The following is a 72,089-nucleotide window of genomic DNA, read 5'->3' on the forward strand; positions in this document are numbered from 1 at the left end:
CTTCTCAATCATCTGTGGTAAGTGTAAGCTCTCAGTCTCATTGTTTGCCTCAGCCGTCAATTTCCTGGGTGTCCATAACTTTTTACTCTGACGGGATCGTCACTGGCTCTGTTGCAGAGTCACCACCATCACTAAGCATTCATGCATGTGCATGCTGTGTCATCAAAAAGTAATGCAGTACATTACTTAATTACTGACAGGAGAATGCGATTTGTTACTACTTATTGCATTACTTTCTCATTTCTCCATAAAGTGAGCTGAAACATATTTTTTCATATTTACCATTTAGCAATATAAACCTGCAGGCAATACTCCCACATCACACTTCCTCCTAATGACAAAACACATTTAATCTTTCTCTGTGTTTGTGTATGAATGAAAAGCTAACAACAAAAAGCAACGATGAAAACCAGCACAAGGAGACTTTATAGCAATCGCCCCGGAGATTCTACTAAAAACAGGAACTGGTAGAAATGGAAGCTGCAGCCTGAACGCTCATCCATTTGTTACCTGTTGAAGTTCAGGGTCTGGCTGCTGGGCTGGGGTCAGCGTTCACTCAGCTATAACATCGCTCTCAGTTCTTGGCTAGTTTAGGATTAGCGTGCTGTCTGTGCTGGTGCTTTTAAAAAGCTAAAGATATCTGAGCAGCATAATACCGTGGTTTCTTTCTTGTTTCTATCCTGAATGCAGTCAAAGGAGCTTGCAAAGAAAAGCGTCTGGACTTCTTTAAGTTACTTGAAGACGTTTCACCTCTCATCCGAGAGGCTTCTTCAGTTCTAAGGTCAAATGGTGGAGAGTCCCAGATATAAACCTAGTGGGAGTTTCCCCCCACAGAGGGACAAAAGGACCCCTGATGATCCTCTAATCACCTGAGCCAAGGTGTGGAACTGGGTGTGGGTCCCAATCAGCCAGAGTTTCAGGTGAGTTCATTGTGAAACCTGGCCCCACCTTATCATGCGAATTCCTGAGGTCAGGCGATTAGAGGATCATCAGGGGGTCCTTTTGTCCCTCTGTGGGGGGAAACTCCCACCAGGTTTATATCTGGGACTCTCCACCATTTGACCTTAGAACTGAAGAAGCTTCTCGGATGAAGGTGAAACGTCTTCAAGTAACTTAAAGAAGTCCAGACGCTTTTCTTTGCAAGCTCCTTTGACTACGATGACCTGGATGACTGAGAACCTTCACAGACATATCCTGAATGCAGTTTGCACTTCACCAATGTGCTTTGATCAGACAAAATAAAAGTAATATCCATATGAAATCAGCTGATTGTAAGTGGAACCGACAAGCAGAAATAATGGGCAAGAACACTGACAATTCCAGACTATTACGTCCTCTACAAACATTTGGATTTGATACCAATATAAAAAACCTTCTTGTTGATAAGCTCTGCTGTTTTGGTTTCTGTTAGCAATTGCTAATTGGTGTTAGCGAACCTTTTTTTGAAATGGCTCAAAAATCATTGGACTCGCACGCTTCACAAATAAAATCTTATATGATGTCAGACTGTAATCAAACGTTATCAAAGTGTAATTTTAGGTCACTTAACATTAGCTAGCATAATTCTAACTTATAACCAGCTGTTGTTATTGTTTAGCTGGCTCATTGTCAATAAGTAATTGCAACAATATCAGGAATAAATAACTGTTCTTATTTATGTTTTTGTGCGCTAGAGAACTAACTTCAGTTTAGGATATGAAGCTTGAAGTGTGGAGGAAAAGGGTGAGGTGGAAACGAGGGAAGAGAGAGCAGTGAAAGATAAAGACATAAATGACATCATCACCTAATTTGCATAATTGGTCATGCGGAGAGAAATAACATCGTGGAAGAGACTTAAAGTAAAAAACACCCTAAATGCATTTAGAACTACAAATTAAATTTCTTTTAGCAATTATTCTTATTATTTTTTTTTGATATCACTATTCCAACCCTCCTCTGGCGTAGTTACTTTTTGTGTGTCTGTGTTTTTAAGTGGTTTTAAACCTTGTGATCCACAAAAAGTGAGAGTAAACAGTCAGGGCGGGAGCAGCGGCTTCGCTCATGCGCGATTCGTTTGCAGTTTGGACGCGTAGGTGTGAGCATCTCCTGCTCTGACAGCAGCTCGGGGCGACTGCTGCATGAGGAATATCTGCCACCTGTGAGCGCTTTGGCACGGGTGAGGTGCCCACACGAGCGATGAGTACGAGCGATACGTGCTTTCACGTCAAAAAGTCGACATAAGTCTCAAATAACACCAGCTGAAGTCAGCAAATTTGTCGCTAGTTGCTTGTTAGAAAAAAAGTTGCTAAGTGGGTCTGAAAACTTGCTAAATATGGCAACAAAGCTGCTAAGTTCGCAACACTGCCCACTGCTATATATTGTTAACGCATTAATTTATGACAAAGCATCAATTTGTGAGACCTTTTTTATCATTAAAGAAAAAAAGGCTACATTAAACAAACAAACCAAAAAAATCACAAAATATAAATAAGTTAATTGAATTAAGCAAATCTCCTCTAAAGTCTAGTTTCCTTGTAGGACCTGGTCAGGTGCACATTAATCAAGAAGTCTCTTGTAAAATGTGAAGAGGCTCAAACAGAAATTCATTTTCCCAGGAAAGTGATGCAAAATGTTCAGAATAAGAGAAAATGACACCATTCCCCTGTTAGATGTTGAAAATGCCACACTTATCTGGCTGATGTGACAGAAACTGATGCAAGAGAAAATAGTGGACGCAGCAATGAGGGAAAAAGCAAAATCTCTGAGGCAGTGTTACACGTAAGATTGGTAATATGAGAGATGTGGTAACTCTGTTTTGTGCTAGCATAGCTTTATTCAATCTCTGAAGCTACATTTCAAAGTGGACATTTCATATCTTTAAGTGACGTTTTGTTTTGTGGTAAATTTGAGACTTATAGATTGTGCTACACTTTTAAAAGCTTGGAATATAAGTTAAAGTCATGGAATTTAAAAATAAAAATGAGACACTGTGTTCTCAGAAAATCCATACCTTCATTTTAAAAAAAAAATGAAACAACAGAGTCCAATGCAAACAGAGAGGAAGTACTATTCTAGAAGCCGTGTTCGCCCTTGTCTGAATAGATCTATGCTGTGTATATTCACACACTGACTTCTTATTTACTTGTTGAATTAAATATTACAGAATTACAAACTAAGCCCATTACTGTCACTTGACCAAAAAATACTTCTTGTTTTCTAAACTACTCTGACATGATTGTGGACGAGTGGATTCATATGCTACGGCTCTGCCCTGAAGTCAAGTCCTCTTGAAAAGAAAATGTTTATAGAGTTTCAGAATTAATGAAGAAGAATATGAAACGAGTCTTTCTGTCTTCTTGGCTTGTTAGGGGATAGTTGTGCAGCTATGGTCAACAAAAGAAGGGGAATTGCACTAGTTGCCTGTTTGGCAGTAGAATTAATTTGCTAAATTGGCAGATTTGTAAGTCAAAGTTTCTCAGTAGAGACTCTGAAGTTTCCCTTAACCTTTATACCTCTTTAGTACGGAACAAAAAGCTGATATGGTTTGTGAGACAAAACGATTCATGACTGGGGTGGTTTTTGGATGTGGCGTAACAAGGAATGAATGCATACGGTGGACAAGACCATGTGACTAATTTAAGAAGTGCTCACAGAATTATTAAAAGCAGCGTTTGATGATTAAAAGAATGGATGTGCAACATGCTTCTATCCACTGATTCTTTTTTGTTGAACCAACTTTTAAAAATTACTCTAGTTGTTACAGCTGAATGTATTAGTTGAACTGGACCATAATTCTGTAAATTTCTGTTTAAAATAACTCAAATATTTATTTTTTCAGAATCATAAATGTACAATGAAACAAACTAAAAAGAAAATTTATTCCAAAGACCTTAAACCTTCTTTTCACTTTGGTGCACCTCAATTTTTCTCTTAGGTAAAACTCAATTTTTCACTTTGGTAAAACCTGATATTTTGAGTGAATTCCACGTATATTTGTTCTTTGGACTTTTGGACTTTCTAACTTTGTTATATGCAGTTCTTTCAACTTATACTTTTTTATTCAGTGTAATAAAATACAATTTTTACTTATACATAATTGAAAATTGGTATCTTATGTTCTCATTCAAAATGTTCATTAATAAAGTTTCACAAAAACCTTTTTTATTCCTTAAAATTCACCACAAACCAAGATCAACTTGCTAGAAATAAAGATAAATTCTCCCCTGAAGGACCAAAATTGATTATGGTGCAGTTTTAAAACAAAGGCTCTCTTTTATGAACAAAAAATACAATAAAAAAAATACAAAATAAAGGACTGAAGTCTTTAAAAACTGCTAAAGGGAAAAAACTAAACTCACACCAGAAAACATTAGGCAAAATGATTCCCAACCCACACTCACCTCACCAAACCTCCCCTTTTTAAACTTCTTCAAATAAATATGCTAAAGCAGTTTCTGCATCAAAGATGTATTTGAGCTTAGTGGGACACCTCAAGTTTAGAGTATCGAGCCAAATGAAATTAAAAAGTGAAATGAACAGTTTCAAACCAGAAATCCTAATTTTCCACTGCACCAATAGAAACTTTCAATTCAACTAAATGACACAGACATTTCACTTTTTTCAGTGTTGGCCCAAATTTAAAACTTTGTACAACTAAATAAATTAATTGAGAGTGAGGATTTATCGTGTTATGGGTGCAATCTGTTCGTTTCAGTTTTAATTAAAAACTGTTAAGTTTTGGGTTTTTTCCCCTTTAATTGAGCACATTTTATTTACTACTACTATTACTACCACCACCAATACTATAACCAATAATAATAATAATTATCATCACTATCATTACACTTTTTACAATTTTGTAAAGAAGGCAGCTGGACTTATTTAAGTTTCGAATCTCATCCAAGAGGCTTTTTTGGTTCAAAGCAGCCTCTGGTAATAAACCCTCAGTGGGGCTGTCCCCTTTGTAGGTGGACCTGAGTATCATTAACCCACTGTTGATCATGCCATTGTCACATCAGCCAAGATGTGAAAAAAGGGGTGGGGTCATTACCTTCTCTGGGGCTGATGGGTGAAACATCAGACATTGAGGCCACTTGAGGCGAGGTGCAGATGGGGGTTGAAACACCTGAGAAGGGATCTCCGGACTGCATTGTAGGTGATAGCTGGTGTCATAAGCAAACACCTCTGTTCAGTCATGGTTGTTCACAGTGGACAGTGGATGCCTTTACTCCTCTTTCAAACATCCACCTTCTCGGTCAGAAAGGTAAGCACCTGAATCCTTGAGTGTCCTTTAGGTGCACGTGCACCTGTGATGAGGTGACTCTTCTATATTGTGCCATTTGTTTGGTGGCTGTTTGGTTTCCTGTGTAGAAGTCCGGGTGCTCTGCACCACATACATTATGTTGTTTAGCTTCCATTTTTGTGTTTTGTGGGCGACCGTGGCTCAGGGGGTTGGGAAGCGCATCTGTAACCGGAAGGTCACCGGTTCGATCCCCGGCCTCTCTGTCCTGGTCGTTGTGTCCTTGGGCAAGACACTTCACCTACCGCCTACTGGTGTTGGCCAGAGGGGCTGATGGTGCGATATGGCAGCCTCGCCTCTGTCAGTCTGTCCCAGGGCAGCTGTGGCTACAACTGTAGCTGCCTCCACCAGTGTGAGAGTGAATGAATAGTGGCATTGTAAAGCGCTTTGAGCTTCCTGAAAGGCGCTATATAAATCCAATCCATTATTATTATTATTATTTTGTCCTTGGGATGAACCTGATTTTCTCTGGACCTGTTTCTAGGTCTAAATTGCAATTTATCAAACCCATTTTAAATGTTGCTGGTTTGTGCAGGCAGTCAGAAACATATACTGAGACCAATATTATTTGGCCAATCATAGCTTACTTACAGAGCCTCTACAAATGCAGAGAGGTAGGTGGTGAAGAAATGCTTGTGTATGTAAAAACACTGTTCTGATTATGAGCATGAAGCTAGACCCAATCACTGTCGCTCTTTACTGAAGTTCTGCCTCATTCCTTCACAGCTTATTTAAAGATGCTGAGCTTGTGGATGGTATGTCTTTTCTTCCTTATAAAACATTTGCAAAGCCAGCTGTTTCAAATTCTACAGCGTAAGATGTTTGTTACCACCTCGTGGCCGCCTCCTTTCTTTCCTTTTTGGCGTGTTGCTACATTTCATTAGTGTCACATAAATTGTACAAGTCTTCAAACGTGGGGTAAGACGATGACTCCAAAAGGCTCATCTTTTTTTCATAAGGCGTCCCAAATGTTATATCATTTGCCTTTTTTCCAGTGACAGAAAACACGTAAAGTAAGAAGCAATTGTCACAGCTGACAGTTAGTTTTGTCTTCTCGGGTATATGGGACTTTATCAGGCTGGTGTTGTCTCATTTGAATTTACCATTCCTTGTGTGTAACATATCACAACACCACAGCACACACTGTATACTGACCCTCTTTTTTTAGTGTTGACACTTCAGAGTCGGCTTTTTGCGGCTCTTCCAGCCCTCTTATTAAAAAATCCTCTTAAGCACAAAAACCACACTGACATCAATGAGAAGTCTCTTCTGCAGGCTCCAAATGGCTTCACCCACTGTTAAACCAACAGCCGAGCTTTTTAGCAGTCATTACTATAACAGCATCTGTAACCCTGACATGACATGCTGTAATAATGACACAGCTTTTGTCCATATAGCCAAGGTCCCCTTGTAGCTCAGACGGATCATTGCCATCCTGACCAGAGAGGTATGACCCGATAAAAACAGGAGAGAGGCCAAATGGGAAATTGTGTTTAAGACCACAAGCTCAGAATTTACAGGGCCTTTGAGACACTAGAGCAGCACAGCCTTTTGATTTTACTGCCCCCCACTAGGAGCCCCACTTAGATTAATTATATGAGGCTTTTTGGCAGCGTTCAAAGGGCAGACGTCTGCACATACACACACGACATCTACTAAATTTAACGTGACCTCATAACTACTTGTGTTATTGTTGAGCGCGCATCCACAAGCATACATGCAAAATGTAGCTGAGGCTTCGGCCTTTCACACTGGAAAACAGATTACATGGCAAAGTAAAGATTTATTAGTAGAGTTTAATGGAATAGAGATGAGTGGATGGGGGATTTAAATAAATTAACCTTCAGTGGATTCCCTGAGGCCTGGGGGAATGACAGAAGGGCGCTGAAAGGGGATCGTTTCTTTTCTTGTCACTACTTTAATGGATACTGATGACGTGATTTTGGCATGAACGCACTCTGATTGTGTTCATATGAGCTTGTGCTGAAGGATATTTTCAGAATGGCATTTAGGCATACTTGACAACATGTTTACATCTGTTAAACATACCTAAATACACATGTATTTGCATTTTACGGTGCCCCGCAGGGGACATGGGAGAAAAAAAAATTAAGACTGACTTTTGCGAGATCTCGCAAAACTAACTCGGGATCTCGCAAAAGTTTTGCGAGATCTCGCAAAACAAACTCAAACGCAAACGTTTTAGCCGCATTCTTCGGACGCTGGCTCGAAGCTGACCGGGCGGTCGAGGCACGATGTGCCGGGAAAGCGGTGTTCCTCCCGGCTGTAGTAGGTCTCGACCTCCCATTAGCTCGAAGCTAACGGTAAAATCGAGTTTTACCTAAGAGAAAAATTGAGGTGTACCAAAGTGAAAAGAAGGTTTAAGGTCTTTGGAATAAATTTTAGTTTGTTTCATTGCACATTTATGATTCTGAAAAAATAAATATTTGAGTTATTTTAAACAGAAATTTACAGTTCAAATCAAATCAGAATTATAGTCCAGTTAAACTAATACATTTATACGGAGCCCCGCAGGGGACATGGGAGGAAAAAAAATTAAGACGGACTTTTGCGAGATCTCGCAAAACTAACTCGGGATCTCGCAAAAGTTTTAGCCGCATTCTTCCCATTAGCTCGAAGCTAACGGGAGGTCTCGTTAGCTTCGAGCTAATGGTCGAGACCTACTACAGCCAGGAGGAACACCGCTTTCCCGGCACATCGTGCCTCGACCTCCCGGTCGGCTTCGAGCCAGCGTCCGAAGAATGCGGCTAAAACTTTTGCGAGATCTCGCAAACGTTTTGCGAGATCCCGAGTTTGTTTTGCGAGATCCCGAGTTAGTTTTGCGAGATCTCGCAAAAGTCCGTCTTAATTTTTTTTTCTCCCATGTTCCCTGCGGGGCTCCGTAGCATTTTGTTGCATGTCTGGACAAGATATTTACCTTAGATGCAAACTATGTTGCACTAGAGTGGAGTGAAAAATGAATAGACGGGTTGTACTGAGGTGGCCTCGTGGTTAATTCACTGAAACAGCTTTTCACAGTGTGAATGAGTGAAGTAAGACATTTGGAAAACCTCTATGTGGTAATGTAAAATATCAGAGTGACCTTATCAATTTCAAATGTCAGTAGGGAACCACTCATATGAGTAACCAAAAATATTTTTATCTGGGTGATAGTGAAAGTTGTAAATTATGCCCTAAGAAGAAAAAGCACCTCTCAGGGTGCAGAGATGTTTTGTGAAAGAAACCTCATTTTTTTAAATGGCACTATCTCAGCTGGGAAACTGTTTCTTTTTGCCTGAGAAATCTCTCTAAAACAAAATGTATGAATCAAAATAACAGTTTTCAGTCTTCACATATTTATTGAGTTTGTATTTTTCCCAGCTTGGAAACATTTATACATTATATTCTCATCTCAGGCCGTCAAATTGTGCAGTTTTGTCTTATATTATTTGGATCCTAAGAATTTATTTTGCACATTGTTATGCATTTTTTTCACTCACTGCATTTAGGATTTAAAAACATACTTGTTGTGATTTATGCACTAAAAGGTTTAGGAAAAAATTGGGCTTTGAGTTAACATCTGAGCTTTCACAGCATTAACCTTGGATGCTGAAGTGCGTTTAAATGTGATGCCAGTGGATCTGTTACTAGCATTCATTTGTAATGAGTTGGAATTGCCAGAAATTTCTAAAACTCAGCGCATCTGAAGCACAAAGGACAAAAGGATGCCTTGTGTGTTACTGCGAGACGCTAGCAGCATTACTAGAACTACAGCAGTTGATGCCCTGGGAACGTGAATGCGCTGGTTTATCCACCCTTTTAAATACAACATTTTAATAGCATGGAACAGTTGGTAGATTATGTTGTCAGTCTGCACAACAGCCCTTTCAGCGTTTTCTAGATTTCCCTCCACTCTTTACCTCTACTAAAGCTGTACAAATGAGGCAGTCTCACACCAGCAATCTCATTCACACAGCCTCTGCTGTCTCAATAAACAGGCCGATACCATAAAATCTGCAAGTGGTCTCTTGTTGCCAAACAAGTCCACACAAAGGACAGTTTATACAAAGGTGGTTTCACTGTGTTCTTTAAGCCTTTTTTAAAGGAAAGGTGTCCATTTGATAAGTTATTATTGCTGGCATAGAAGAGCTGGGTCTGTTTCACTGCTGCATACAAAAGTACATGTGGCTGAGTGTGATACAGACACAACAAAGAGAGCGTGTAGGCATGTGTTTTTGTTTACGTGTGCCCGTGTGCACTTATTTGGCTCACTATGCTTGGTTGCATGCTCAAGTGTGTGTATATCTTTGTGTTTCAAAGTGACTGTGTGTGAAATGTTTCTTGCTGCCTCCCCATGTGTACAACATGGAGCTGACAGCTGGCACAGCTGAGAACTGCATTCAGATCTCTATGGAAACAGTCAAACTGAACAGTAGCAGCTGGTACAACTACCAACAGATACCTGTCACTAATGGTTATGGTGTCACCATGGATACCCCACTCTGCATAACCAATTTGTGTAAACCTTTATTGTGTTATGCACCCTTTTCACCATCACTCAGTTTTCAGCAAACTTAATATTCATTAAAGTTTGTTGCTTCATTTTAACATAAGAGTGGTTAAAAGGACGAATATATCAGTTAAAAGTCAGCTGACTAAGACTTTTTCTTTGTTGCAGAACAAATTTTGCATTTGAGATTACTAGTTAGCAAACCATTGACTGTTAAACTGCATTTTGCATAATATAAATGTGGAGATGCACAATTCCACGAATGTATCCTGGGGGTCCCATGCAAGGTAAGCTAGCTGCACATTATTAGATTATTGCCATGTTTTTGTATGTTTTAACCCACATATTACAGGTTCAACTTGATTGTTATGAATCTCAGTTTCTTCAATCGAGCATGGTCTCTTACCATAGTCTGCTACTTTTATGAGCATCTTGATTTTACAGCAATGGACCTGAAACCTTCATTATTACTGTGCCAGCAGCATCCTGCAATGAATTGAATTATGACTCATATTGACTCATACCAGCTACAGAGTCATAGGCAGCCTAATGTCTGGGTTTCATGTGCAGAAATGGGAACGTAGCTGACAGTGGTATCGGGAAGCTAATATTAGAGCTATCAACAGAGTAGACCCGAGCAGAAATGTATCACTTGAATATGAGCAATAGCAGGGTAACCTGGAATTGGGTTATCAGCATATAGATTAATGCATGTGACGGCACTTGCATGTGCACTTGACCCCTCCTCTACGTCTGGGTGTGAATTACGGCCTCAGTGACCGATATAATTTCTGCAAAAATCACGAGTGTCATTTGCTCTGTCGTCCTCTGCCTGGATATATTGTTTTGGTGGGCAGAAAGCATGTAATTCAAGCAATGACAGAAAGGTCATACATGGCTAGATTTCACTTTAAGTTGTTGAAGGTTAAAATCCGACAGAAGAACTTGTAAGAAAATAGCCTTCAGACAAGTTTGTTATTGACTGTAACTCTGAAAGCGTTTCTTTTCTGCATTTTTTTTTAAATATAGGACATTAATGATCTGGTATGACCCTGTGGTGTTAAGTGGTATACAGAGAAATTCCCAATCACAAATATGCTTAATAAGGTGTTGTTTTGTTCTTTCGCTGTCATATCTGCACTCATGGGTCTGATGTTGGAGCATAACCAACCCATTCTTTTATCCTGGGGTTTATTTTGTCAAGTTGTTCTTGACAGTGTTGTGTGACACACCAGGTTCTTTTTAATTGGTGTGATTTAACCAAAACAACCTTTTTCCAGTCATGTTTGAATAGTTTTTATTGCATTGATCTAGCCAAGCAGTTTTGGTGTGCACACATAATCAAGTATTTTAAGTGCTGAAACCTTCCACTTCTGCAGTTTTTCCCTGTGGGCTTTGTCCTGTTTTAGAGACATACAATATCTCATAATGGTTAGTATTGCGGGCAGCACGGTGGCACAGTGGTTAGCACTGTTGCTGCACAGCAAGAAGGTCCTGAGTTCAATTCCAACATCAGGCCTTTCTGTGTGGAGTTTGCATGTTCTCCCCGTGTTTGTGTGGGTTCCCTCCAGGTACTCCGGCTTCCTCCCACCGTCCAAAGACATTCAGCTTGTGGGGATAGGTTAATTGGATAATCCAAATTGCCACTAGGTGTGAATGTGAGTGTGAATGGTTGTCTGTCCCTGTGTGTTGGCCCTGCAACAGACTGGCGACCTGTCCAGGGTGTACCCCGCCTCTTGCCCTACGACAGCTGGGATAGGCTCCAGCGCCCCCCGCGACCCTGAAAAGGAGAAGTGGAAGTGAATGGATGGATGGTTAGTATTGCACCAACATCAAACTACACCTTGGCTCATGAGGCAACAGGACGAAATCACTGCCGGACCAGAATTCATGGCCTCTTTATGTTTTCATATCAGTAATTCTCATAACATGAGAATTGAAGACATAATTGCTAATAATAAATGAGGCCATGATACCTGCACTTAAAAATGTGAACAAAACACTTCCTGCCCTCTGCTCTGGCCCTGTTTACAATATTAACTTGAATGTATGGCAGGGGTGTCGAACTCCAGGCCTCGAGGGCCGGTGTCCTGCAGGTTTTAGATCTCACCCTGGGTCAACACACCTGAATCAAGTGATCAGTTCATTATCAGCCTCTGGAGAACCTCAGAACATGTTGAGGAGGTAATTTAGCCATTTAAATCAGCTGTGTTGGATCAAGGAAACATCTAAAACCTGCAGGACACCAGCCCTTGAGGCCTGGAGTTCGACACCCCTGATGTATGGGATGCAAAGGCCAAGCGTGAGCTACAACCTTACAAACACAAATAACTCATTTGAATAGTATAGAAAGCGTATTTGATGTAGTTCAGAAGAGCCAGCAGCTGTGTGTTATTGAATTTATTCATTATAAAAATGGTATAAAATGAAGGTTTGGAGCTTTGAAGTTAATTTCTGTTGACAGCTCTTTCCTCCTTGCATCCCCTCCTGATACGTGCCTCTATAGTAAAACATATAATTATCTTTGAGCCGACATTGCCATCAGAATGGATGTTGTGACTGAATTGCATTTAAATGAATTCGTGGTGTATATTTATGAGCACTGCAGCTGCATAAAACACTGGAGCAGAGAAGATTCAGTCCATGCCTTAATTCAAATGTTTTTCATTGCCCTTGATATTTTTACTGTCATAGCAGTCAAATCCCATAAACTGCATGGAGAAATAATCACCGAGATCCTGAAAGTTATGTAAAAATAAAAAATTGACTTGCTCACTGATGCGTTGATGTTTTATGTCTCTGAACGGATCTTTATCTGCTTCAGTTGGATGGACACAAGGTGATCTAAGTGTGTTTTTTCATAGATGACTGAGACGGTTTGGCTATTCTGCCTGCGAAGACTAATTTTCTCTTGAAACACTCTTTCAGATTCACATGAGTTCACCTGTGTCCCGATTTTCTGCTGTTAAACATAGTCATATCTTTATAACGAGCTCTAATGATCTATGTATTTACACGGCTAATTTACTTCAAAGGAAAAAGTTCTATGGAGCAGACAAATTGTGCAATAGAAAATATGGTGCAACGCAGAATTTTCAATCATTTTAACAGGCGGACTGGAGAAAACGGATTGTAATACAATAATGAAGTGACACTGGCTCCTTTAACATCAACAGGCTACAAAAAAACCAGCATTTAATTTCAGGATTCAGATGAAAACACCACTTCAGACATACTGACAGTTCTGACATTGTGAAATGAATGGAATGGGATTTGTGTCTAAAATTATACATCATGTTTTTGTTTCTTCGTTAGATGTGACACAATGACAATGCTTTATGATACCTCCTGTTTTGTGAAATTTTAAGAAGTAAATACCATCACAATTTTCCAAAGCTTCTAAATTGCAATAAATATTTTTTGTCATTCACTCAAGAAAAACACAACTATGAATTCCTGCAAAGTTTAATTTACAATGACAAAGAACAGTGAGAAGCAACGTTTTTACTTCTTCCTACATTTTCCAGCTTTCTTTTATCCCTGTATCTGTATTAAGACTAACTTCATTGAGTGATTCATATTATTCTATAATTTTCTAAAGTATATGTTAGTGTACCTTGAACTGGGTTATCATAATACTGTGTTGCTCATGGATCTTTAATCTCCTCAGTCATACAGGCCAGAAATCAGTTGATGACCACCTAGTCAGGAAAACGTGTCGTTAGACCAGTTGTGAGTGGTTGCTGGTAAATACTGTGAAGTATATTGGTCAGTGATCCCATGGTAACCAGATGTATTCAGTTACGAGTCATGAGTAGTTGTGTGAAGGTGTTTTGCTGTACACTTTGCTAACCTCCTTTTGATTGTTTTGGTTGCTGGTATATCCCCCATAGTTTGTCTGCAAACACTCTCCATCACTGTGGTTGTGAAACTGTAAAGAACACCTGCTGGTTAGTAAGTATTTGCAGACAAGTCAGCAACTTCCATGCAAAGTTGTTGGCTGACAATCTGCTTGCAACCAAAGCAATCCAAAGGAGACATCTGGTGCAACACTGGTGCAACACTGGTGCAACACTCTTCTACCTCAAATGGCCTGCATTTGTATACCTAAGGACCCCAAAGCGCTTTACACTACATTCAGTCATCCACCCATTCACACACTGGCAATGCTACATTGTAGCCACAGCTGCCCTGGGGCGCACTGACAGTAGGCAAACATGGGGTTAGTATCTTGCCCAAGGATATTTGGAGGCAGGAGGCAGCCTGGGATCGAACCCCCGACCTTCTGATTAGTGGCTGACCTGCTCCGCCACCCTCAAGAAACTTCTTGCCAACCAGTCAGGGAATACATTATTTTCCCCAGAGGCATTAGCTACATTACAACCATTATTCATACACGGATTAAAAGTGTTCAGTAGCTAAAGCAAAAATCGCAAAAATGAAATGCATTTTAACAATTTCCCTTGTTGCCTAATTGAATTCAGTCATGGTTGATCTCCACCAGCAGTCTCAAAAATATAATGTACATGTTGTTTAAAAAAAGCAAAAAAAAAGAAGCTAATTGCACATGACAGCACAAATATGTCTGTTGAGCCTGGCTGTACACCACTATAACCTCATCTTGCTCCCTTTTACACTGTTTGGAATCCCAGGAGAATGTTTCTGCCCACCTCCAATCCCAGTAGCTCTACTGTGCAGTGTAGGCAATTCAGGTTAAGCTCTTTGGAGAAAAAACACACATCCATCTGCCCGGACATAGATGGAGAGAGGAGACACATATTTTATCTGTGTATCAAAAAGCACAAAAACCTGACAGAGTAGAGCTAGAGGGGTAAATAAAAACAACAACTTTGCAGGGGTTGTTTTGGGCAGGAAAGGTTTGCTGTGGCACACATACATGCTGTTTTTGAGACCCAGATTTCTAACTGTGCACAAGACTAGTCTGTAGTCCTTTTTCTCTTTCACAAACTCTGATGTTTTGGCCCTCATGTTTCGTTTCTTTATCCGTTTTAATGTCTCGGATGCCAAAGATCAGCTTGCAGACTGACAGCAAAAATATCAAATCAGGAACAGAACACGAGCTGACACTTCGCTGGCTCTGTCATGTGGCACCAGAGAGAGTGAGAGAGAAATCCCAGACAGATGGATGTTGATGGGCTGCAGACATCTTAGGAAGGAAAGACTGATGCAGTCAGTAAAATGTGTGCGTAGGTGTGTTTGATGTAACCCCAGACAGTTGCACTACAGAGACAGACTTTTTGGTGAGAAATACAGGTGCAAGCTCAAGCATGCTTCAGTACTTGCATTAGTATTCCCATGTACAGTGAGGGGAAGATTTGATAAGGACTCAGTTCTCTACAAAGGAAAGCAACAGTCATTGTGTTTTCAGACATTGGGATGGCAGTGGGAGTGAATGCATCTTGAGGTAAATTTTATCTTGATCGATAAGTCAGCTGATGGTTAAAATGGAAATGCAAAGACAGGAGTTAAATTCTACTTTGGTTTGGTCATTTTGCATTCTGAATGTGACGATTTGTTACTATTATGTGCTGCAGTGCAGTTTTGACTTCAAATGACACCTTTACTTGAGTTTTTCCATCTTTTACTTGAGAGAAAATTGATAATTTGATTCCATGTTTAGACTGTCGGCAGAGAAATAAACAGACTCAAATTTCATGATCAGTGAAAAGAAAACTGTCAGTTATGTTTGCAGAGCTCGAGACAACTTCTGGGAGGAAAATTGCTTCAAGTGTGGTTCCAGAAAAAGCTGATTAAATTCTAATGAAAATATACTCAACCACTGTGTTAAATATATTTGTTATATCAGCTTTAACTTAACTTTTAACTTGATTAGATCAGCCAGTTACATAACAGCAACTCAGCTCACACAAACTGAGCATCAAAATGGATAAGAAACACACAGGATGGTCTGAGTATTTCTACTTCACACAGCCATCTCTAGGCTTTGCAGAGAATGGTCCTAAAACGAGGAAATATCCTGTGAGCAGGATATTTCTCTGGCAACGCCAGAGGTTAGAGGAGAATGGTCAGGCTGTTTTAGGCTGATATGAAGGCAATAGTAATACCCATTCACTACAGCCAAGGCATTCAGAAGAGGATCTTTAAATGCACAACGCAGCAAACCTTGAAGCAGATGGGATACAGCAGCCGAAGACTGCACCAGGTGCCACTCCAATGAGTCCTGATTCTTCTGCGACATTTGGATGGTTGGGTCAGAATTTGGCGTAAACAACATGAAAGCATAGATCCATCCTGCCTTGTATCAACAGTCCAGACTGCTGCTGGCGGTGTAATGGTGTGGGGAATATTTTATCAGCCCCTTAGTACCTATGAAGCATTGCCACAGCCAACGTGATTGTTGTTGTTAGCCATGTCCATCCCTTTATGAATATAGTATATCCATGTTTGGGATGTAATGGAGACTCACATCATGGGTGTACCCAACCCAGTTCTAACAAGGTGTACCTAATAAAATGGTCAGTGAATCTATAAATGCAGTGCTAGCTGAGCCAGCAGTTAGGCCAGAAGTGTAACCATGACTACAGGGTGGGCCATTTATATGGATACACCGTAATAACATGGGAGTGGTTGGTGATATTAAAGTCCTGTTTGTGGCACATTAGTATATGTGAGGGGGCAAACTCCTCAAGATGGGTGGTGACCATGGTGGCCATTTAGAAGTCGGCCATCTTGGATACAACTTTTGTTTTTTTCAATAGGAAGAGGGTCATGTGACACATCAAACTTATTGGTAATGTCACAAGAAAAACAATGGTGTGCTTGGTTTCAACGTAACTTTATTCTTTCATGAGTTATTTACAAGTTTCTCTTTGTTCACAGCCATTGACATGTCGAAGTTAACACGTGAGGAGCAGATTGAAATCGTGTTGATATCTGGTGAACGCAGTAACCGGGTCATTGCAGCAGATTTCAATGCAAGACACACTACGAGGCCACCATCTCCCATGCTACAGTTAGCAAACTGCTCGCTAAGTTTGGTGAAACTGGTTCAGTGTTGGATTTGCCAAAATGTGGACGCGAGTAAACTGTCACTAATGAAGAAACATTTCAGGGAACGTGCCAGCTTCAGTGCATAAAGGGGGAAACACATCATCATGTAGCAATTTCAAATATCCAGTGGTCTTGATGTTTCCATTGATGAAGAATGGACCCACTATCGTTGTGCCCCATATACCACACCAAACCATCACTTTTGTTGTTCCAACAGTCTTGGAGTGATCCATCCAGTGTGGGTCAGTGTCAGACCAATAGCGGTGGTTTTGTTTGTTTCACCATTCACATAAAAGTTTGCCTCATCACTGAACAAAATCTTCTGCGTGAACTGAGGGTCCTGTTCCAATTTTTGTTTTGCCCATTCTGCAAATTCTGTGCTGATCTGGGTCATCCTCGCTGAGATGCTGCAGTAGCTGGAGTTTGTAAGGGTGTCATTTGTGAGTAGCTAATATCCGCCGAACGGATGTTCGACTAATGCCACTCTCCAGTGACATGCGGCGAGTGCTACGCTGTGGGCTCTTGCTGAATGAAGCTAGCACAGCCACTGATGTTTCTTCATTAGTCACAGTTTTCTTGTGTCCACATTTTGGCAAATCCAACACTCAACCAGTTTCACCAAACTTAGCAAGCAGTTTGCTAACTGTAGCATGGGGGATGGGTGGTCTCATAGGATGTCTTGCATTGAAATCTGCTGCAATGACCCGGTTACTGCGTTCACCAGATATCAACACGATTTCGATCCGCTCCTCACATGTTAACCTCTTCGACATGTCAATGGCTGTGAACAAAGAGAGACTTGTAAATAACTCATGAAAGAATAAAGTTACGTTGAAACCAAGAACACCATTGTTTTTCTTGTGACATTACCAATAAGTTTGATGTGTCACATGACCCTCTTCCTATTGAAAAAAACAAAAGTTGTATCCAAGATGGCCGACTTCTAAATGGCCACCATGGTCACCACCCATCTTGAGGAGTTTTCCTCTCACATATACTAATGTGCCACAAACAGGACTTTAATATCACCAACCATTCCCATGTTATTACGGTGTATCCAAATAAATGGCCCACCCTGTAGATTGGTTTCCAGGAAAAAATGCGATGCTTTTTTCAAATCTTAGAAATTAACATAAATAAAGAAAGACGTATGTGAACCTTAAGGAAACTACAAAAGAATTGGTTAAATGATATACAGTGGAACCCCGACTTACGAATACCCCGTTTCACAAAAAATTCAAGTTACGAAGACACTGAACGGCAATATTTCGGCAAAATGCCCGAGTAACAAAATCTGCTGGCTGTGATTGGCTGAGCCTACAATGCCCACAATGCCTTCCGAATCATGTGACAAACCCTTGGCTTCCATACTTACGGTTCGCTGTTCCACTTGAATGACGTATTGTTGTCCTAGTTAGCAATTAGCCTATAGCCTATCGTTCAGCATCGCCTCACTCAAAACGCGCGATGGGTGCTTCGACTTACCAAAATTTTTGACTTACGAAAGACCCTCGGGAACGAATTAATTTCGTAAGTCAGGGTTCCACTGTATTAAATTATTTGGGTTCTCTAACATATCATTAATGTGAAATTTGGCATAACCAGCAAAGTAAAATAGAAAGTGACAAGATTCAACAATAATACTGAAATACACTCTCACATACAAGTTGGCATCTAAATAAATCATGACATGTAAACAAACAGAAAACAACAGGTAATGCTGCAAAATAGACTTGTGACTAAATATAAACATTAGCAAGGTTTAAACATGAGAGAATTTTTGACTCCCATGTTTTGGATGAACATGCTGAACAAAATTTCAGGAACACCACGAGCACAAAACCTAGATTATGGAAAGAGGAAGGTATCCAGCTCTTCTTGGCTGCAAAAATAACAAAAGCACAACAGATAGAAAGAGATGCTGATATAACACACTCAAAGGAAAGGCATGTAAAAATGAACTGTTTGCAGAAAACAATGCAGACAAAAGCTCCATGCGCCCTTGTCTATTAGTGAATGGGGAAACACTCAGCTGAATAAAACTGAATTAACATTGCTCAAAAACACATTATAGGGCTGGTCTTGGCAAACATATAGACCCGAGCCATAACAGTGATATAAAGGCTGAAAGGCATCCATAAATGCATGAAGCCAATTTTATGTCAATGTCAGTGTTGGCACCTTTCTTTGCATCCTGATGTGCAGTAGTTACACAGCAGAAAACTGAAAGAAAAACCCAAAGAGTGCAGGAAGTAAACACATATTTGACTCAATACCGAGACTGAAAAATACAAGCAAAATCAAAGCCTTAGCACTACTGATGCACCATGTGAGGTGATTTACATGATATTAGCATGCATTTGTGTGCATAATAGGGGAGCACTTTACATATCCTAACTCTAGGTGAACTGAGAATCTGTTGTAGTTTATAGTTCAGGGGAAAATTTGCAACAAGGTATTTATTACCATAATTCATGCTTAGAGTTACACTGTAAGAAAAAGTCCTAATATAAAAGTATTTTACTGTTTTGTTCTGTTCTTCTAGAATATCATTAAAGTTACATAAATAGAGTGATTTCACATTTCAAATGTAAATTAATGTAAAATCACTGTAAATGTAATAAAACATAATTTTCTTGTTTTTTAAATGTATCTGTCTGTACATATTTTTCTTATTGTATATTTTATTCTATTTTATTCTACTGTATATAGTATTTTATTTATTCTATTCTGTACAGTTGTGTACTGTATTTATTCTTATTGTATTCTAATTTTTGCTTCATAACTTTTGCACTGTCCACTTCCTGCTGTGACAAAACAAATTTCCCACGTGTGGGACTAATAAAGGTTATCTTATCTTATATGCATATTTAGATTGTTAAAATAATTCACAAATGTATCATGATTTCACAAATATTTGTCCGTTATTTGAAAGATTGAACTGTTAAATTCAAATGTGATGCTGTGGAAAAATATATGAAATGATTCCTATAAACTTTTTTAACATCAAATAATTATTAATATTATTGTTATTTAGGGCGATCGTGGCTCAAGAGTTGGCAGTTCGCCTTGTAATCAGAAGGTTGCCGGTTCGAGCCCCGGTTCGAGCCCCGGTTCGAGCCCCGCCTCGGACGCTCTCGGTCGTTGTGTCCTTGGTCAAGACGCTTCACCTACTGGTGATGGCGAGAGGGGCCGATGGTGCGATGTGGCAGCCTCGCCTCTGTCAGTCTGTCCCAGGGCATGCAATCCATTATTATTTAAACCAACTGTTAACTGTATATTTCTGTACATTTACGTATTATTATTCATATTGCCACATTCATTGACCTTGTTTATAGGTAATTGTTTAATCACATTAAAATGTTCATAATTTAATGTTTAAAAGCACTTGAAAAAGGCAAAATCCCATGTAAAATTCTATTTTCATTACTGAAAATAACTGTATTTTTATGAGAAAGTTATTTTCTGTTATTTTCTGTTATTTTGGCGCCCCAGCTGCTGGAATATTACTGTTTTTCTAAGATTTTTTTTAACAGTGTATAAAAAGGAAGTATTTAAACTTCAGTATGTGTAACCAGCCATGAGTGAAAGCGCTGGTTTTAAGTGAATAGATATGTGTTTATATGTCTTTTTGTCAAATTAATTTATACATTTGGCAACAAGGAAGGAAAAACAGGCCTATATATTCCATTGCAAATAAAGAGAGAGCACATAAAGGTCCCACCCAGGCTGGAGGGAAAAGCAGCTCATGGCTCACTTTGCAGTGTGTAAAATATTGTCAATCTGAAAAATCTAAAGACATTCATAAAGCTTCTGACACAGTACTTGAGTCAGACAGAGCGAGGCATCCAGACAAAACAATATGAGAACAAATGAGATTCTTACACTCATCATTTCTATGTATGCAGGAAGCATTTTATCGCTTATAAATCAAATATTTAACTGTATGTTTTCAGCTGCTAGGTCTTTCTTTAAGTTGACCTAAAACACACTGACAGCGCAGAGCTTGAGTTATAGGGGAATGTGTATCAATCGGAAGGCTGTGTTATTACAAGTGCCTCAGGTACTGTGGATATAAAAAGTCTACACTCCTGTTAAAGTACAAGGTTTTGTGACACAGTAAAAATCTAATATTTTCAACTAGCTAAAAGCTATATTTTTAGTGGCCTCAAACCACTGTTCAACATTTTTCCCTGACCAGTGGGTGTGGTTTCAACAATACTGCAAACTGGCCCTCGTCTCTGGCAGTAATTATATTCATTTGAAATCCTTTATATATCACATCATGCCCTTTTTTTAAATGTTCATTTTTGACAATTTAGGAAGAGTTGTTAAAAAACAACAACTTTATTTTATAAATATTGTAAAAATTTAAAAGCAATCATAAATTATTTATTTTAAATAACTGAAAATTATCACACAACTCTCTGAAATCTGTATGTAACAAATAACAAACAAAAGATAAACAAATAACAAACAGAAACAAGACAGTTATGTGTTGTCTGAGCTGATACCTGTAATGGCTTCTCGTGCTGCTGTAGGTTATCAGTTAAATTGGAAAAGCATGAATCATTCACACCAGGTGAAACTTGCAGAAGTAGATACATAATCTATTACCAGCTGAATTCTGTATTTATTGCAAAGCAGCAGGGACCAGTGTCTCCTAAGCTCATCTCACTTGGAAACAGCGACAGCTTTCCCTAATATTCTCAGCAGAGGAACAGCTGATATCTCACGACTGCTTGTCATTCTCTAGGATTTGGGGAACTCTTTGAAATTAATGTTGTGACTGTTATTCAAGCCGGTTTCAATAACTGGGGATTGGATCCGCCAAGCCCTCCACCTTTGAGTGTCACCTGAAAAGTTTATCTCAGTATTTTTCACCAGTGAGTGTAGGGTGAACTGGGAGATTGACAGATCGTTTGTGTTTGATCGATATATGTATTTTTTTTTTGTCTGCTTATTCTGTTGGTTTTTGTCCCTCTTCTCAGCTGTTTTTCTTTCCCCCAGTCAAGTCTGTCCCGTATTCAGCAAGTGAAAATAAAATAAACAATAAAAGGTGAATCAAATGGACCATTACGGCAAGGCTGGGATGGTCAATTTGGTAAAGTAAATCCGTTGGGCATCTTTCTTCACCTTTAGACAACAATTCTGATGCAAAAGAACCAAACGGGACAGGCGCAATAAATAAATAAATAAATAAATAAATAAAATAAAAAAAGACAGATCGTTTGTACTGGCATGTTAAAGTGAAGCTGTTGACTTACAGGTCAGTATACGTTTCCACCCTCAACTATAGTCACCAGCTCCAGGTAGCGATTGTGTCAATGGCTGGGAGGCAGGAACATGGGAGCAGATGAGGAACCAGGACTCGCCCTCATGGTCAAAGACAGACACTCACTCGGATCATCACAGTTTGCAGGAGCAATAGCCAAAATTAGCTTCTTCCGAAAGGTGGCAGGGCTCCGCCTTAGAGACAGGTGGAGGAGCTCGGTCATTCGATAGGGCCTCAAAGTAGAGACACAACCTTCATCTGGCTAAGATGCCTCCTGGGTACCTCATAGGTGAGATGTTCCACTGAGAACAGACCCCAGGCCAGACTCAGGACATTAGAGAGATTATTTCTCTTGGTTGACTTAAAAACATCTTTATATACCACTGGATGAGCCAATGGATGGATGCACATTACTCAAGCACTTCCTGTATTGACTAATCTGTAATGTTCTGTTTCTAAGAGAATAATAAAACAAGCGCATGAGAGCTGAAGCAGTTATAAATCAGAATATCAGCTCCAACGCGTGAGGCAGATGTGGCTGATTTGCATTAAAGCCCAGACAGTTACGATACGATGAGTCATCTGAAGCTTCTGTGTGGCCATATTAATATATTTGAGATCTAGGAGCTCTTTAGCATTTCAAGATTGAAATGTTTTATTGATATGCAGAGCCTGTTTTTTCTTTTTTTTAAATCTAATTTGTTCTTTTGTAGTTCATTATATCCTCTTCTGGCTGTTGCTTTGGTTACTTTGGGATATTACTAGTAGGAAAAATCTATTCTGTGTGATGACTTTTACTTCAGATGTATGATGGTCAGACTTGTATTTAAATGAACTTAAGTGACATCTTTTGCAACAGGGAGAAAAGGTCATCTTTAAAAGCGTTTCTGCAGAAATGATCAATACAATATATCAAAATTGGGTTTTAGTTTCTGTTTACGCCAAATATCACTGTGTTGTCTCATCTGGTGGACTTCTTATCATCATCTTTAAAGCTCAGCGCTCTGCCCTTTGACTCTGCAAACAACAAAGACTCCCCCCACCTCACAGCTCCAACAGGCCACAGGAGAGTGTCGCTCTTTGAAAGAAGAGAAAAGCAGACTTCTCTCCTGTGTCACTAAAATCACGGCGCCCTCTCTCATATGAGCAATAATGCTCGTATGTGTTTTCCTGTTTGGAGTTAGAGTTCTTTATTTTTGCTTGTTCTTCCTGATTCACTGTAAATTAAAGGCTTCCAGCGTTAAATTACTGGTGTTGAGAGATAAACTTGAGACAGTTTGAAAAAGTTGTTGTTTTTGATTAACTTGCTTTCGCTCGCGGCTTTGCTTGTCTGGACTGTATGAAGGTCACGAGCCGGCCACCTGTCTTTTACCACGCCAACTGTCCCGCCAATCAAAAACTAATTTGGCTCTGACATACATGTTGATCTGTGATGAATTACCTTAGTATGCACTGTAGACTGTTTCAGTCTGTGTGCTGTGTGTCACCAGCCAGCCTTATTTTAATCAAGGTCAGTGTGCTGTCTAATTAAAGAAGGGCTTTCTAATTAATTGCATTATGAACAGCTGAAAGGAGAAGGCCCTCAAGACAGAGAGGTGTTGCTCCATGTTCTCATCTGTTGGGGTGACACTAATTGGTCTGGATTTGCAACCTGGCAGAGATGTACAAGGGCTCTAAATTAACTAATATCAGTTATTTCAGGGGACAGGCAGCTTAGTGAAGGCGCCCTCGGCCATCTGAAGAGTTCCTTACTCACCTGTCAAATAAAACCATCTGCAATTTCTTTAAAAGTATTATTAGTGTGTTCTTTTTAATCAGAAGTCCATAAAGAGGTGGTAAATATGGATAAACCCACATATCCATCTTTTCTTCAGTCTGGTGAGTAAATGCAGTGTTTTACTCATCAGATCTTGAGTGTCATCCATTTAAATGTTGAACAATATTTTTTTGTGTTTGTGTTTGTGATTAGAGACGGCCATCTTTCATTTATATATTTTGATAATACAACCAAGGTTGCTTTGAAATCATTAAGAAAACATCTCTTCGTTCGAGCCCTGCTTTCTATCTGTAGTTTAAATGTCATTAAATGTCCTCTGCTTCCCACGTTCCAGCATTTCTCTCTGAAATATGAATTTAGTAGAAGAGATTTGCACCTATGGCAGCAAACGCAGTGTAAATAACTAAGAGAAGGTGTGGCGGGCACATTTAAAAACGTGACCTTTGTGACAACAGCCTCAATCACAGAGTTACAGTACAACGTGACTCACCATAAGGGGAAACAGATGTGTTTGCCATGGCGTCGCATTTTATTTTCACTGTGTAAAAACAATTTCTTGTTATTTATTAAGCACTTAAAAACAGTTTGCCATCGCGCCGTCCACACTGTGACTTTTCCCAAACAGACAGGCTAGAAATACAGAGACTCTGTTTTGTACTCGGTGGTTTCAGTGAAAAGGTGTGTGCGTGTGTGTCTGTATGTGCGTGTGTGTCTGTGTGTGTGTGGTCTGCTCAGATTAAAGCCTGTCAGAAAGCCTTAAGATCAAAGCCTTTGTGGACCACAAATCTGATCTGTCACTGGAAAAGCCACACAATTTTGTCTCTTCCATCTCAGAGATAGAGAGAAAAGTCACTCAGCTGTTATTTTTCACTCTGTAGGTTTTCAAGTTATGAAATGTGCCATTAAGGCTGTATAAGAGCATCATTGTCCTGTTGTTACTTGTTGTTGCCTCTACATTTAATCACAGTGTTGCACAACCAACTGCAATTGCTCATATTTTTATTTCAATCAGTGTTGCCATGTGTAATTCTTGAAAAATTTCAAGTCTGTAAAATAAATGATTATCAGAGAAACTGATAAAGCGGACTCGCTGATTTCATAGAATTTAACTGGCTAAGCAACAAAACTGCAGCATCGTTACTAGAAACATGCTAGCAGGCTAAGCACTGTCAAACATGTAGCACAGCTTATGATCGAGGGCTTCTCTCAATGCTTACACTTACAGCCACTATGATGCTGGGAGGAAACAATTAGCAGGGTCCCAGTTGCTTATCAGCATCCTGTTACTGCACCAGCCCTCTATAGTACTTCTACGTGGCTAACAGTTTACCGAATCACCTTTTTATTTGAAATGCTAGCCCACCCGTCCATTTTCAGCTTGTCAACAGACAGTAGCTTGATGATGTATAGTGATGGCTGTAGATGGACTTGTTTACTGGAAAAAGGCTCCCTGGAGGAATCATTTTATTTTAATAACTCCAGTTTCATTGAAATTGTCTAAGTGCTGCTACATGAGCTAGAAGCTGTTCCACAGCATACACAAGTGCAGAAAGTTCATGTTTTTACAGCAGTAACTGGGAGGCTAATAATAACCGAGTCAAAACAAAGTGCTGAGCATTATTCCATCAGACTAATGAGTAGGCCCAGTAATGGCAGATCAATGATTACAGATGATTAGTGTTTCCGGGGATGGCCGTGACTTCAGTCCCTGTAAGTTGTTGCTGCTTGCTAACTTCAAGTCTCTCCCCGAAGGACGGACAGCTAAATAATGAAGGTCTACAACACAACAGCTGGAGCTGTGGATTTACTGGCTTAGAGGGTCTGATTCAGCACGCCTCGGGGTCGTCCAGCCTTAGTCAGAATGTCCTCCGGCTCTCTGAGGACGGCTGATGGAGCACCGACTCATTAACAGCACTGCAGATTTAGTCTTGTTAAGGGACCCTAATGGATAGATTTATCTCATTACATCTGGCACTTCATTGGATACACATACTGTTAGGAAAAGGCATGTGCACCAGCAGAAACACGTCTACATACACACACGCCTGCGCACACTGTGTAATTGTATTTTTCACCCAGTCCTTCACCACGGTAGCGTAATGACACATCCCAGTATAATCAGAGATTATGCACTGCTCAAAAAAAATAAAGGGAGCACTCGATCATCACGTATAACACAAAGTCATTATGTCAAGAACCATAAGCCTTCGTGGATCAATTTCAGCCTTCTTTGATGCAAATGAAAGTGACAACAGGAGCTTATGAGAACCAACGACAAGAAGCGACTAGTTTAACAGGTGATAGTCAGAGACTGTTGCTCTATCCATATCTGTCCACTAAAGGCTAGACTACTGCAATTCATTATTATCAGGATGTCCAAAAAACTCACTGAAAAGCCTTCAGTTAATCCAAAATGCTGCAGCAAGAGTACTGACAGGGACTAGAAGGAGAGAGCATATTTCTCCTGTTTTGGCTTCCCTTCATTGGCTTCCTGTTAAATCCAGAATTGAATTCAAAATCCTGCTCCTCACATACAAGGTCTTAAATAATCAGGCCCCATCTTATCTTAATGACCTTGTAGTACCATATCACCCTATTAGAGCACTTCGCTCCCGCTCTGCAGGCCTACTTGTTGTTCCTAGAGTATTTAAAAGTAGAATGGGAGGGAGAGCCTTCAGTTTTCAGGCCCCTCTTCTGTGGAACCAGCTTCCAGTTTGGATTCAGGAGACAGACACTATCTCTACTTTTAAGATTAGGCTTAAAACCTTCCTTTTTGCTAAAGCATATAGTTAGGGCTGGACCAGGTGACCCTGAATCCTCCCTTAGTTATGCTGCAATAGATGTAGGCTGCCGGGGGATTCCCATGATGCATTGAGTTTTTCCTTTCCAGTCACCTTTCTCACTCACTATGTATTAACAGACCTCTCTGTATTGAATCGTATCTGTTATTAATCTCTGTCTCTCTTCCACAGCATGTCTTTATCCTGTCTTCCTTCTCTCACCCCAACCGGTCGCAGCAGATGGCCGCCCCTCCCTGAGCCTGGTTCTGCCGGAGGTTTCTTCCTGTTAAAAGGGAGTTTTTCCTACCCACTGTCGCCAAAGTGCTTGCTCATAGGGGGTCATATGATTGTTGGGCTTTTCTCTGTATCTATGAAGCGCCTTGAGGCGACATTTGTTGTGATTTGGCGCTATATAAATAAAATTGAATTGAATTGAATTGAATTTAAAGGACCTCGTGGCATGCTCGTGAATTCAGATTCTGAACTGCACAAGTAGGCAGCTGGAGGTAATTTTGCAGGGCTCTGACAGTGTTCCTCCATAAACAAAGGAGCAGATGCAGCTTTTGCAGCTGGGTTGATGCCGTTCAACAGCCATCTCCAGCTTTCTTTGTGTAACAGACCATATCCTGGTCTGGTGTCCTCTCCATGCTCCTCAGACGGTGTTAGGAGACACAGCAAACAGTCTTGTGACAACACGTATAGCCGTGCCATTTCTGAAGAGCTGGACCACCCGTTTAACTTGAATTGGGTGCATCTACATTTTAACGCTACTATTTTAACGCTCACTACTCATATATGTATATATATATATATATATATATATATATATATATATATATATATATATATCTCACTGACTTTCAGCTTGTTTTGTTTGTGGATATATGACTGACTTTAATTATCCATAAAATCATCAGATTCTCTGTAAGATTAAGGTCGACTATATGTATATTTAGAAGTTGAGGCTTTAAAACCAAGTTAATGCTGAAAGTACAAACATCACTAGTGTCACATAACTTTGCCACATGTGGCCAACAGCAATGTTTTAATGTTCTTCATTATTAAACATTTGCACATAAATAAGTGACATAATATTCAGTACTTACTTTTGACAGTTCACTCTTGGCCGCTCCCTTCTGCCGTATTTTGCAGCAAAATTATCCACACCCACCGCCGCGCTATGAATTGTGGGATATATGGGACCACGAAGCGTGCACCGGACCACGCTTGATATTTGGGGAAATCCACGGTGCATTTGGAGTATGCATTTGAAGTACACTTCAAATTGGGACAGCCGTCGTCGCGTGGCGGTGACGTAACCGCACTTAAAATGCGTACTTCAAGCGTGCAGACCCTGAAATGGGACACAGCTAAGGACACTGGAAAAAAAAGCAAACCCAGAGAATAATCAGTCAGTAGGCACGAGGAGAAAGTTATGGTCTGTGGCCACCACCTGCAAAATCATTCCCGTTTTAGGGGGTATCTTTTCGTTCCTTCTTCAGTGCACATGTTGTCACTTTCATTTGCACTAAAAGAGGTGAAATTGATTCACAATGGTTCATTCCTGACTAGACAGACTGATATTCCTGTGGCTTAACTGACGTTGTGTTACTAAGAAACATGAGGAAAACATCAGAAGACTGTAAAATAGTCTCTCAACATGAGAGGTCCAAGAGCTACTACACTAAAACTCTGTTATGCTCATTGACTTAAATAACAAATACATATTCTTACAAATAATTATTAGTGTTATAAGTAAGGTACAAATAAGCTGACAAATCCTTTCTTGCACTTGATGTTGCACATTACAATGTGAAAAAATTGAAAATGCTTCACACAGTGAATACATTAAAACTATGTTCACAGTTTTAGATTTCAGTTTGTGGACACTTGCTTTTTTGCATGGTGCGTCCGGGAAAGAGGGAAATGGGTTTGTACCGCAAAAATACAAGACAGATATTTTTCATGATGACACGAGAGGAAAAGCGAGGAGATCAGCAAACTCCCACACAAACAGCAGGGATATGTAACAAATTACATCTCAGTGTTTAGCTGTTGCTGAGATATTGCAGTTTGAATTAAAATGAGGGCCTAGCTGACCAACTGACACTGCCATTCCTATTAGCATTGTGTAAATATAACCCAGCGCAATACATCAGATGTATCTGTTAATTAAACTCATTTTAAACAATTCAAGCATTTAAGACAAAGGGAGGCACCAGTGTAGGTTTCTGTTCCAACAACGCTGTCAGTTATTGTAGTTGCCAGGGATACATATAAATATAGGTTTTAATACTGGAGAGTAATTAAAATACTGTGAACATGCAGCTTTTCATTATTCATTGTTGCACTTCTCTTCACTATCATCGCTTTTCAAACAATGCAAACAAAGGCTGCCTCGGGGCCTGGTGCAAACTGCTTGAAGTGTTCTTTTTCCATTGGTATCAGCATTTCACAGCCATCCAGGACGGCGTCTCTCTGCACTGCTGCTGTGGCTGAATTAAAGCAACAGAACGAGCAGTTAAAAGGCTGTTGTGTGTGTTTAAAGTATGTGTGTGTAGATGTGTGCCAATGTGTTTCTGCTGGTGAAAATTCACTGGATCAATAACAAATACAGTGTGTTCTTTGATTGTGCCTTTTTTGCACACTCTCTAGGACTAGTCTTTTAATTTGAAAATGCTGACAGGAACCTGACATTATCTGTTTCTCTTGAATTCTTTTTCTTGGGCATTCAATCAACAGACATGACATATATTAAAGGCAATGGAAATTGGATTACTTCTGTATGCATTTAAAGTGCATCCATCCATCCCAGCTACCATAGTGCAAGACGCCGTGTACACCCTGGACAGGCCACCAGTCTGACGCAGGGCTAACACAGACAGACAGCCACTGGGACTCATATTCACAGCTATGGGTAATTTAGATTAACTAATTAACCTAACGCGCACAAACACAGGGAGAACATGCAACCTCCCCACAGAAAGGCCCCAGTCAGGTGTCTGCTTGCAGGAGTACCTGTCTGTATATTGGTCTGATATACAGACCAATAGATGGTCTGTATATTTTAGCTACAGGAAATAACTAAACCCAGTCCCTTTAACCACGAATGGTGTTGCAGTCACGTCATAAGACTTCATTTGCAGTTAACATGTAACTACTGCACTATGGTCCATTCCATGTGTTGTTACTGGGCATGTGAAAATATCAGACTCTTTCTTTTGCATCAGTTTTTATTGCTGCATCTGTTTATTTTATTCCTGCTGTAATAATAATAATAATGTAATAATTTCCAAACTGTAGAATCAATAAAGGCCAGCTTATCTCATCTTCATTTACTGTTGTACTATTATTAATCATAATCCAGTGGTTACAATTTATAGTAACATACACATACACTCGAATATGAAGTAGCTGGGAAATATATGTTGGCACATTAAGCACAAGCTCTCTTAATTTTGAAAGCACTTTTGAATACTTCTGAAATGTGTTTTCAGCATGTTTATGGTAGTCCATCTTAAATAAAATATGGAAGTATTGTGTCTGGCAGAAAAAAGCTGTTTTCAATCCAAGTGATTTTATCATGCGACACGAGCACATTTTGGAAATACCATGCTGTCATTTGGAGCACAGCTGTGTATGTAATAACTATTAAAATCTTATCTCTGTGTTTGTGAAGCGCAGGATTAACAATATTTGGATTTTTCAAATGACTCCAGGGGAGAAACTTGATGCTACTTTGGAAGTAGTGGCTACAAAATGACTAAGTGTATGATGTGGGGACGTAAAACTGTCAAGAGTCTAATTTGTGTTTTCATTCTGCAAAGTGACAGATGCACTTTAATTGCATGTTGTAGTAATTCAATTTTCATTGCTTTTAATATCTGTCAGCAGGATTTAGTTTATATGAATGTTTGTTGAGTGAATGCCTAAAGAAAATGTAACCAAGAGAAACAGACCATAGTGTGCATGTTTTTCACAGATTTCACATATCTGATCATTAAAGGAACGACAAAAGGCAAAATAAAATGTTCAAAAATCAGTCATCAATCTGTCTGTTGATCATTAAATATTTTATATAATGTTTTGGCATCAATTATTAAATGTGTATCAAGTTGGTGCTTCAAGAAATACAAATACATAAAGTTAAAATTCAACATTAAGAAGCAGTCAAACAGTCAGAATTGATTGATCTGTCCTACAGTAAACCTCTTTAGTGGCTATAGACATTATAGTACCGTAGTATAGAAAATACACATTTATAAACTATGATTAAAAAGTAAACAAACAAGTTTTTAAACAGACTCATTTATACATTTCATTTGCTCACATTTTACATTTTAAACTGTCTCTAAGCAGCGTTTGCAGAGCTGCACATTGTGTGTTCTGCTGAAAGTTTACATTTTAATTCACTGACATTAATCGATGGAGAAATTCATTATTATCTAGCATCATGTGAGAGACACTGACCGTCATTTTATTTCAATGGATTTTGTATGTTATTGTTAAGTCATGACCCCAAAATTCAGATGCAACAGACGTAACATGCCTGAAAAACATTCTGAACGCAGTACTTTACAGTAGCCCTTACACTGCTACACTGCTACAGCCACTTTGGCTCATAAAGTTTGGCTGTTGCTGAACTGCAGAGCTGCTTCAGTGACAGACTGCTGCATCCTCGATGCATGAAGGAGCGTTTCTGCAGCTCCTTCCTCCCTGCAGCTGTCAGACGGTACAATCAGAACTGCTCCCAACAAACATAGATGTTTACATCAATGCTGTAACTGCAATAAGTTAATTAATTAACCAATTCGCACTACAACCTGGTTTGCCTCTTACCTGTAGTTATTTTTATTTAATTGAATAACTGTACAGTACTCTCTGTTTATAGTAACCATTGTCCTTAATGTAAATATGTGAGAAAAATTGTGTATGTTTCTGTTCCGTGTCCTGTGTACTGTTTGTTTGTATATTTGTCTTTCTGGCTGCTGTTACAACCAAATTTCCCCTCGTGGGACAATTAAAGGATTATTCTATTCTATTCTATTCTATTCTATTCTATTCTAAAGACCATTTATTTAACCCTGAAACATGTAATGCTTCAGAGCATCACTTTTGCACAGAGGGCAGCAGATAGTGAACGTCTCAGGGACGCATAGACATGAAGTTGTCTTCCAGGTAACACATTATGACACACAGCGCTGACAATGATGGAGGGAAGAAACAAAATGACAGGCTGCAGTTTTAGAGGGGAAATCGTGTTGGAATCACTCGCCAAGTCCAACTCGCCACGTCAACCGCTTCAAACCTCACTTGTTGTTTCTGACGGGAGTGATGATCAGCGGGGCGGAGTCTTTACCCCCATGAGTAGCACACGGACTGAAGAAGGGAAACATCTTCTCTGTGAAGTTACACCCAGTAAAGGAGAAGATGCCAGCCCTCGTGTCCACATCATAAAAGGAAACCTGACCATCCTCGTAATCAACAAACACCCCGATCTTTTCAGGTACCTCCGTCACATGAAGATTCACAGGAGGGTCTGTGTTAACTGTGAACTCATCTCCCCTTCTCAGCCGAATTGTCCAGTATCCATTCTTTGGACTCAGTCTTATATCCCCCCTCCTGTTGATGGATTGCTTTGCAACTCCCAAGTCCCACTGGCTTTTGTCTTTTACTTGAACCTCATAGTAAAATCTTCCTGAGGTGAAACCTTCTCTTGCCAAAACATTGTAAACACAATCAAACCTGTCTGGTTTGTTTGGGACGCGCCTCCTCTGGGTTCCCCACGCGACTTGCTTCCCGTCTTCGGAAATATAGAGATAAGAGTTTGCTGTGTCAGGATCCAGCGTCAGCTCCACAGCGTGCCGCCTGACTTCTTTAAAGTTGGGATCACAGAGCATTCTTATTTCTCTTGTGACCGTTGCCTCCAGCGAGGCCATAACTTCCTGCATTTTAAACGGGTCGCAGCTGAGACTCACGTCAGACCAGTCCTTTACTCGAGGTGGAATGATGGTAAGTGAAAGGCAACTTTCCAGGAATCTGAAGGGGTCGTCTGTGACTGAAATGTTGTCAAGCTGCTGGCTTTTCTGGGTTATTTGCATAATTTCACCCTTCAGTTCATTAATTAAGCCGTCTGCCTCTGCTTGCTTTCTTTCCTGCTTTGTCACAATTACATCCGCCAGCTCAGCTTGGCCTCTTTTAATGTACTCCACCATCACAGTCATCACATGTTTGCTGCATGACAGTGCCTGCGCTGCATTATTGTTGTTAGCCTCCAGCGAGCGTTCAATTTCCCGAATTTTCTGCTGACGTTCATCGATCATCTTATTCGCGTCTTTTTTCTCTGAGTCCAGCTGGTCTTTCCTCATTAGAGCCTCCTCCTCTAGAGTCACTATCTTATGCTGTTTATGGTCTCTGTCTTTGCAGGAGTCACAGAGAAACATTTGATCCACGCTGCAGAACAAATCTAAAGGTTCACCGTGATCTTTGCAGATCCTGCTCTCCAGGTTTTCAACCGGGTGAATGAGCTTGTGCTTTTTTAAGGCCAAAAGTTTCTGATGAGGCTCGAGATGTATCTGACAATAGGACGTCATGCACACTAAGCAGGACTGCAGGGCCGGGCGCCTCGCCCCGGTGCAAAGGGTGCAGAGCACATTTCCATTTCCTGATTCTTCTGTGATATTAATAGACTTTTCTTGAACTGATTTCTTGAACTTTGCTACCATTTCGGCGATGAAATGATTAACCCGAAGCTTTGGTCTGATGTTAAACTCCTCTTTGCACAGCGGACATGTTATTAATGGATTTGAAGTGTCCCAGTAGCCTGTGATACAATCAAAACAGAAATTGTGCCCACAGGGAGTCGACACCGGTTTACTGAACACACTCAGACAGATGGAGCAATGAAAATTCTCTTCAGCTATTAGACTTGCAGGAGAGGCCATGTCTAGAAGGAGAGATAGTGAAAGTCAGTAGAGTTTCAATATTAACTGTGAGATTACCAAGAAACTGTTTGTCTTTAAGATGTTTTCCTAACTATCTGACCACCTACCTAACTTATAAGACAAAGAAGAAAGACAAGAAACTTGGAAACTTAAAAAAAAATGGCAAAATTACCTGTTGCATCAAGACTTTACTCGACTGTCAGCATGAAAGACCGTTAAAACTGTGCAGCTCGTTTGTTCCTTTCAGTTTCTCTTTCACAGGCCACAGGCCACTCCCATTTCCTCATCTTCCTGCGACAAGTTAACCCATTGTGTGCACAAATATAAAGAGCATATAAATATATATATATAAATAAATATATAAATCCCTTGTAGTGGTACAAATAATCAGCTTTTATTCTGTTTGGCATACTAGTAAGATATTTAGATAGGTGTGTACTTAGCTATGTGGGCGCATGCTGCATGCGTCATCTCTCTCATATCTTGTCTCCGTGTTCACGGTTGTGTATTTGTCTTTTCTGTGTGGATGTGAGCGCACGGTGCAGCTTCAGCTGATAATGAATTCAGTGACTGACTATCAGTGTGCAGTGTGATTTAAAGGGATTTAGACTGACTAAACAATCAGGAGAATTATGGACACTAGCAAAATGAATGTGAGGTCGGAATTAAGAATGATATATACTGACACACACACACACACACACACACACACACGTACCTGTTACGATCGTCTTATCTGACTTAGAGCTGTCTCGAGTCTTATTCAAGCCTCGACTCAAAGCTCTGACTACCATAAAACATTTAAATGACATTTGAATCATCGAGTGTTTCCTTTGATCGGGGCTGAGTGAAACTCAGCATTCCAGCTTCCTCTGCATGATCCAGTGACCAGTTCATCACAGGATGAGAGTCAAAGTCTTTCCTCCCTTCTTTTGTTTCTTGCCCATTACCCCCAAAACCTCCACCTCCCACCCAACTCATCTGCCTCTAACACTGAAGGCATTAATAACATGAGCTGAATGTTTGAAGACACAGACTTCTCTATTAGAATTGAATCCGTCTTGCACGGTGTCTGCCCCGTTTTGAACTCAGTGTAAATCCAAAGTAAAGGCCTTGCCTCTGCAGCACATCCTAGAGTCCAAGACAAAAACTGTAATACTGACTTACTGCTGGAGTACTGCTGTGTTATTACAGAACATTACACTAAAAAACAAACGAACTAAAACCATAAATGGTGTTAAAAAAGAATCTTCCAATTCTGAGAGGCTATACTTTTTAAAATAATGGACAAAGAAGCTGTCAGTAATTGTTAAAATACAATATATATATGAATATATGCAATATATGAAGTGTTAGACACAAGAGCTCAATGTGTCTCCCCCCAGATGCACAGCAGATGTTCTAATGGTAACATTTGTGCAATAATTTTGTAGCCACTTTTGGTTGTTGCCGCCTGATAGAATTAAAAATTCTAAGTTTGTTACACCAACGAGCCACGACTTGATTCCTGTGAGGAGGATTTGTAAATCTGATCTGTTGCATCATGGCTGCATCAAGCAGTGAGGAGCATAATCTGCCCCATAATCTTTTCCAAATCATGCTATTGTTGTTTACTTCAATAACACAAAATAGTAGTGAGCTGTACTCAGTGTGTAATCTTAACACTGTTTTGAATTTGAAACCATAGAGAGGTTTAAATAAAATTAAGGCTTTAAGATAACACTGTTTCCATAAAAAGTCACCATAAACACATTCATATAAAGTAGCACTCTTTTCAAAATCGACCTGCTATGACCACCCATGATCAGCTCCGACTGGCAGAGTAGCTTTTGTGAATCACAGCTCAAAATAGAGCCTGCACCAAAGCCCAGTAAAAGCTAAATAAGCCTTGTGTTCAGCTTCGATGTGAATCAAACCATTTGAACTCCTCTACATTTCAGGCAGCTCTCTTCTCTTTGGGTGTCCTTCACAATCAAAAGACTTGGACAACAGTTTTGCTGTGCTAGCATCTAGAGCTTGGTACCTCAGATGAAAACACTACAGACATCCCCTCACTAACACTACAGAGAAGCGTAGCGTGGATCGGCTATTAGGCTACAAAGAAAATGAGCCACTGCCATTCTAACATGTTACAGAAAAAAGAAACAGAACAACAGGTCATTTAACAGATCAAGAAAAAGATAAATAAAATGTGCCATCTTGTCTGTAGGCTTTATGTACAGCAGCAATGCTCAAGAGAGGGAAGAAAGAAGCCCCTCTATTAACTCCATCATTCTAGTTTGTTTACTGCTTGGTCAGACCTGAGGGTTGTATTATTTTCAACCCGCAGACACAACACTACTGGAGGGAAGATAAATAATTAGTCATGAGATGAGTTTCTCCCTTCATCCATCAGCCTGGGGAACATGGCAACCCTAGGAGAACCGAAGCCAAATGAGAGTCCTCTCCCTGCAGTGTTTTTGTTCCCCCGACACTGTAGCTTTAGATTTACTCTGAGATAGCGTGACTTTGAAACACTCAAAAGTTTGCAAGGATGACTCCATCTTTGTCAAGGTGTTCACAGATTAAAAGGAGTGCTTTAATCTGAAATAGGGAGACGAAACGCAACTTCAGCTTCAGCTACTGGAACAGTAGAAACAGTTAAACTGAGGATAAAATTTACATATATATCTTTTTTGAAGCAATTCCCGCTATTGAAATCTCAGACACTAATGCATTTACTCTTAAACTAACATAGCGCACAGAACATTTCTCATCTTCTTTCCCGAGTAATTTGACAGCGAGGATTTTACGGCCTGTCATACAGGAAGCAGTGGAGAAATGTGGGACACAAGCTGTTAAGTTCTATTAAAGATCATTAAAAGGCACTAAAACCAACACTGAGGTCCCACCTGAGTGACGCCGCAGGAAAACCTGCTGGTAGAGGAATACATTAGAATATTTTTAATATGTCAGAGTGTGAGACGTGTCTCTGAGAGGAGAACATTTTTTGAATTGTATTTGCTCGGCTCTCCTGCAGTGAAATCTGACCAGATGTTTTCTTAAAGCTCACGTGGTGCTTGGAGATTTAAAGCATCAAAAAGCATTTTCCACATGTAAAGACTGATAAGCTATTTTATCTGGACTCTTATTCATTAAACGGGCTGTGACTGTTGGAGTTACACCACTATCTAAGATAGCCTCTAAACAACAGAGGGTTCTCTGATAGGCTCCTTCAGCTGTTGAATAATTCATTTGTGCCATTTGCCAGACTCGGGATCCGTGAGTGAAATTAGACAAGGACTGAATGATTGAAGATTTAAAAGCGTCTGGACTTCTTTAAGTTACTTGAAGATGTTTCACCTCTCATCCAAGAAGCTTCTTCAGTTCTAAGGTCAAATGGTGGGGGTTAGGGTTAACCCTAACCCCATCTTAAGGTCAAAGGTCACTCTTTCGAGGATGCCAACGTTCACATTTTGGACAGAGAGGACAGATGGTTTGAAAGAGGAGTGAAAGAAGCATCTATGTCCACTGTTAGCGACCATCTTTGAACAGAGGCGGGGCTTACGACACCAACTCTCTGCCATCTATAATCCAGTTTTGAGTTCCCTCCCCAGACGCCTTAACGCCCACTCACATCCTGGGACATCTGACCTCAGGAAATCACATGATAAGGTGGGGCCAGGTTTCACAACGAGCTCACCTGAAACTCTGGCTGATTGTGACCCACACCCAGTTCCACACCTTGGCTCAGGCGATTAGAGGATCATCAGGGGGTCCTTTTGTCCCTCTGTGGGGGGAAACTCCCACTAGGTTTATATCTGGGACTCTCCACCATTTGACCTTAGAACTGAAGAAGCTTCTCGGATGAAGGTGAAACGTCTTCAAGTAACTTAAAGAAGTCCAGACGCTTTTCTTTGCAAGCTCCTTTGACTATGAGGAAGCGCTTGGCAACAGTGTGAAGAAAACCTCCACTACAAACAGGCTCAGGGAATATCAGCCATGTGTTATGACCAGTTGGGTTTGAGGGGAAAGAGATGACAGAGGAGAATAGAGCGCCACAGATTCATAATTTCTCATGATAAAGGATTTATTCAAAAATAATAATATATATTTAAACTAAAAAAGCAGCAAATAATGAAAAATGAACATCAGGAAGGCTTTTGACAGCAACATATTACAAATGTAAAAGGAGAAATCTTCATAAATAAATACAGTAAAATACATATTATTATTAATTACATATAAATAACAGAAACCTTGATGACACTATAGATACTATTCCTGTGTAGCTTTAGCCTAGTTTCTGTTGTTTTATATTGCTTAAACTTTACTTATCAAATAACCAAATGATAAAAAATCCTCATGAAGATTAATAAGTTCAGGTCAAACAACACAGTTTAGTTTAATTTCTGATTTCTTCTCCTTTATTTCTTCTTTCACTTACCTGCTATTTGATCTCCATTTTCTTCTTTTTCCATCCTTCTGCTTGTTGCTTGGTACCAACGTCTGAAACCTCTCCGGTCCACACAACTCTCTCTTTCAGTCACTCTGCACAGCTTCAGCCACATGTAATGACTCTGAGCTGCAGCCTTTCCTTGGCTGTCACAGAGGGGCTTTTAACAAGGTCCTTCACTCCTTTTGCTCTTTCCTCCATACTTTACCATGCTGCCATCACTCCCCCCTCTTTCCCTCTGTAATTTCACCTTTCTAAAGTGTACAGGTGCCTGAAGAAATGGGAAGTGGTTAGAGCATTTTCTGCGTCTTAAGTAGAAACCTACACATTTCTCAGCCACCTTCAGGCATTAATGAAGACAGATTGTTTGAATTTGTTTGATCTGCACTCACATAATTAATACAAGGATCTTATATTTTACTTAAAGGTACAGTCAGTCATTTTTTTGCATTTGTATAATAAAAAAAACGAATATTGTACTAAATATGTCAACCTGTATGTTCTGGTAAACTTGGAATTAATCCATTAAAATATTATATAGGAATGGGAACTACTTTCCAGTAGCTTCCATACTGCTCCAATATCCTGAATACAATGATTGAGATGGACATTGTTGTTCTGCCAAATCACATTTTATGTGGCTGGTGACTGGCTACATCACCCCTAAAAATAACTAGTATTAGTAGTAATGATGTATTTTATTGCTGCGCCTGGAAGAAGATAAAGAGGTAATTTCATCAGTGATGTAGATTTAAAGCACAGTTGAACTGAAACATGCAAACTGTTCTGATCGAAGCAAGGATGTTGCTGTGATTTGCAAAGTGTCTGCATATTTTCATTTGTTCTCTAAATAGTGTCAACACCGTTAGCTGGTTTAGCCTTAATCACTCAAGACTACTCGCTAATTGTGGCTTTCTGAGCCATTAGTCTGCAGGCACGTTGCTGGTTACCAGCAAAGGAGTTACTTTATTATTTTAGGTTGTTATATTTTTCTATTGCTATTCTAGTTGAATTGGGCTTCAGTGTGTATTCACGGTACAGCTCCAGTTCCAGTTGGCAGGAACTCAAAAGGAACTCATTTTTTTACAGTGTAGTATGTTGGAGCAGCAGTTTATCGGCAGCTGAGAGGAAGAGGTTGGATAAACTCATCAAGAAGGCCAGCTCTGTGCTGGGATGCACCCTGGACCCAGTGCAGGTGGTGGGAGACAGAAGGACTCTGGCCAAAATAACATCTCTGATGGACAGAGTCTCCCACCCCATGCATGTAGATGTTGCTGCAGAGCTGCTTCAGTGACAGACTGCTGCATCCTCGATGCATGAAGGAGCGTTTCTGCAGCTCCTTCCTCCCTGCAGCTGTCAGACTGTACAATCACAACTGCTCCCAACAAACATAGATGTTTACATCAATGCTGTAACTGCAATAAGTTAATTAATTAACCGATTCGCACTACAACCTGGTTTGCCTCTTACCTGTAATTATTTTTATTTAATTTAATAACTGTACAGTACTCTCTGTTTATAGTAACCATTGTCCTTAATGTAAATATGTGAGAAAAATTGTGTATGTTTCTGCTCTGTGTCCTGTGTACTGTTTGTTTGTATATTTGTTTTTCTGGCTGCTGTTACAACCAAATTTCCCCTTGTGGGACAATTAAAGGATTATTCTATTCTATTCTATTCTATTCTATTCTATTCTATTCTATTCTAAAAGGATGCTACATGTCGAAGTGCAGCAGCAGGATCAGTTTGTGGCTTTTATTGGTTTGTTAATTCTGTAAAACCAGGTGAGTAAACAGATGGTGAAGTTAGCTGGAAAAACAATTGATAGTTTTTTATTTAAAAAGGTGACGTGAATTTCATGGGCGCTTTCCAGCAACACACTTAAAAATCTCAGTGGATATTCTGAAGATCAAATTCACTGAGGTTTGCAAATATGAAAAGAACAAAGTAGTAGTAGTACATTTTAAGCCACTGTACGCATGACATTATGACTTGGGGCTAAGCCGCTCTAAGACTTTGAACCTAGATTTTCAAACATTCTTAGGATTAAACCTTTGTGCTGTATTGTTCAGGAAGGGGTCAATGTGACCAAAGATGTGAAAAAGTAAAGGACAGAGATGATGTGACTGACATCTGATTTAAATATCATCCTCTTCCTCCTCACCTCAAGTCTCATGTCTCTTCTCTTAAACTGAAGCCAGGGTACTAACAGTCAAATGTGCATAAATATGTTTATTCCCTATTTCGTTATAATTACTCTTTCTTAGCAGATTAGACAAGCCACCGCCCCATCTCCAGACAGCTGACAATGAGCCGCCTAAAACACAACAACTGGTTATAAGCTAATGTTATGCTCAGAGATGACACTTTCCTGATAAACAGATTATGTTGTCACATCATATGAGAGTTTATTCAAGAACGTTAGATCCAATACAAAGTAAGTTTCACCACACTGGCTAACAGCAGTAAAAACAGCAGCGCTTACTGATAGAAAAGTTCAGGATATTTTATATTTATTACTTCTAAAAGCTGCTGAAAAGCCTCCGGTTGATCCAGAACAGTGAAGCGAGAGCACTGACTGGGATTATAAAGAAATACCATTTGTCCTATTTCAGCTCTGTTTATTCAGAGCTGAAAATGTGTCTTGTCACATACAAAATCTTGAATAATCAGAGTTATTCGTATCTTAAAGACATCGTGGTACCTTTTTATCCTAGCAGAGCGCTTCACTTTAAGACTGCAGGCTTACTTCTGGTTTCCAGAGCTTCAAAGAAGAAAGGAAGGTAGAGCCCAGACACTCTCTCAGCTTTTTGAATGAAGCTTATAGTTAGAGCTGGATCAGGTGACCCTCAACCATCCTTTAGTTCAGCACAACAGGCTCTGGTTGCTTCCCATAATGCACTGAGCTTTTCTTCCTCACTTACCTCTTTTCACTCCATGTGTGTTTATACACAGTGTTGGGGAGTAACAGAATACATGTACCACCGTTACGTATTTAAAATACAAAGTATGAGTAACTGTATTCCGTTACAGTTACCGTTTAAAAAGGTGGTATTTAGAATACAGTTACTTTGTTGAAATAAATGGATTACACGGCGGTACTTCCCTGTTTCATATTGTGGCGGGTCAGGACTGTTTGGGTTTTGTTTGACAGCTACGTTCTGTTGTTCCAGGCGGCAGCGTTACGGTTGCCATGGTTACAGGGTGCCGCTCTCTCTCTGCGTGTTTCCTGGGTGAGAGAGCGCCTGTTGTTGTTGTTGTGCTAAGCTAACAGGCCAGAATGCTACAGGTATAGAGATTGACAGACCACGTGACTTTCGCGCATTGCATGCCGGTAACTCGTGGCAAAACAATCCAAGTACCGCATCAAATGCAAGCATTTGCAGCACCGCAAAACGTTCATTCTCCGGTTCCAATACCTTCTTGCTTTTTCTTTGCCCCCCAAAAAAGTTATGTACAAAACGAAGGAGAACAATGCCGGACCGTACAAAGACAGACTTGATGAAAAGGCAAAGAAAAGATACGAGGAAAAAATCAAAGGAGTGAAAGGGTCAGACCCTTAGAGCACACAGAGGGACAAAAGACGTGCTGCCCAACTTTCACCACGCTCATATTTATAATTATACGCTTCTTGGAGTGAGTGCATACACTCATGAAGTTTAGTAACTTCAGGTCACTGCATCAAGCCCAGGTACAGTTTACCGACGGATGGGTACAGGACCTTGAAATGCACCGTGTAGAACGAAAGACCATCGTACGTATCATAAGTTTACCAGTCTCACAAATCGTCTTCATAAATACACATTCATTAACCGTTTACTAATAGGACCTTTGAGCTCAACGGTAATTAATTAGTAGTGGAAATAATTTCTGGTTCGCATTACAGAAATGTAGCAGTGACAATAATATTGTACGCTGTAATCGTACTGGGCAATTAGTGATAGCATAGCACACAATTTCTGTTCAGCGCCAGACTTGCTTGTAACCTATATCACCAATTATGTTAAGAAAAATGACGTATTAACTACTACAAAACACTGACCTTTGTGGAAATGCTTGGAGCAGACTAACCTGTGAGCTGGATGTTCTGGGACGTTATATTTGGTCTTTGAATGGCTGCAATCCAGGCCATCCGTCGCCTCTTTTTACTTCAGAAACATGGCTCGAATAATTTCTCTTCAACGACGTAATCGATAAAAAAAAACGATCTCTTTACCCGTCGGCTTCATGGCTGTCATGCGACCGGCTATTGCAGTTAATAATACAACCGCTTCTTGACAGTTTTTTGTGCGTCTTTTTATCGCTGTGTAACTGATTTCAATTGAAAGCCTGCGTGCGCTAGTACCTCTTGCCACGAGTTCCCAGAATTCTTTGCGGTTTTACCCTTGAATGACGTCACATTTTCAATCTCTATAGCTCTAAAGAATGTAGCATCATGGGCAGTGTAGTCCGTGCTGCAGGGAGAATGGACTGCCGTACACGTTATGTGTCTGTGAGCGAGGGAGGGAGAAAAAGGAAAAGTACGAGCTGTCATCGAGCAGAAACGGGAGCTGGAAGCATGTAAATATAATAATAACCACTGCAGCCAAGAAGAGAGCCTGACGAGCCCAGCTGTAAGTAAGCTATTAAGACTCGACTGTACACCGTGTTCGTGTTTTCCTCTGAAACAATAAGTTCTGTTGGAGCAGCCTTTCAACGCCTCTCTCTGTCTCTCGCTAGCAAAGTTGACCCAGACAACAAAGTAAAGCTAGTTTTCAGCTACGAGCCGACACAGAACCCACCGTATTAGCCAGAGGTCCCTTTACTACGGTTCGGAGCCGCGGACCTTCAGTAACAGTAATAAATCACAGCAATAGTACATTCATGTAGTTGTAAACAGCATGATAATATATTAAGTAATCCAAAGTATTCAGAATACGTTACTCTCATTGAGTAACGTAACGGAACACGTTACAGAATACATTTTGGGGCATGTATTCTGTAATCTGTAATGGAATACATTTTAAAAGTAACCTTCCCAACACTGTTTATACACCACTACTGTATTTAGTCATTAGTAAATATTAAATTCTGGCTCTTTCTCCCATAGTGTTTGTTTTGTCCTGTACTCGTCCCTTCACCCTCAGCCAGTTCTGGCTCCCTTTCTGGTTCTGCTGGAGATTTTCTTCCTGTTAAAAGGGAGTTTTTTGTTCCCACTGTGGCTAAGTGGTTTCTCGTGGGTCTGATTGTTGGGGTTTCTTTTTAATATTGTAGGGTTTTTACAGTATAAACACATCGGGGTGACTGTTCCTGTGAACTGATTTTATATAAATAAAAGTGAATTCAATTAAATTGAACCGGTGCAGGGAAGACAAAAAGCTGACCAGAAAATTAAAAACCATAACCCTTTTACTGTGAGGTGACAACACTTACCATTAAGTAGTGAACTGTTATAAACTGTGGATGTGTAATGATTGAGTTTAATGATCTATTTGTGGTCAACTTTTCACAACTGTAATTGCAGGGGAAGAGGAAAGGACAGATGCCAAAGTAGCTACTTAAAACAGCTAAACCTTTCTAAAGAGTGAATATTAAGTCATTATTTAATATTTAATTTTGAAGTCCAGCAATATATAAGGAAGCCTTTTTCTCTGTTGTTATGTCTTCATATATTCTTAATTCTGAAATGTCTAACCATATCTGTTTTCCCTTTCCATATTTCTAAATCTGTACATTTATAAATGAGCATTTTAAGCTAATAGAGAGGGGGTATGTATGTTTGTATGCATTTAGAGATAAATGGGGATCTGATGCCCTTGGGCTTGTATTAGTATTCATGACGAACAAGGAAATTAAAGCCAAGTAAATCACCTCAGCCTCCCTGCATTTCAATTATAGACAGCATAAAAGAGGTATTGATCCATAACGGAGAAGACACACGGAGGAGCAGAAAGATTTTTTAAATACTCATCAGTCGTCACACTTTCATAAGATTTGGTAAATCTGTTCTTTAATTGATTCCCAGATAGATGTGACAGCCAGCAAGCTTCAGCAGACAAGAGCAACAGTTCACAGTATTAGTGTGTTAGTGTGAAATACATTCCCTCATGTATTCCTCTTTTCTCTAGTAATCATCCTACACTGCTCTCTTAGAAAGTCCCAGAGGTTTCTGGTATTCCATCATCTTTAGGAATCAGTAAGGAGGAGGGAGGACGGGCAGGTCAGTGATTCACCTGACTGTGATAAATGTGAGAAAGGCCCAGTTCACACCTAAACCACAGAGTCTCCCCTCTGACTAACCCCCATCTCTTTCCACTATCCCCCAGGCCCTCTTATGATTGGTTGACCCATGTGTCTCAGAAGCTCCAGAGGTCAGATGTCTGGTAAGATTCTCTAGTTTGATGGATAGATTACTTTTTTTTAATTTCCACAAAATAGGCAAAATTAAGACATGCTAAACAAGTTGGATAAAACTAATCCTGGGCCCTAAAAACCAGGCGTCTCTCCCTATGGAAGCGGTGTCTGAAAAGGGCTGGGAAAATCATCAAAGACCCCAGTCACCCATCACATAGACTCTTCACCCTCCTGTCCTCTAGGAGGCGCTACAGGAGCCTCCGGACTAAGACCACCAGGTACCAGAACAGCTTCTTCCCCACAGCTGTCAGACTCCTGAACTCTGCCTCCTGACATCTGACCCACGTTAAACTCATGGACTGGACATACACACACCCACAACCACCTACACACACACACACAATGGACAACTGTACCCTCAACACACAATAATAACATGGACTGAACCACCACTCACAACCACCAGCACTTTATAGCCTCTGTAGAAATGATCCACATATCTCACTGATCTTAACTGCACTGCTGTATAGCTCTGTGTAAATAATCGTTCTGTACATACGATCATTTTTAATCCTACAACTGTTTATAACCTGCATAGTTCACATTTCTGTATAACTGTATATCTCAGATTTCTGCATAGTTTTTTTTATTTCATATTTATATCCTGTTCATAGCTTGTACTCACTACAGCCTGCACATACTTATAGTTATAGAATATTCACAACATACTTCATACCGTGTACATTACACATATCTATATTATTGCTAATATATACTGTAATATATCTATATCATGGCTAAAGCACTTCTGGATGGATGCAAACTGCATTTCGTTGCCCTGTACCTGTGCATGTGCAATGACAATAAAGTTGAATTCTATTCTATTGACTATGTGCACGTTAGCATATGCTACTTCCGGTGCGGAAACTCCTGTGGGGAGTTTTGTTTCCGGTGTCCTATTCGCGCCCTGTTTACGGTCCAAAACAAGTTAAGCAAATGAATGAATCAAGCGGCGATTTACATTTCTATAGATGTCTCGGGCATTTACCCAATATATCTGTAAATGATGTTCATCGACTTGTCGATATTTTTCCCCCGCGCCTCAGGGCAAAAGAGAAAAGGGATTCAAATGTTATATTTCTCAGCTGTCCCTCGTTTATCGCGGGTGTTATGTTCTAAAAATAACCAGTGATAGGTGAAATCAAGTAGCCAATTTTATTTTTTGACGTGCAAAACGTGTCGTGGACATACAGCACTGCACTTCAGAGTCACACTGCTAGCGATTGATGCAGCGATTCTGTACAGGAGAGACGGAGGAGATCGTCTGCAGCGATCAGGACGCAGGACACAATGTGACATAAAAAAAAAAAGCATGCAAACTTGCACTAAAAAATCTGCGAAACAGCGAGGTGAAATGTGAACCGCATTATAGCGAGGGACCGCTGTAATTTTAAAGGTAAGTCACAACATACCCTTGTAAATACTAATGTATAGAAACCGTTACCAGCAATTGTTTATTTTTTGTGTGGCTTTTTTCACGGTTCGTTAACATGCTGTGTACTGTGTACTTGACTAGCTGATATGGAAACATCTGGTTTGACTATTGTTCACCTGTAGTTTGAATGCTGAACATTTGCCTGTTTAAATCATGAGACCAGTCACTATACAGAGACGTGCTTCTGAATGTGGACGATGTGTCTTCTGCTGCAGTTCTGCTTGTGTTGAGTGATGTAAACAACTGATCGATCTAAACTCTTTAAACGTCAAAATTGATCATTAGATTTTTATGACACACAGTGGTGAGTGTTCCCACCTTCTGCTCTTTGTAACTTAACGCGATCTTTCCGTTTTCGAGTTTTGGACATGATTTTGGAGTATATCTTTGCAGTAGCGATTGACCGCAAAGTAAAGCTACCGGAAATGTACAACCCCACATCCGGTCTCAAACCAGGAAGTTAGCATTTTCTCGTGCACAGGGTCTATTCTATGGCAGCCCAGACAGGCACCAGGCACTCCACTTCCCTGATTTGGATAAACAGCAGAGGATGAAAGGTTGGATGATGGGCAAACAGGTGGAGACACAAATTGTGATGAAAATAAGAACAGTAAGACACTGTAATGCAGACACCTGATAAAACTACTCTGAGCTGTAAGATTGTGGGCATAAAGCACAAACTCCAGATGTGATGTTTAGTTGTTTTCTGTCTTTTTCCTGGTTTCTTGTATCCCTATCATAGGGTTGATGCAGCTGAGCTCTGTGCTCATAGGCTTGTCGTCTCCCCACCTATCCAGTCCTTTATTCACTCTTGTTTTTCTGATATTTTTGTCTATCTCCTAACTTTCCTCTCTGCCATCTGTCTCCTCTCAGTGTCTCTTGTAACGCCAGACGGTCCTTGTGAGAGATGGAGGAGATCACAGAGGATTTCTATCTCTCTGACCCCTGCATGCCCTTCATCTTCCTCTCACAGCTTGATCTATCACACACAAGTGCTTTTTATTGTTATTTGGCAGCTGGCTCTTGGCCCATGGCTTGACTTTTCTCTCTCCACCCCTCTCATTATTGCTCTGTGCTGCTCTGATGGATATAAGCCAGCATATTTTCATTTCCTCTGTACTGTACTACCTCTTCTTGGTGTATGTATGACCACACTCCAACTCAAAGCCCGTATTCTTTTAGAAATTGTTATACAGCTGTTGTCCGATCAGATAATAGCCATCCTTCAACACATTTTGTCTAAAGCACCTAAGAAACTGCAGCGTTTTCCCTACTGATGTTTTAGACACTCCACCTATTCCTTGATGCTCGTCTCAGCTGCCTTTGTCACTCTCTCTCCTTGACCCTGAACAGGAGATATCCACTCTGCTGGAGAAAATGTAATCATCTGCTTGACAAACTTCTCAATGTGAAAGAATTAACTTCTTATAAAATAAGAACGGGAGGATCTCTCCCTCTTCAATTTGTCTTGTGATCTCCTTCCACTGTGTTTCTGCTGTAATGGCCATATTGTACACAGAGCTATATTCAACATATAAGGTAAACAGCCCATAATTTTCTCTCCCTACCAGCTTGATTAGTTAAGAAGATTAAATATAAAGTATTTATAATTAATGACACACGTATAATAATAAATCAGAGTAATGCAGAAGCTTTTAGTGCTATATACGTTCAGTCCATATAACCTTTTAATTATTTAGTAAATATTAATCAATAATAAAGAAAGGTAGGGGTGAGCATATTTCCAGCTCATTTTGAATTTTAATTTAACTCTGACTATATAAAGTTTGAATTAAAACTGACTGATGTAAGTTTTCCTACATAAACAGGTTTTAATTTAGTGTTTCTAAATGTGTTATACGAGACGATTTGTCCTACTCTCTTACATAGAGGACGTGGATGATGGTCAAACTGTAAATTATCTGTGGTTAATTTAACGGGCAACAAGTCCTGTCTTTCAGAAAGGTCGGTTAATATTGTATAGATTATGAATATTGCAGGTTATTGTTTGGTTGCTGTAGTTGCATCAATTTAAGACTTGTTAAAATATCCCCCAATTGTGTTAATGGTTTTATTTTTCCTCCAGGAAAGAAGCCTATTTTAATCTGAGCTCACTACAATGGATTAGTAGTTATTTTTTAAAGCCTTTATCAAGGAGCTTTTTAATAACGCATCTTTCCCAGAGGCCTCCTGCATCTACGCATTTCACACATGTCCTGTAGCATCAGTGCCCAGCCATGGCTTTGTTTGTCATTGAGAGATTTTACAGATTTTATTCTGTTTATACATGATGTCATAAGTGCATCAGATTTAGCAGAAAAGGCTAATTTTCACGTGTCCGTAGGCAGGTTGATGCAACAAACAGCAGAAACATACGGATGTAAAATATAAAAAAGCAAAAACAAACTATAATGAAAATACAAACGTCATCCTAAACAAATCAGTGTTTTAAATTATGTCCACATAATTCATTGTCCAAAAACGCAAAAATTAAATAAATATACATTAAAAAAACAATAAGGCAGCTTTGATGTAAATATTTCTCAAAACTGGAGGGAATTCATTCTCAAAATGCTCAAAAGTGGTTTTAACGATATTCCCACATTCCCAAATCACAGACAGAGCAACCGTGTTTAAAACTGTACAATTTAAGTTAAAATCATTGTATATAATTATATATATATCATATGTATATAAATATAAATCACTCCCACCACCACACCCCCGCCCATTCTGTTCACCTAGTCTCTTGTCCTGTTTTCTGTGTTGTATGTGAACGGCCTGTGTTATTGCTCTTCTGTTTTTCCAAATAGTTTAAAAATGCATTTCACAGTATTTACTGCCGTCTTAGGAAGCATGAAAGTACACAAAAATGAAAATCTATGTTGTTATATTGTAGGTGCTTGTTGTTGTTGTTTTTTATCTCCAGCACTGAACTGTTCATGTGTAATTATACAGTAAAATCAGTCAGTATTTTGCAGTATTTTCCCTTTCCTGTGAATGTTGTCAAGTAGAATCAGCCATCTTTATTTGCACCCAAAATGCCATAAAATGCTGCCTTTAGTTTAGCAGCTATAAAGCAGGTCTACAAAATCCTAAAGTGAAGATACAGGAGGAATGAGCGGCAAACAAAGAAGACCCCAATTCACTAGCACACCAATTTGCACTGCTATCACAGTATCAAAGGTGTTAACCAAAATATAGTAGTTAATTTTTACCACGCAAATTATGGGCATGACAGCAATTTCACAAATTATTCAAGTTCTGAAGTCTAGTACAGTTTAGTACGTGTAGTCACAAACCTCCTGACTTCTTGTTTCTAAAAAATACCATTTCAGTTGAATTAAGGATGATGGCAGAAGCTCGACAAGACATTTGCTGGAATAGGAGTTGCAGAGAGTTGCTAGAGGTTGTGAGTAGTTACAAGGAAAGTGATTATTAAAGGCCGAGCCATGCAGGTCTGCAGATCAGTCAGTGACCACCTAGCAAACACCTGTTCCTGTATCCCCCCCAACTGACTGGGGAAATAGCATATTACTGCAGTTTAAATGGATGTGACTACTTTTCTACAAACACTACCAGTCACTCTTTGAGATGTAGTGAAAATATAAAAACTGCAACCCAACTCAGAAATAAAGACTGTTCTTCTTCAAAGTAAAAGCTGCGCCTTTTGAAACATATTGGATGTACTGCTGAGATGCAACTCTTACTTTGAAAGTGAACCCTCGCCATTTCCAGTTTGTGTTGCACTTTCATTTTTTTTTTTTTACTACAGCCAAGATAGTAACTGGAGAATATTTGCAGACAAATATTAATAAATATTATTACAGGCAACTGTAGCAACCTTCTAGCAACCAACGCAATCACTAGGAAGTTTTTGGTGCAGCACCTTCTTTGCATTTCTTCCAGCAAAAGCAGCTACTGTAGAAACACATTTTTCTTAGCAACCTGTGGTTGTATCACATCCAATATGACCGTATGAACTAAAAATATATTGAAAGCCCTATTCTCTTTTTTTTTTTCCTGTCCTGCGTGCTGCACAACAACATTCAATATTTAGTATTTACTGCTGTTTACACTTAGCTAGATTAATGCCATGCTGTTGTGTATAGTATGTTGCTTTGTTTTGTTTTTTTTTGCTTGTTTTCTATTCTTTTTCTCTCAACAGGTGATCCCGGAGATATTTTTTCTTCCCCCCTTTCTCACTGTCCCTCTCCCCTTCTGTTTTTCTTTTCCTTCCTCTTCCTTTCTCCCTTTCCTATCCCTCACTCATGTCTGTCCCGTCTGTAACAACTGAAAATAAAATAAATAATAAAAACAAAGGTCGATCAAATGGACCAATACGGCAATGCCATGATGATCCATTTGGCAAAATAAATCCATTGGGTATCCTTGTTGGTCTTCAGACAACAATTCTGACGGCTAAAGAACCAAATGGGACAGGCGAAGAAAAAAAAAAAAAAAAAAAGAGAAAAAAAAAAAAAAAAGAAGAAAAAAAAGAAAGAGAAAAAAGAAAAAAAAAGAAAAAAAAAAGGAAAAAAAAAGAAAAAAAAGAAAAAAAAAAGAGTTTAAAAAGAGTAAAATATTCCTTATTGAATCTCACTGAATCATCCTTCAACATTCCCTCGGAGGGATTTTAGCTTGATGTATTTAAGGCACTTAAATGAGTCAAGAGTCAAAAACGACCATAGAGATAGATAGAGAGATAGAGATAGCCTTTATTTGTCAGTTGCAGGTCTTTTGCCCACAACCGAGATGATAGACCTTGCCGACCGTACATACAATACACAAACATCACATTGGGGAGACAGGTCAGGCTAGGTAGCGAAGAAAAAAAAACATCGAAATGTGTAACACAAAAGGATAATACAGGAATGCACAGATATCAACACACCATAGCACAATAAACACAGACAAGCAACATGGGAAAGAGTTCCAGTGTGTACATCTGATCTGGGACCGCTGCAATCTTTCGACTGCGCCTCCAACTGACCCGATGTCCACATCAGAGGGGAGGTAAGCGTTGGATCCGGGGTAGGGAGGGTGATGTGTCAGTGAGTGCTTATCAGTATCAGTATATGTATGTGTGTGCATGTCCATAGTTCAGCTGAGACAGTGTCCTTCGCCCTGCCAGGCTAAGTAAACAGTCTTCCAGCCAACCCAGGTGGGCTTGCATGGAATGGGAAGGAACAGACTAAACACAGTCGTTATCAGGGTGTTTTGTTCAGCTCCGGCCTTGTAGCTGGCGCCGAGAGGTATCCGGATGAGTGATGTTAATTTTTTACTTTAGTGCGAACAGCTCATATGAATTTCAAAGCAGTTCTACAGTCCAACACTGGTCCCATTGGAGAGCCGCGAGCTTCGCCATACTTGCTTTCTGTGATGTTGTCATTTCTTGTGCTCAAGGAGCCGATTTCTGAGAACTCACGGCAGTGTGCCTCCCCGAGATGTCATCCAATTTTGCGCCCAGAGATGTTATTCCGGGCTAGCCCTTCAGAGATGTATCCAGTCTGCAGTCAGAGATCTTATTCTGAGTATTCACAGCAGCCGTAGCCTCTCCAAGATCTTATCCGTGGTGACTCAATGAGCCCATTTTGAGAAACTCACGCCTCTCCCATCGTTCCAATCCCAGCGGGCAGCCTTGTGGGGGTTTGAACAGCCGGTTCCGCTTTCTTAATTCTTCAATAAGTCAGGGCCAAGCCAGCTCCGATCTGCCAGAACCCTGTTACCATGGTTCCGAATAGGTAGATATCTTCAGCACTCAGGCTCACCCAAGTCCAAACTTCTCGTTGAGAAACGGGTGTCAATTGCATTTAGGGACCAGTTGATCCAATCCATAATTCCATAATTCCTCTTTTAGGTTTTAGAGAACAGACTGTGAGAGAATGTTCCAGGGAAAGTACAAAAAAAACCCACGAGACTAGACAAGGACATAAGCAGGGAAGATAAGGGAGAGGAGAAAAGTGCGTCCGCCTCCTCCGAGAGCCAAAGAAGATGCATGAATGTCTGCTAATTATTTGTACTTATAGACTCTGAATCTATTACAGTTATGTCTGTTGCCTGTTCTCATCTTGCTGTTAATGATCTTCTCCTCTTGTCACTTCTGCAGATCGTTAGTCAAAGCTCCAATCAACCAGGAAAAAGAAAGTCCACTTAAAAAAACCCCTACGACCTTGATTTAGACGAGTTTAATAAATAACAGCTGAGTGCAGCTACATATCTCATGCAACACCCGTGTGGTGTTTAACTCTGTGTTGAATGATGATGATGGACGATTGAGATGAATGGACTGCTCTTTGATGGGTCCTGCAGTGGTTTGACACGTTTTTTTCATCATCTAGTAACTTTGTGTCAGTGTGCTGAGTTTCTCCATCAAGTCTGATGACACGTGACAGTCGCTGACATATCTGACTCAGCTGATTAACAAGTGTGTGTGATCATGTGTGCTGCTGTTACCTTCTGGGCTCATGAAGTGCCACTCACTCTTTTTTCCAACCTCTGTCAGTATCAGCAGCTCCTCTGACTTTATCTTTGTGTGTTAATACAGGCCGCTGTCATTTTGAAATCTTTACCTATAAAGTATACATAAAACCTTTAAGAAGAAAAATAAACAAGCTACCAAAACACAAACAACAACAATAGCAAAAACGTCTAAATGAAATCATCTGTTTCTGAGGGCACTGAAAGAAATGAAAATGCTCCTTGGAGAGAGCAGACAATCTTTTTCTTTGTTAAGGGAAGATCAGTTGTCCTTGTGCTTGCTTTGCTTTATGTGTCTGAGTCTTTGGTGCACATAACAGGTTCTGCACTGCTCTTAGTCAAGATGATGATCTCAAACATTCTCAGGAACCTCAAGTTTGAGATCAGTTTTGTTGCACTTAGTTTTGTTTTTGATTTGATATTTCTATTTTCATTTCACACACTGTTCCTGTAGCTCAAGGCACAAAAATAAATCCTGTCTTGACACATCTCAGGAAGTTCCATTTCCTCGGTTACCGGGGTGACAACGCCATCAAGCAGCTTTCCACTTATTGTCACGACTTCTAGAGGTCTGTTACTTTATCTGCATTGTGCTCTGTGGTCCGAGTGACTGATAGCACGCAGGTACAGAACGGCACGCTAGCCATAAAGTGAGTAATCTCTTGTGTAAAAGGGAAACTTTGCACTGAGGCTTTATCTGTGAAACTTCAGTGACTTGGAAGTTTTCCTGTGAAAAAAATTTCTTTTTCTGGTAGATCGATTGCAGACCAGCCATTATGTGGAAAACTCCACAGTGCTTATTGATGAAGGTGTCTGTTAAATGTATGTAGCTGTCTATCACATGCATTATGTGACTATGGAGACGCAGTTCAACCCCTCACTAAATACTCATATGTTGTCACTCAATAGCCTCGTATACGTCTTGTCTGTTTTTTTCTTTGCTCTCAAACTTGTGTATCTGTCTCTGTGGTGAAAAACCAGGAGATACATCGCGAGTAAATATGTCAGACATTCATGTTGCCTTGTTTCTGTCCTGTAAAGTTGCAGAATAAAGACAAAAGTTAAAGTAATTTATGCCAAGGTCTTGCACAGCCTTTCAACACATCATTCTGCAATGTTACCTTCAGGTTTGACAGTAAAGGATGTGGTATACTCCAGATGATCTAAATTCCATTGACAAATGATAAAAAAAATTGTGCTGCTCTGAGCCTTGATGAAGCAATATTGCACGAAAATGAGGAAGTTATTCCACTGAAATATTTGTGACTTTGACTATAAAAAGTCTAACATAGAAACCCCCACTGAGAATTCTCCATTTCAGTATGCATTTTGGGTTAAAGCTGAATACATGTCACATTAAAGCTGTGTCACTGCTATATGGCTAAATCTGTCTCCCTCTTAAAGCTATGATGGACCTACTGGTCTGCTACATATTTCTATCATATCGTTGCCACAGACATATTTCAAAACCGCTACTTTTGGAATATTTCCATTGTAACACAGCTTTTTTACTCCGTAAGCCACCCTGCTGACAAATGGTTACTTTTACAAGAAACAAAACATTATGTTGAGCAGACAAACAAACTTTGTGTTTTACAAAAACAAGTTTAATTAAAAAAAGTCTGAACTTTTGTTTTCAAGTATGACAACTTGTCAGTTCAGTCCGTTGTTGATCGTGTCTGCAGGAGACCTAACCACTGAACCATATTTGTGCATGCACATTAATAAGAGATGTCTCACTCTTGAAGGAGTTGTTTCACACTGTAAGTCCAGCTTTCTGCTGTGGTTTGTCAGCTGTGTGAAGTCGAATCAAATAATAAAAACTCCCACATATTATTCATGCAGCACATTTAAAAACAACTGGAGCTGAGACGTTTAGGGAAATGCAATATCAGAAATATGTGCAAGAAAATAAGAGACTATAATAAAATCAATATGAAAACACAATAAACCATAACAGAATAAGCCATTTTTGTTTGCTGTGCTTTTTCTGCTCAACTTTCATTTGCATGTGTCACGAACTGGCTGTGTGGAGGCAGATGAACACAAACGCAAAACTCACGGAGACAAAAAGCTGAACTCAGAATCACTGCTTTATCGCAGGCTTCACAAAGAAACAGAACTAAACTGGGAATGCTAACTGAGGACCGAGGGAACACAGAGAAGCACACAGGTTCGGGGAGGAGACGTTGACGACACGACACCGAACTGAGGGAGACGTGCACATAAATACACAGAGGGTTAACGAGGGGAGTGGGAGCACATGGGGAACACAGCTGACACAGATAATCGTAACGAGACAGGGCAGGAGTAAACAACACTGACGGGAGACTGTCAAAGTAAAACAGGAAGTACACAGAGGTGCAGACAGGAGGAGAGAGAGCACGGGCATAGCGGGCTGGGGAAACATGGAATAAAACACAAGGAGGGGAGACGAGGGCTCACAGATACACAGAGGGGCTCACAGGGGGTAAAGGTCACAAGGGGAAATCAAATAAGGAACAACTTAACAGAGCAACCCAGGAGCCGTGGCCTAAATAAAGAACGAAATACAAAAATACATGAAAACTAACAATGCTGGGCCCACATGGCCCAGGATCATGACATCACGCATCATAACAGCAACACTGCCGGGAACATCGTGGTGATGATTTGGGCTTAGAAGCCACAGGATGTGGACACCTGTCAGTGAATTTGGACTTTGTATGCCAAACGTCAATTTTTGTCCAGTCAAATGTAAAACCTAATGTTCAACAGCTTCAGCTTGGTTTCATTTGGGTCACAACAGGACGAGGATCCCAAGCACAGTAGAAAATTTATAAAAGAATGGCTAAAAAAAAGTAAACAATCGATGTGAGTCAAACGTTTGATGCTCTAGCAGGACCTTAAGAGATATTCTGTGCATAGAAACTACCCACAAACCTCAATGTGATGAAGCACTGTTGTAAAGAAGAGTGGGACAAAATTATCTCCACGATGTTGCGAGAGACAGACAAATAATTACAAAATTATAACTTTAACTTATTGCTGGTAAATGTGGTTTTATGAAAAGTAAATCGTGGGATGCGTTCTACAGGACTGCATACAAGATTTTTGTCCCTTAAGATTTTTGTGATTCTTGTTTTTAAGATAGAGTTGGCATTCTGTGTGTCAGACATGAAAGTGGAATACTGAAATTAAAACTGAAAGCTCACACTGTACTATTTTCGAGTCTAATGTGTTCGTGTACAGAGCCAGCACAACCAAAGATTACCACCATCTTAATGTGTTGTGCCTCGGCGTTCTGTTTTTCCAGCCACACTGTGTTACTTTGATGGATCAACTATTTATGCAACCATTATGCAGGGAATCATAGTGTTCTTAAAAATGATAATTCATCACATTGAAGCCATGCTTTTGTTAAGCCGTAATGCATTTTAAAACATTTGCAGATTCTGAGACACTGTTGTTGCTTTTCAAATCAATGACAAATATATATTATCTGTTATATATTATATTATATATAGTCATTGATTTGAAATGGACGAATACATTTAGCATTGATAATGCAGTATAGAAAAAAAACCAGACATCAATGTCAAATTTTGTATCTTTTTCTGACACTGAAAAAATGAAACATCTTTCTCACATCTTACTGTAGATGCAGTACAATGTGAGCAACATGTGAGCACATGAACCCAAGGAAAACTTGACTGCATCATTCATCATCAACAAAATAGGCAGCATTGAACACATTGTTTAAAGATGGCATGGAGGAACATAAAAGAGAGAAGAGCAGAGTGTCTTCAACATCAGTAGAAATTGTCATGTTTCGGCTGTGTGCAGGCAGGAGAAGGACCCAAACACAAAACTCACAACAATGAAACTAAACTCAAAAAGCTGCTTTATTGCAGAATGGCATGGAAACTAAACTGGGACATGGATAAACTAACACACAGGGAAACACAGCCATGAGGGAGACTACGGCACTGACAAAGAGAAACACAGGGCTTAAATACACAGAGGGATAACGAGGGAATGAGACACAGAAGGAGAGCTGGGAGTCATCAGGCCGGACGAGACAAGGGAAGCAAAACTAGAAACACTCACATGAGACATGGACCTTCAAAGTAAAACAGGAAACACACTGACTGAACTCAAAACATGCAAACTTAACAGCAAATGAGAAGACAGAACATAGGGACCAGAAACATGGTACAGAAAGGCGCAGTAGACACAACATTGAACACAGGGAAGCCATATTACAAAGCCAAACTAAACCTATGATAACCATAACTGACATCTAGGGAAACAAGAAACAGTACAACAAAAGGACTCAAAACATAATCCATAATATAAAAACACGAGATCTCTTCAAAATAAAATAGGAAACATAATGAGACGCAGACATGAAACACATGAAGAGCAGGGGAGACTTAACAGAGGTTGGAAGACACAAGAGGAATCTAATAACAAAGAACTAGAAAAACTCATGAGCTCAATCATATAAACATCCAAATAAACTAAACTCAAAACACTGGGTCATCAGAAATGATGCTATAATGTATCTATCACAGAAAATTAATAGAAAAGAAACACGGACACACACGAATGCAAAAGGAATCCAACAACTCAGTAAATAAATCTAACAAAAAGATTAAAAAGCAAGGTGTGAGACGTTTTAAACGAGGCTCAAGATAAGAAAACATGCAGACTTTCTATTTAGTTTTTCATCCAATTACATGAAATAATTATGACGTTTTTGTAACATATTAACAAAGTGTGTATATCATATTCAGACAAAGTAAGTATATGGTGCCCGATGGTCCATTTCTGTTTTCCATAAAATAAATGTTTTCACAAATTTAATCGCAGTCAATCATGAATAGAAGACCAAAATTTTAGTATAAGAGCATTTAAAAATAGTCATGTCAGGGATCAATCTGTGAAGAATGTGATGTAGCGTAACTTAAGCAGCAAGGAAGGTGATAAGTAAATAGCATTAGCAGACGATTGAAGTTCTTTTAAGCATACTTTATTGCTGGCATCTCCATTTTACCATAAAACAATCAATCAGGCTCTACAAACATCCCACTGGCTTTATACAGGACTCTGCCCACACCTGACCTCGTTAGTCCCTACCATTGAAACAAACAGGTCAAACCAAATAATACAATTCTAAACAAAGAACAGGAATAAAGTCATGCATGAAACTGACAAACTCATTTACTCAACTAAATGGTTTGTAAAGTAAAACACTGCATACAATATAACTCAAAAGGCTACTTTAAAGAAAATGAACAATACTTTACAAAATGAAAAAACCCTCCATTTGGTTACACCCAGTGATGCAATCATTGACCTCATGACCCCATATAAACAGGAAGTAGTGGGCAGCCCTTCCCATACACCTGCCTCACATATAGGACCTGAATACACAACATGGACACCATGGTAAGTATAACCAAAGCAACATAAAGAAACATAGTTTACCAGACATTTGCCTGTAAACAGAAGAAAACTCAGATGACCTGATGGTTAGTAGTGTTTGCTTTAAAACACATGCATGGATGTAAAGGATGTAACTACTGCTACCACAAACAAAACCCGGCATAGTGTGTGTTAAGAGAAGTTACACCAGCAATGTCTAAATTAAAGCATTATGGCTGACTGTAAAATAACAGAACACAAAATAACAATACATGCAAGGGACAAATGACAAATGAATTCTGTCCTAGCCACTTTGTCACAAAGAATAAAACATGATTAATAAGACAAATATTGCTTGTAAAATATTTTGTGCCTTCACTTGATCCTATTATCGCACCTGATTTTGTGAATGTGATGATAATGTGAGTCTTTAATCATTACAACGTTTTCATAGAAGCTGAATTCAGTTTGTAAATTACTTTTACTTTTCTAATGTCTGTTAACTTTGTGACTTCAACCATATCAAGTACAATAATGAGTTTTTTTATTTGCTCTCCATGGACCTCATTTTGGATTAAACTGTTGAATGGTTCGGATGAAACAGGGTACCGTTGTTGCCAGGCAAAAGCTTGAGAAGCATCCACGTGGAAATAATTAAAAGCATTAACAAAGGAGAGACAAACAAGCGTTTTGAACTGTTCCCATGTAAGGATGCTGATTTTGTCACAAGACAAAAATATCAAATGTGTTTGTTGTGTTTGAGGATCTTTAGATGTAAATCATATTCATTAAAATGTTCAATTAAATCATCTCTATGTGATAATCAGTGAGCACATTTGTGTGACATCTTATTCAGCATGAATGATTTAGAAATTATTGTGTGTGTCTTGAAATGTAATTTTTTTTAATTAAGATTTTTTATATTTAGAGAGATTGAGGTGTGTCAATTTCCTTTATTCGTAATTAAAACAAATCACTTCAAGGATAATACTTGAAGTGAAGAAAATCAATTGGCAAATCCATGTGCATCAGTGTGCATGCATGGGTATCTTACAAATCTGTAAAGGCCCAGATATGAATAGAATAGAATAGAATTCAACTTTATTGTCATTGCACATGTCACAGGTACAAGGCAACGAAATGCAGTTTGCATCCATCCAGAAGTGCTTTAGTGATATAGATATATTACAATATATATTAGCAATAATATAGATATGTGAGTATATTACAGAAATGGGTCTATTACGGTATGTTATAATGTACACGGTATGAAGTATGTTATGAATATTCTATAACTATAAGTATGTACAGACTATGAACAGGATATAAATATGAAATAAAACTATACAGAAATCTGAGATATACAGAAATGTGAACTATGCAGGTTATAAACAGTTGTAGGATTAAAAATTATCGTATGTACAGAATGATTATTTGGTAATGATTGATATTAGTTTTGTAACAGTGCATACGGTGGCTGAAAAAGTATATTTCTCTGGAAAAATATCTGGCCTTTCTTACTTCAGCACAATGCCAAAGTCCAGGTGCTAAACTGGTCTGCTTGCAATCCAGACCAATTACCTACTGGAAACGTTTGGCACAGTTTAAAACATCAAAAACCACAGCACGCCGGTGCAGCCCCCTCTAGCTTCTGCCCGGTGGCTACTGGGTGACCCCTCGTCTGGGGATCCTCAGCCCTTCCCATGAAGGTGGCACGGATGCCCCTCCGGTGGTCCTCCTTGGGCTCTTGCACTCTGGGGCCTCTGGATGTCTGGGGCCTGAATCTCCTCCATGCCTGCTTCATGCCCTGGGGGCGGGGCTATGGCTCTCTACATCCTCTTGCAGACCATTACATGGGGAAACCATTTGAATACAAGCGCGCCGATCCACACAGGCGTGCACATGGGTGTTCACTATTCGTAGACTTAAATCACACCTTTCTTGGCTGCTACTTCAAAGCACATTGTGCGCTGTCTGTCCTGCGTGCTGCACAACAACATTCAATATTTAGTATTTACTGCTGTTTACACTTAGCTAGATTAATGCCATGCTGTTGTTTAGTATGTTGCTTTGTTTGGTTTTTTTTTGCTTGTTTTCTATTCTTTTTCTCTCAACAGGTGATCCAGGAGATATTTTTTGCCCCCTTCCTCACTGTCCCTCTCCCCTTCTGTTTTTCTTTTCCTTCCTCTTTCTTTCTCCCTTTCCTATCCCTCACTCATGTCTGTCCCGTCTGTAACAACTGAAAATAAAATAAAATAAATAATAAAAACAAAGGTCGATCAAATGGACCAATACGGCAATGCCATGATGATCCATTTGGCAAAATAAATCCATTGGGTATCCTTGTTGGTCTTCAGACAACAATTCTGACGGCTAAAGAACCAAATGGGACAGGCAAAAAAACAAACAAAAAAAACCCATCAAAAAGCACAGCACAGGCATCTCACAGAGCTGTTCAGCGCCCAAACATTGTCCTTTAACTTCCTAGGACCTGGCATCCACAAGGGGACATCACATTTTGAGTTTTCTAGACCACAATACGACATTTTGCTCTTTCAAATGAGCCATATGCTCAAAGGAGCACAATTGTTGTTAAGGTGTGTTATGGTTCTGTCAGTTAAGAAAGATTGCGAAAACATTTTGGTTTTAAAGATGGTAGTTAAAGGTGGAGGTGATAGAAACATGTCAGCAACACTTTCAAAACATGCAAATAATTTTGCCTTTGTTCTGCGATATTATTAATTAAAAAGTGAGTTATTTATAATTATATAAATTCTATAATTTAAATTGTGTTGCATTTTTTAATTTAAAAAAGTAACTTTATGGAATATGTTAAAATTTTGCAGGATTTTAGGGACCAAGAATTTCTTCCTTCCTTACATTTGATAGTTGACTTTGTTTGTTGGCAAGAGCAAAAGTAATTATTCTCAGTCTGAACAAACAAGTGATATGAATGAAACATTCTGATTATTATTGTTTTTCAATTACATGCATTGTTTCTTGAAAGCTGTTCATTAAAAAAACGAAACAATTTGCTTTCTTTCTATTTTGTAGCTTTATACATAATTCTTTCTGTTTTATTTCTTTTTTCCTTCTCATCTCACATTCTCACTTTTGTTTTCATGCAGCTCGCATTAACTTGTGCAGTATAAATGAAGCTTGCTTGCTCGGGTTAGTGTTGGGGAGTTTGCTCTTGAAACTTTGTTTTTTAATTAAAGGTGATTTAAACCCCCTGAATGATCATTTGTTCTGGAGTTAACTATTTATAGTTTTATTCACCTTGATGACATTTGAAGGAGAGCTGACACCTGAATATGGAGCAGTCTGATAGACACACATTAATTTTAAATGTAGCTGTGATCTAATTGTATTTTTTTTGAATTTTCTTACCAATAAAGTGAAGGCTTCAGGCTAAAAGCATTGTGAAAGAAATCGTGTAAGCTTTGAGTTCTACTTGGAAGCCATTTGTGATTTACCCATGCACTTACTTAACTACGTGAAAAACAAAACAGTTCACTATCAATAATGCGCACTTCAGAAAGCACTAACAATATCCTGCGCTCCCACATCAGTATGACCACCTGCGTGTGATTTTGCTGTGCAGTACATGTCTGATACATGTCCTTCATGTACTTGCGTGCATGTTTATCTGCTCCTGTTAGAGACTTCCTGCTGTTTATTTTCAGACACAAGAGTGAGGGAGCCATAATTGCCAGACCTTAAAAGCGCTGGCCTTTTCTGAATCAAATAACATGTGACTTTGAAGAGAGCATTTTCATGTCTTCAAAGGGAAGTCAGTGAGGGGGAGAGAGAGGCAAGGGGAGGATGGAGGAGGCGGGGGGGACAGAGAAAGGATAGATAAATATCCCTGACGAACGCGTACATTTCGGTAGCTGCTACATCTCGACAGATCTTTGCAGGTCAACGTGGAGGCCTTTTGACTGATTATTCCCAGAAGTCATTAAATTTGTTTTGTATTTAAATCACGAGGACACGTCACTTGAGCCTTAAAAAGTTTGGGAATGCCCGCCCTCATTTCTAAGAAAGGTTTAAAGATATTAAAATGCAAGCATGAGCAGGGCTTCTTGAATTGATTTAACTTCCTCTTCTTCTATTTTTAAAATTCAGAATGTGTCTTACAAGTTGAGTTTTGGACATTCCTTACCTGCTCTGTTGTTATGGTACAATTCCCATATAAGTCAAAAGCAATGGCTTTGTTGGTCTTTTTTTATCCTTTTGTTTTTCCTCTCTAAAGATTTTTGGTGGCAGAAACTGAATATTTTCTCTGTTATGCATCTCTGAGGGTTTTTTTGACTGACAGCACGCTGTAGCAGGTTTTTCTCACGATCATTATTCTTTTCACTTTGTCTTTTACTGTGGCAGTTAAAACTCTGATCTGGCCCTTTCAGGTTTCTTCTTTTGTGCCATAAGAGGTTTTCTTTGTCTGCTTCAACTTTGTCTTCATTATCGACTGTTTGTCACACCTCTCTTACGGTCAGTGTTGGGGAGTAACGGAATACATGTGCCGCCGTTACGTATTTAAAATATAAAATATGAGTAACTGTATTCTGTTACAGTTACCGTTTAAAAAGGTGGTATTTAGAATACAGTTACTTTGTTGAAATAAATGGATTACACGGCGGTACTTCCCTGCTTCATATTGTGGCGGGTCAGGACTGTTTGGGTTTTGTTTGACAGCTACGTTCTGTTGTTCCAGGCGGCATTACGGTTGCCATGGTTACAGGGTGACGCTCTCTCTCTGCGTGTTTCCTGGGTGAGAGAGCGCCTGTTGTTGTTGTTGTGCTAAGCTAACAGGCAGAATGCTACAGGTATAGCTCTAAAGAATGTAGCATCATGGGCAGTGTAGTCCGTGCTGCAGGGAGAATGGACTGCCATACACGTTATGTGTCTGTGAGCGAGGGAGGGAGAAAAAGGAAAAGTACGAGCTGTCATCGAGCAGAAACGGGAGCTGGAAGCATGTAAATATAATAATAACCACTGCAGCCAAGAAGAGAGCCTGACGAGCCCAGTTGTAAGTAAGCTATTAAGACTCGACTGTACACCGTGTTCGTGTTTTCCTCTGAAACAATAAGTTCTGTTGGAGCAGCCTTTCAACGCCTCTCTCTGTCTCTGCTAGCAAAGTTGACCCAGACAACAAAGTAAAGCTAGTTTTCAGCTACGAGCCGACACAGAACCCACCGTATTAGCCAGAGGTCCCTTTACTACGGTTCGGAGCCGCGGACCTTCAGTAACAGTAATAAATCACAGCAATAGTACATTCATGTAGTTGTAAACAGCATGATAATATATTAAGTAATCCAAAGTATTCAGAATACGTTACTCTCATTGAGTAACGTAACGGAATACGTTACAGAATACATTTTGGGGCATGTATTCTGTAATCTGTAATGGAATACATTTTAAAAGTAACCTTCCCAACACTGCTTACGGATGCTTAAGTCACATCCTGACATATTGCGTAATATCTCGGTGAATAAAGTGAGGACCTGTTTGAGCTGCCTGTTTATTCTGTAATCATCTTAAAATTTCACCTGAGAAATGTAATTTACATTGAACAAGTTCAAGATTTGGAGCACATAGTAAAGCTAACATGATTCAGTCTTTTAAAAAATAATTAATAAGCCATGCTTCCCACGTCAACACTGCTTCTGAAGTTTATCCTGATTAAGGAAACAACAGGAAGTTTTTCCAATTTCTTTTTCTAGCAGAGGCCTTTATAGTCATTGCAGTAGTAATTACCAGTTTGCCCATCATTGTTCATCAAATTTCTTCTCGTACTGAGCTTTGGCAAATTTAATAGGTATAGTAAAACCATTTTTATTGCTCTTGTGCAAGATTTGATTAGTATTTGATGTACCATATGCTCGGAGTTTGGCTTTGAAAGATGAGCTGATGGAATCCTTTATTGGTTGCAAATAAAACCAGTTTGGCCTGTCTATCATCCTTATATCAGTAAAATGAAAAGGAAGAGTCCACCTGCAGGGTTCAAGTCAAGCAAACTAAATAAAGATTGTAAATAGGGCTGTGTGTGTACTTGCCTATCGGTGTCTAATGCAGTGATTGATAGGTATAGGTATACCACATGGACTCTGTCAATCACAGCCCTCATGATTTTGGTGTGCTGTTCACAGACACACACTAATTTCTGCAAACATTCAATCACAGCTTGAGAGCTGGCATGGCAGGTCAGCAGCTCACATCTCTGCTCATCCAGAGGGAGCTGGAGGACAACAGGACAGCAAGCAACAAAGCAGGAAGTTGCTGGAGTTATGGTTGTGTCAGTGTACCTGTGAACCAGATACAGAACCTCAGTGCTTGAAAACAAACAATCAACTATGTCTTACCCATGTAGAAAAATAAATGTGATGGACAGACATGTAGAAAATATTGATCTAATATTGAAATAACCCATATTGTAAATACTTTAGTTGCTCAATATTACATGGATGTCTTAGCAAAATATATAAAATTTCCAGTCAATCATCAAATGCAACATTTCAAACGTCTCATCAAATATCAGCAAACACAAAAACACAGTTTGCCATTTTCAGTTTAATCACGTAAAACACTTTTATATGATTATATAATAAAGTCTCTAAACTGTGTTGTTCAAACTCATCTGCACAAAGGTGAAGTGCATTTTTCATATAACTTTTCTTGTTATAGGAGAAAACATCATCATATGTCCTCTGACCAAAATACATGTTGTGGACACTTATAAAGCAGTGGGGTACACGCCCCCCCCATGGCGTCAATTACAGATTAGAATAGGTTCCAGACATTAGTCACAATTAATGGTACATCTAGTTCATCTTTAATGGCTATAAACAGATATAGAACTTCTCTTTTCTATAACATCTTCCATACAAGGTAATAAACTTGAAGCCCTCAGGGTCTCTGGGGCTAATTATTGACTCTGGTCATCTGTTGCCAGGTAGAGTAAAATATAGTGAGACACCAAATGAGTTAAGGCCTCAGGCCTGACACATTCCTAGATTATATGTGTTATATGTATTGTAAGCATGCATTGCAGCTATCCTTCTATGTTCTAGTTTCCCTCAGCATGGATCACCTGGACAGTCACGCCAGTGAAGCTTAAGACCCTCAATGAACCGAACATCAACTCGAAATAAGCACAAATATGCAACGTGTATGAAATACTTCTAACCGTACCTGTAATAAAAGTTAACACAATGGAAGGATCCTCAAATGAACATCTTCAATAAACAACTTTAATGCAACATCTATACTGTGAGAAATATTATTAAATGGAATAATGCTGTAAAGAATGTTATTAATGCAGTTATAATGATGCAGATTATATGGCAGCAATAAAAGAATTTCTGTATCTCCACACGACTTACTTCACAGGTGCATAATTTGTCATAAAAAAGAAAAACTTTTTCCAGTTTTGTCTTCCAACTCCATTGCTGATATCAAATCTCCTTTAACATGATACCCAATCCATATATTCTGTTTCACTCAGCAGTATATTGTGTTAAATAAGCTAAAGTCCCGCCTCCATCTTACACTTTTGTACCTTAACCATTTTCACCGCATTAGCTAATTATAAAGTTCCTTCATTTAGACCTCATCAATGGTATTTTAGAGAACTTGTAGTCAGTTGTTTGGTCTCTCAGCTCATATTTCTTTTTTCTGTCAGCTTGAAAATGAAGATTAGCAGCTTTAAGTTTACTTATCTCATCTCTAGTCTCTTACTTTAATGCTTTTATGCTGTTAATGTTTAATGCTGCTCAAGTGCAGAGCAGGTTATCAGTCTTACTGCAGAACTATTTGCATGCAGTCTTGGTTATCCAGTGTGTTCAACAGAACTGAATTGCGGAGACATAAACATGCTGAGCCAGAGGCATCCTGGAAAACTGAAAAACTTAATACATGCTGGAAAAAAGAACCCAAACAAAATAAGAAAGTCCCAAAACACAGATGTTTACTTGTTCTTGAATTTACTTCATATTTATTTCCTCTGTATTTAAAATAAAGGCAGTTGTTCCTGTGCCACGTTGACAGGTTAAGTCAATAGACTCAAGTTTTTAATCGTAGTTCTAAAGTTGACACAAAAACCTTGTGACGCTGCTTATATGTGGTGTAACTCATCAAAGACTGAGAATGAATACAGTGTATCACAATTACCTGAGTGTTTACATTGCCTCTAGTTGTTTTTACTTTATATAAGATTAAAATTGAATTCTGTAAGCCAGTCAGGCTTTTATGTTACAATCTCTTTATTTTTGATTTTGATTTTTTGTTGTTTGTTTTGTCTGTTTGTGTTTTTAGTAATATTCACTCATAGACAACGAGTCACATGTGTATTTTATATGGACTGTATAGACCGTGTGTTGCGTAAGTGTGGCTGTATGAGCCTCTGGCTGGCTGCAGATGAATAATATAAAACTCACTGGTTTATAAACTGTAAATTCACTTTGAGTGACAGAAACATTTATAAGGGCTACCCCCTTTTCGAGGCTACATGGTGCATAATGTAGCAAACTTGGAAGTTGTTTTGATCAACAGACCAATCAGTATTTTCTTGTGTTTGATTATTCATAAGTAAACACTCTGCTCCTGTCTGTCGATGGTGCTGCCTGGGTAATGGATGCTTTTATTAAGGCTGATTAGATTAATCGTAGGGGATGAAGACATATTTTCTAGGAGCAGACCCTCAAGGATGGAGAAGAGAGGATCAATCAATCACGTCCATCTCAAACCTCATAATGCACCACTGATCGTTTGATGTGAAGAGCTGGGAGAGATTTAAATAGATATAAGAGGCCCAGGGTTTTCTCCTTATCTTCATAATCGATCTCTGCCTCCATCTATTTCTCTTTATTGCTCACACAGTAATACATGAAACGCATTTCGCTCCCTCACAACTCAAAACAAAACAGGCTTTTGCGTTCTGTACCTAAGCAATTTGTGTCTGATATAAACATGGATATTTACAGGATGTTTACGAGTGAATATATGTTGCCTTTGGATGTTTTCAGCAAGCTTTCATTGAAGCCTAATGATTTGTCTTCACATGTTAGCCGTTTGAGGCTCATTCTCTTAAGAAAAAAGGAAGACAACAAACAAAAATAGAAAAAGGGATTTTTTTTATTTTATTATGTTTTTTAGCAACATAACTGTCCAGGAACTAGAAGTTACATCAAATATTTTAGTTTCATTTCAGTACAAGTACGTCCTCATTTTTCTAAACTTAATTTGCCTGCTCTATAAAGTTACCCAGTTTCCTCTTCTCAGGTTGGACAGAACGGTGGATATGCTAATGTTGCTTAGACATATATTGAGCTGTTAGTTCATCAGGCACAAATCTGATTCTATTACACTCTATGCTCGTCATTAAACGTCTCCCATGAAGGACCCTAATTTTACTTTGTATTGATTTTAGATGTTCTTACATGGAGTGTAATAATGCTGACATAATAAGATGATTCGTCACTCATTGACTGATGGATAATTAAGTGCCAACAACTTTGATAAGAGTTAATCAGTTGATCATTTAGCAGCAAACATGTCAAACAGTTGCTGTTTCCACACTGTTTAATATATATATATATATATATATATATATATATATATATATATATATATATATATATATATATATATATATATATATATATATATATATATATATGGAGCCCCGCAGGGGACATGGGAGAAAAAAAAATTAAGACGGACTTTTGCGAGATCTCGCAAAACAAACTCGGGATCTCGCAAAAGTTTTGCGAGATCTCGCAAAACTTTTAGCCGCATTCTTCGGACGCTGGCTTGAAGCCAACCGGGCGGTCGAGGCACGATGTGCCGGGAAAGCGGTGTTCCTCCCGGCTGTAGTAGGTCTCGACCTCCCATTAGCGAATGCGGCTAAAACTTTTGCGAGATCTCGCAAAAGTTTTGCGAGATCCCGAGTTTGTTTTGCGAGATCCCGAGTTTGTTTTGCGAGAGCTCGCAAAAGTCCGTCTTAATTTTTTTTTCTACCATGTCCCCTGCGGGGCTCCGTATATATATGTATGTGTATATGTATTAAACAGTGTGGAAACAGCAACTGTTTGACATGTTTACTGCTAAATGATCAACTGATTATATATATATATATAAAATATATATATATAAAAACAGCATCGCAGAGAGTTTAAGGAATATTCCTCATTTTGGTTTTATGAAAGAAAGACACTCAAATCCCTTTGAGTATGCAGAGGTAAGGTATGACCATTTGCACCTACTGCTTTAACCGGGTGTTGAATAATAAATGCACATACTACTGCTGCTGGCTAAGACACTGAAAAGCGAACGTCTGTGGATTCAGTGCAGTTGGCTTTGGGGTTCAGACCAATTTAAAAGAAAGTACTGTATAGCTGCAGGTACATTTGCTTTAAAGTGGAAATGAACGTGTATGATCAGAGACACTAAAATCAAAAGTAAGGTACTGCAGGAAATTCCTCGAGGCAAACCACAAATTGACTTATTAGACACACAAAAAATAGTTCAGGAAGAATACTTTGAATGTGTCACAGATTCTCTGCACTTACTTCACCAGTACAATATTATTTACTAATATTTGATGTAAATAGTAGACATAACAGATGAATGTGCTCCCAGTATCAACAAACACAAGTAATTATGCACACAAGCATCATGAGATGCCATTTTACAATTTGTGACACAGCAGGACACAAAGAAAACGACGAGAAGGTTTTTTTGCTTAATTGAATCTGCAGTATAATTTGAGACTACAGGCATGCTAGTTTAGTTTATTTCGGTTCAGTCACCAGGTTGTCTGCAGTTAGGTCAGGTTCAGAAACGAGGAGGTTACTGAGTGACTTTGACAGTCTTCGGCACTATAATTAACGCTTTTCATAGAGTATTTTCCCAAATTTAAATAGTGGCTTTGCAGAAACCCAATCTTAACTGATAAAAATGTTGAATCTGTAAGCAAGGGACAAGATTTCTGATTTCCATTTGTAGTCTGAGTAGTAATGCCCAGTCACATTTGATCAGTGTTTGCTTGCATGCAGTTAAACAGTCAGTGTGAAGAGCAAATGAGTGAATGCATTAGTTGAATTGCAATCTTGACACCACTTACTATTGTCTCATGACAATTCATCTTTTGATTAACTTTTTAAAAATCATCTGCATTCATAAACCATATTAAACCATAACCAGGGCAGATATCTGCCACCTACACCAGAAGTCCAGAAATACCATCTGCCAGAGGCAAAGTCATCAGGCCATAACTGGTGTTTTTCCAAACGTGCATGAACGTAACCAGAAACACCTTTAGAGTGCTTAATCTGCCACAATTTGTTTGATTGTATGGAAATGGGGTGGCAGCATTACTGCTCAATATTCTGGGGGAAAATCTAGGCTGCAGGCATCCCCAAGACTTACACCAACACCCTTATTAATGATCCCTACTCTGCCTTAATAATAAAGCATAAGCCAAAGAAATGCCAGGCTTCTAACCTAAACAACAACAAAACACCTACTAACTGCTCCTATGTGCCCAAAACTTACAGTGTACTATTTACAAAGGTTGGGATTAGTGGTGGGCGATAGAAACGATATAAATTTGGCCAACAATAGAGATTTTGACTATACCACTCTATCGCGATAGCGCATGTTGATGATGTCATCAAGCTGTGCCTGTTTTGGTCGAAAGCATCGCAGCGGCTAAAAACCATTATCATCTGCAAATGATGGCGGGCGACAGTCACAGCAAAGAGATGAAGCACTTTTGAAATATGGGAGAGCCAAAAACTGAGCTTCCTCCACTTCCGGAACATTGATTCATTAATGTTGAATTCTCTCGCAGCTGTTCTGTTCCCATGTTGTTGCAGTATATTAATAACTAACCTCGTATTGTGGATGAATGATCTCAGTTGTTCTCCTGACTGAAGTTTGGCCCGTTTACAGCATCCTGCTATGCGGTTGCATTTGTCCCTGACCACCAGAATCCCTCATGTTAACTTTTAATGAGTGGAAAAAAAGTTGGCGTTCATCCTCCAGCTTCACTGTGCTAATGTTATGCTAACATAGCTGTGTCGCTAGCAATCACGTAGCACGTCATTATATACCAGGTAGTCCAACTTCAGTAACCCTACAAACGCCACTGCTGTTTAGTTTTCTGTCTTCATTTATGTTGGAAGTGGTAGCAGAGCTGTACGTTTGAATTAGCTTTAAAAATCTCTCAGTCAGAACATGCTATGAAATGTTTAGGTGGAAACTAGCGAGCTAACTTCCTGTGCTGGATGGAGTATAGAATATAGAGAGGTTGCTGTAATCCAGTGGTTCAATCCGGAGGATGGATAGCATTGTGGTGTGTGGTTATCACTGTCACCTCACAACAAGAAGGTTCTGGATTTGAGTCCACCGCCTGGCTTGGGCCTTTCTGTATGGGTTTGCATGTTCTCCCCATGTCTGCATGGTTCCTCTCCAGTTATTGGATGTTCCTACACATTCAAAAGACATGCATAGGGCCAAGATAACTGGTGACTCTAAATTGGCCATAGGTGTGAATGTGAGCGTGAATGACTGCCTTTCTCTCTTCCCCAGCTGTCATATGCCTCTCGCCCTGACAGCTGCGATAAACTCCTGACCAACTGTGACCTTAAATCGGATAAGTGGAAGAAAATGGATGGATGGATGATCCAGTATTTTTAACAGCATATTAAGAGTGTATATTTATGATGATGGATATCGACACAAAAAGTTCACAACTGAACTGAACAACGAAAATAAGAACTCTCACAAGCACTGACACTTTCTTGTGGGTTTGTACATTTTGCATAACTTGTCAATAACCTCATTTACATAAGCAGTTAAGAATGGAAGGAGACACAACTTGTATATTTTTCATTTTAAATGTTTTCCCAAATGAGAGTTTAATCCGCTGAACTTTTTCTGGTTTTCATGAGTGAGCAGAAGCCTGAAAACACTGCCTGCGTTTAGGTTCCCTAGAAACTGTATTTTGTAGAGAGAATCCAGATATAGTGCGATGACTTCATCAGACCTCAGGTCACAGCTCTAGTATATAGAATCTATCATTTATGACTCAAAAATAATTGAGTGGAACAGCATGGTGCCACATGTTGAATTGACTTTTGGACAAATCACATTCAACCAATGGCCACCAGCTGTGATGGATCACATGAGAGTCGCCCCAGACGTCTCTCACTGATAATACTTTGACTCATTATCAGCAGCTATCAGACTTTGCTTTAACCTTGACCCTGTTATTACAGTCCGCTCCTGAATCACAATCTTAAAAGTGCACGAGAGCTTTCAACTGTGACTCTTTTAATGAGACGCACAGCTTCACAGAGTGAAGGTGTCTCTCTGGCTAAATTGGTTCTACACATTACTGAGGCTGAGTGTTGTTTCTGACAGACGATGTGAGCACGATGAAATGAAACGCAAATATCCAAAAGATAAACTAACGGCCAACAGATTAGGTTTATTTATGTATTTGTACTGATGTTGGTTGGTTTAATATCATCAGTTGATTTTTTATTGCCTGATTCGTTTCATTTGTTTTAGTGCAGGAGATATACTGTCACGGTCCCCGTGTCTGCCCGGCTGGCCCTGTGTGGCTACATGTGTGTTGCTTTTGTCTCTCTCTCCTCTCTCTCTACTTGCTGCCTGGGCGGAGCTCATTGTGGGCTCCCGCCCCTGGCCTTCACCACCTGCAAGCAATCACCTGTGGCTCCTCACCTTGTTTGCTCTCGCTACTTAAGGCAGTGACTGAGAGCACCTTGCCGCTGGACTATTGAGTAACGCTCGTCAGTACTTTAGCCTAAGCCAGTTTTGAGTTCTCTTCGTGAAAGTTTTCCGTGTTAATTCCTGATCTCTGTATACAGATTCTTCGTGCTCGGTTTGGAAGTTTGGACACCGAAGCCTGTTCGTGAGTGCCGCAGTGAGAGCGGCGTGTGTGAGGAAAGGACCTTTCCAAGTGCATTGTTCAGTTCGTGTGGAGCGGAGCAAGAGAGGACACTTTTCCCGATTCTTCCCTGTACCCCTGGGAACCTTGGCCCCCTTCTCCTTCACCTGTATATAGTGCACCTAGTGCACCAGTTTTTTCCTTAGTTACTTACAGAGAGGAATTTAGGAAACTACTGCAAGACAAAGTTTGTGAGTTTTATTTCTGCATAAACATGACCTGAAATATCATCAGATTTTCTAAAGTCCTAAAACCGGAGAACCAAGATAAACAAAACAAAATAATTAGATGTCATTTTTTTTATTGAGGGAAATTATATACAAATGAATTTCTATGTGTAGAAAAACTTTTGCTTTCAGTAAG

At 39.5% G+C, this 72,089-nt stretch overlaps 1 protein-coding gene across 1 annotated transcript; it reads right to left on the minus strand.

Moving 5' to 3' along the window:
- Nucleotides 1-31,610: 31,610 nt before the first annotated feature.
- LOC146524986 (E3 ubiquitin-protein ligase TRIM21-like) lies at nt 31,611-33,875 on the minus strand. Its single transcript, XM_085171591.1, has 2 exons — nt 33,769-33,875; nt 31,611-33,598 (listed from the first exon to the last, which is right to left on the minus strand). Exon 2 carries the CDS (start codon nt 33,594-33,596, stop codon nt 31,962-31,964), a length of 1,635 nt encoding a protein of 544 aa, XP_085027717.1. The 5' UTR covers nt 33,597-33,598; nt 33,769-33,875; the 3' UTR covers nt 31,611-31,961.
- Nucleotides 33,876-72,089: the final 38,214 nt, after the last annotated feature.

The sequence above is a fragment of the Neolamprologus multifasciatus genome, chromosome 2 (genome assembly GCF_963576455.1).
Source record: "Neolamprologus multifasciatus chromosome 2, fNeoMul1.2, whole genome shotgun sequence".
Classification (NCBI taxonomy): Eukaryota; Metazoa; Chordata; class Actinopteri; order Cichliformes; family Cichlidae; genus Neolamprologus; species Neolamprologus multifasciatus.

Excerpts from the sequence above, each read along its gene's own strand:
- LOC146524986 (XM_085171591.1), bottom strand. The coding sequence starts at position 33,596 with ATGGCCTCTCCTGCAAGTCTAATAGCTGAAGAGAATTTTCATTGCTCC.